Below are 72,089 nucleotides of genomic sequence, written 5' to 3'. Positions count from 1 at the left end.
ATTCTGAGCATTCCTGCTTGCTGGCAGTCACATCAATCCACAAGTCATTCTTTTAGGTTAGGTTGTTTCATTCAAGTCAATATAAAAGCAATTATCCTAGTATTGTTTGATGTTAATGAGCACAGCAAATAAATTGGTTGCAAAACGGTATCCACTCACATGTTTAACTTAGTCTGCTTGTTACGATAAAAAAAAAAAAAATATTACAGTCACCATACTATTTGCAATAGCCTATGAGACAGCCCATGATCTAATTGCCAAATTTCCAGTGTTCTACCTATAATTAATTTGGCTGGACAAATGATTAAAAAAACAACAACTTTAAAGTAATTTTTCTCAGTTTCACACTCTAGCAAAAAGGTATTTCCCCTTTGCAGAGCAGTGATCTCTGGATCAATATATCATTTAAATTTTTAGTTTATGAAATGTTAATTTATTTAGACATACCCTAACCAAAATTTATGAGCCAACCTTTCATCATGTCACAACTAACATGCCTGTTTTTGAGGTAAAGGATTTATTAAATTTCTACTGTTTCATAAAATGGATCGTATTTGTGAATTACTCTATAATCGTTCATAAATCTGTTTGTACATAATTCAGCGAAACAGCTTATGTAGATTTACTAATGGTTTTACACACAGTTTACACAGAAATAAGTTCAGCTTGTGTGTCAATATTGTCACGGTGCACACAGCAGGGAGGACACAGGAACACGGAGACGAGGATGTAACTCAAATTATAGTCTTTACCCAACACAGGACAAGACATGGCAGGACAAGGCAAGGCTTACACACAGGAACACCAGGGAGTAACAAGTAGACCAGACGAAATGGCACTACACAGACAGGACTTAAATACTTAAAGAAAACAGGGCTGGACAAGAATAAACTACTAATGAAATAACAAGGACAGGAAACAAACCAAATATGGGCATAGAAACACAAGGCACACGTGGAAACACAAGACACACACAAGAGAGGACTGACAAATATGAACACGTATTTTTAGTTAGTTAGTTAGTTAGCTAATTTTTGACACTGACAAGATAAGTGCTGATACCATATTTTAAAATATATATATATTCCAGCTTTAAAGCTTGATGCTAGAATTTGGCACCCATGTACAGTGGCATGTGAAATTTTGGGAACCTCTTGTAGAATCTATGAAAATGTGAATAATTTTAACAAAATAAGAGACATCAAAATGCTTGTTAGTTTTTATTTAGTATTGTCCTGACTAAGGTGTTTTACATAAAATATGTTGACATATAGGGTTAGGTTAAAAAAAGTAGCTGAAGTAATTCAAAAAACCCCCTTCAAAATTTTGGGAACCCTTGGTTCTTAATACCGTGTGTGGATGATCTACAACGTTTTTTTTTTTTTTTATGTGATGGTTGTTCACAAGTCCCTTGTTAGTTCTGAACAGATAAACTGAGCGCTGTTCTTCAGAAAAATCCTCTGTTTCCTGCAGATTCTTCAGTTTTCCAGCATCTTTTGCATATTTGAACCCTTTCCAGCAGTGACTGTATGATTTTGAGATCCATCTTTTAACACTGAGGACAATTGAGGGACTCAAACACAACTATTAAAAAAGATTCAAACATTCACTGATGCTCCAGAAGGAAACACGATGCATTAAGAGCCGGGGGGCGAGAAGTTTTGAACAGGATGAATATGTCCAAATTTTTCTTATTTTGTTGAAATATCTTTTTCTTTTCTTTTTCTTTTTATTTTTTCATTTAGTACTGCCTTTCGGAACAAGATACTTGCATGTTTCCTGGAAGACAAATTAAGTACAATTTACCTTGATCTTCAAATTCAAAAAGTTTTAAACCGCCGACCAAAAAAAACTGTTGTATATCATCCAGGTAACCACACACAGTATTAAGAAACAAGGGTTCCCCAACTTTTGAAGGGGGTTATTTGAATAATTTCAGTTTTCTTTTCTTTTTTTGTCTTATGGACTATTTGTAAACATCTTTTATGTAAAACATCTTACTCAGGACAGTACTAAAAAAACATAATAAAAACAAATAACATGCGTTTTGTATGATCTCTCTTATTTTTTTTATTTATTATTCACATTTTCACAGATTCTGCAAGGGGTTCCCAAACTTTTGCATGCCACTGTAGATGTAGATGTAGGAGCAGGAGAGTATTGGAAATTCTGTTGAATGAGGGCAAGTGCAGACAAGGGTGGGGGGAGTCATAACCAGACAATCACAAAATACACAGGCAGCTCAGCTTTCCCTCCATTTTGCTTTACTTTAGAAAGTACCATATTTTAAAAGCCATGTTGACATTCCATGCAGCTGCCAAGAACAACCTGATCTTCGCTTATTTTGGCTCCAGATAAGAAAAAGGAGACAAGGAGAAAAAATAAAGGAGGAAGAGTGGATGAAATGAAAAAGGAAAAGAACCCTGCTTTAGTCACCCAGCGACCGAAAACATTTACACAGCTGGGGTATTGGAACTTCCAAGTTCTGTGCTATCCCAAAGCCAGGTACTCTGTGGTTATCGTAGGGAGGAAAATCTCTTAATGACCCCTTTATTTGAAGAAACTGCAACAGATGGCTAAAAAATAGCATACATGTTGCATTCCAGCTGCAACAAATGTAGAAATAAGAAGTTTCTGTTAATTAAAATAGATCCTTGTTTCTTCCTTTCTGTTCTACTCTCCTTCCTGTTCTCTATGATGCCTTTTTCCAAGGTAAGGCAGGCAATACAATATTGTAAGGTTCTATTCGGTGCTGTATTTGGAGAAAAAATAATAAAAAATAAAAAATAAAGTAACCATTTACATTGGGATAAACATGAATTTATATGTACAGATTTGTTATATTTTTTTTATTTGCACATAAAATATATAAGGATATATTATCAGTCATTCATTGTCCAAGGTGCTAACATACAATCACACACTCACTCATCCCATGTGAAATTTAGTGAATCTAATACTCATGCATAGAAAATAGCCTGTTTGCTGTGAAATAGCAAATATATTTTATTATTAACAGTGAGGCTAAACTACTTGCCAAGTTCTCATAAAAGAGTAATTTATATTATATTAGCATTTTTCTTTTTCTTTTTTCCAAATTGTTAAATTCCACAGTATTAGTTCAGTTTCATTTAATTTAAAGGCACTAAGAGGTCTTATTTGCCTCTGCTACACTTAATTGCATCAACACCAAATCAGACACTTACATAACTTATAAACAAATAAATAAACAAGTTAGCCAGTCACACTTAACCATCTTAGTCAGAATGTACTGGCCTAACTGGTTGAAATTTCATTCAGATTGTAAGGGGTGCTAATGGAAGAAAAAGCAATAAAAGAAAAAAAAAAAGCAAAATGAAATTGCCCAGTGCTAAGCTCTGCAAGCTTGTGAATCATCAAACAAAGTGTAGGTGGCATGTAAATGAGACATTCAGTGTGGAGAGTTTCCAAAATCTTTGTGTTCTTGTTGTTTCCTAATTAGGATCCAAAATAGACGTAAGTATGCTTTTCAACGTAAAGAAAAGAAGCACAAGGATGTCTAGTATGAATATATTAAACTGTGCAGTGTGCACATTTAAAAAAATACTATAAAATCCGACTGGAAGCTGGTGACATACATATCAACCCAATCACTTTATTTAGCATTCATGTAAACACTATGTTCAGATTCATCAATCAGAATAATTGTATTCTGGCTGAAAGAAAAGGTGTCAATGTAAACGTATCTAGTGTTTGGTTGTATATCAAAGTGCCCCTATTATGGATTTTTGAAAATGACCTTCCATGCAGTGTGCAACACAGCTCTAAGTGAATGAAAACATCCTGCAAAATTTTAAATCTGAAAGTGCACCGTGTATAAAGTTGTTGTCTCTCAAAAGAAAGAGTTGACTCTGAATAATTGAAACGAATCCCAAGCCGTTTCATGTTGACATCAACATGAAACATTAGCATATTGCCCGCCCACTTTTTGGTCTTTTCTCGTTCGTCTGAATGAAAATGCTAATTAATTCTTTGCCACTAGGTGTGCTTGTCCTTTAGCGGTTTCCCTGGTAATGCTGTACACAAAGCAGCACTGCAATCACAAATGCTGCTTTATCAGGCATTACAGGCATGATGAAATGAAAACGAGACCAATCTGAGCAATCACCGCAGATGTCACGCAAAAGACCCGTTTGGAAAAATGAATCGTTGAGCGAATCGTTTGGGAGTCGTTGAGCAAGTAAGGTAAAAATAAATGCAAATTTTAAAACAATGAAAGTGTTTTTTGACACTTTTGACACATGTAAACTTGATGTTGTGGACTCCCAAAACCAAAATATGAACCTTTCATTACCCATAATAGGGGCACTTTAATGGCTTCATCTTCGTGTATCATGTATGTTGTGGATTGTGTTGTGAGATGTTCTGTTGCTTGACAGAAAACAAAGATACCAAACAGAACAATAAGAGTGTCACTTGTGGACTTTAATCTTAAATAAAAAATATTTAGTAAAATAGATCTAAACAGGCCCGGCGCCAGAGGGGGGCTGGGGGAGCTTTTGCCCCCCCACGGACATCCCTGTGCCCCCCCCTCCGGACAGAGGGAGACGGCCGGACTTTAGTTTAGCATGTATAATAGTCTTAACTCATAGTGTAAAATAGTCTAGCGCAGTGGTTCCCAGAGTTCACAGCGGGGGCGCGTGAGCAGATATACTTTGAGGTAGGACTGGGCGATAAAACGATAACTATAATTATATTGTGATATAATTTTCCTCGAAAAACCAATTTCGATAAATATTCAATTTAATGTTTATACGGCAAAAGCGGAACAAAACAGCGCTACTCATTTGTCGCGCCACACAGACCATATCTGCTCGGTTCAAACAGCAGCGCAGTGCGGAGCGAGCTGACTAGAGCAGAGGTGTTTACTCATCGATCACGCAATCACCATATGAATAAAAAGTTGGAAACCACTGGTCTAGCCGATTACTTTTAGATGGAAAAGCTGCCCATAACTCCTGGTCTAGGATCGGTTTTCTTTGTAATAATAGCATAACAAAATAGATTTGGCAAACAATCCAGTGTATCTTCTGCTTTGGAAAGCGTCAAATGATTTTTCAATGCATTTTCGCAGATGGGAGCAGAGTAGCCAATCACAGACATTTTTTGGTGATTTCTACAACGCGACGGCCAATCAGAAGTGTTTAGTGCCGACCGAGATCTATCATGCTTATAACTTCATAAAAAAAAAAGAAAGTTCATTGGTTAAAATTGAACTTTGTAAGATCGTGATTAACAAGTGACAGTTTTTAATACATTTAAAGGGAGCGCTCTTTGCATGCTGTATATGATATATTCAGAATTTAAATAAAACTTGTGTTTTTCATGCTTGACAAGCGACCACGTACAACACAGAGATAGCTAACTACACTTTATAGATCAAGATAATAATTTTCCACGTCAGCATAATTTAAAGCTGAACGTACATGTAGGTAAACGGAAACAATTGGGGAATAAGGGGGTAATGACTTGGAAAATTAAAAGTATTTACACTGTTAGTATTTCATGAGTAAGGTGTAACTATTCTAAGATTACGTGGTATTTATAACCTACTCTGTTAGGCAACAATATTATGATTTAGAACAAGATGCCTTATTGTAACAACACAAAATACAATATTTTTATACTACGTACTGGGTAGCCTATTTATTGTGTATATATATATATATATATATATATATATATATATATATATATATATATATATATATATCTTACATGCCATTGATACAAACAGTAAACTGTAGTATACTATAGTATAATTTAGTAATTATAAGTCTTTATAAAATTTTACCACAGTTTACTAAATAATATAAGCTATATTATTTACTAGTGTTATTTATGTGGGGTCATGGAGATTACTGAACAACTCAGCTGAAAGTATGGGGTAATTATGTGATGAGCTTCTGATATGATTTGGTTTAGAAATTCCCATGAAAAATTTACCTGATGAAAGAATATTGCTTATGGTCATCTCAGCAGCGAGTCAGGTCACCAGCATTGGATACTGTCAAGGTGCAATACAATGGAAAAGTAGATGACCTGTTTCCAACTCCTCCCAGGATATATAACAGCATAATACACAACATGTATAACTACTGTATAATTGATGTTTTTTTGATAGCTGTTGGTGCACTTTGGGCTTCCGTATGTGGTTTGAGGCAAGTAGAATAAAATGTACTACAACCTTTTTCTTAACTACTGTGCAAACATACACCCTTGTTATATGTAGTTATTGTGTAAGTGTAAAATCCACGGACTGTAATCTAAAGCGATGCCTTGCTACCCTCTTGTTATGTGTAGTTACTGTGTAAGTGTAACATCTCATCCGCGGGCTGTAATCTAAAGCGATGCCTTGTTACCCTCTTGTTACGTGTAGTTACTGTGTAAGAGTAACATTAAACAATTTTAGTTATGCTACAATAGATGTGTTTCAAAGTTATTAACAATGAACTGTATTACATAGTTAAATGCAAGGTCCAAAGACCTTAAGTTAACAAAGACATATTTTTATTATTTAACACAATTTTAACAGATCTTTTCTAAGAACAGAATGCAGAAAAAAACTAATTTGAAACCACTTATACAAAATACAAAGAACTGCAAAACACACACAAACACACACACACAAAATCATGTTCTACATTTATTTTTAATAGGCATATTGTCAATTTTTCCTTTCAGCTGTGGGCAGGAATCTACGAATTTCTGGAGATCTTTTGCATATGCCTGTAAAGTTATCCCTGCAGTATATGAGGGAGCAGAAAAGTCCACCACCTCTGATGCAGTTTTCACCTGTGATCACAATTAGAGAAAAATACACTAAAAAAAAAAAAAAAAAGTTAATACATGTCAAGTTTGCATAATGTAAAGAAGTGTTGCACAAAGCTTATATTTAACCAATTATATAAAATAAGGACTTCTGTGAGGACTCTGTGTCACAGCAATGTTTCAAAGAAAATCTGTAAGACTTGCCAACACTGTGATACGGTAAAGCAGTACATAATAAAATAACAAAGGACTACACAATTACGCAGGAAACTGGAAAATAAAAACAAGAACTTAATAGTATAACAAAATAGAGAATATGCGACAGTAAGTAGGTGACAGTCAACTCCACTCTGATGGAATTCCAATTCACATTAAAGGAGTAGTTCATTTCTAGAACAAAAAAATTTACAGATAATTTACTCACCCCCTTGTCATCACTGCGGTCAGGCCAGCCTCCACTTTGAAAAACACGGTCATTCTAGACGCCACATTATTTTGTGGTGCGCGCTTATACTAGGCGCTGTGGTATAGCATGTAAAAACTCAGTTCAAAGGAAAAGCGATCTCTAGCATTCATTTATTAAGGCAGTTTCTCTGTCAATAATGAATAAATGAATGGATGAACGAATAAATAAATACATTTTAAATAATACAAATATTTAAAAAACGGTCTGATAAAATGAAAATGACTTCAAATGTTGAGTAATATTAAATGTAGAATTCCCAAATAATATGAAAATAACTGGCTGATGGGAAACAACAAAATAAAAGCCTTTCATGAACTTGCATATAAACACATTTATCTGTAAATTCACTTAGTTATAAAAAGAAAACTCCCTGTTTCCACTTTTGATTAACAGTACACCACTCCAGAATGTTATTTGCCCAATGTCAGGACTGTCTGAGTTCATATTACAAAATAAATTCCAAAATCAGATTTCAATTTCAATTCAGATTGACAGTCCACTTCCCTAGTGTATCACTCAGCCAGTTTCAGGACTGTCTGATGTTGCATTACATAATAAAAGCCCCCAAAATCTCATATTCTACCTGTTCTGCCTGTGATTTTGGATAGCTATAAAAAATAAACTCCCTTTTGCCACAGACCAGTTTCAATTCAGATTGACAGCCCATTACCCCAGTGTATCAATCAGCCAGTTTCAGCACTGTCTGATGTTGTATTACAAAATAAAAGCCCTCCAAAACATATATTCTACCTGTTCAGCCTGTAATTTTGAATAGTTCTAAAGAGGAAACTCCCTGTTTCCACAGACCAGTTTCAATTCAGATTAATAGTCCACTACCACAGGGTGACACTCAACAGATTTCAGGACGATCTGATGCATTACACAATAAAAGCCCTGAAAATAGTATTTTGTCTGTCAATTCTGATTGGTATAAAAATTAAACTCCGTTTCCACAGACCACTTTCACTTCGGAGTGATAGTACACCTGTTCAGAGAGTCACTCACACAGTGTCAGAACTATTTTATGTATAATTCCAAAATAGAAGCCCCCTAAAAGCTCATATTTAAGCTGCTTTGTCTACACTCTAAAAAATGCTGGGTTAAATACAAACAAGTGCTGGGTAATTATTGGACAGAACACATGCTGGGTTGTTTTCAACCAACAATCGGGTTAAATGTTTAACCCAACCTTCTGGGCAGTAACCCAATCGCTGGGTTCGTCCATATTTTACCCAGCGCTGGGTTGTATTTAACCCAACATATTTTAGAGTGTATCTATTTGGATTGGTTTAAAAAGAAAACTCCCTGTTTCCACCACTTTCAGTTCAGATAACCAGTACACCTCCACAGTGTCGCTCCCACAATGTCAGGATTATCTGGTGCAATATTACAAATTGAAGTCCTTCAAAAACTCATAAAATGTTTTGTATAACAGTTTAGATTTGTATAAAATGGAAACTTTCCACAAACCATTTTCACTTCAGACTGATAGTACATCACCTCAGAATATCACTCACACAATTTCAGGACTTTCTAATGATTCAGATAAGTAGAAAATAGTATCTCCTTGTTTACAAAGACTACATTAACTTCAGACTGATAGTATGCCTTCTCATAGTATCATTTACAGGTGCATCTCAGAAAATTAGAATATGGTGAAAAAGTTAATTTTTTCTTGTTACTTATTTCAAAAAGTGAAACTTTCATATATTTTAGATTCATTACATTCATTACATTCATTACAAGTAAAACACTTCAAAAGTTTTTTTTGTTTTAATTTTGATGATTAGATCTTACAGCTCATGAAAGTCAAAAATCAGTATCTCAGAATATTAGAATATTTCCTAAGATCAATCAAAAAAGGATTTTCAAAACAGAAAAGTTCAAGTTCTTTAAAGTATGTTCATTTATGCACTCAATACTTGGTCGGGGCACCTTTAGCACAAATTCCAGCATCAGTGAGGTGTGGCATGGAAGCGATCAGCCTGTGGCACTGCTGAGGCACTATTGAGCCTTCAGCTCGTCTGGATTGTTGGATTGACAGTTTCTCATCTTTCTCTTGAAAATATCCCATAGATTCCATATGGGGTTCAAGTCAGGCATGTTGGTTGGCCAATCAAGCACAGTAATATCATGGTCAGCAAAGCACTTGGAAGTGGTTTTGCTAAAGTCCTGCTGGAAAAGGAAATCAGCATCTCTGTAAAGCTTGTCAGCAGATGGAAGCATAAAGTGCTCTAAAATCTCCTGGTAGATGGCTGCATTGACTTTGGACTTGAAAAAAAAAACAATGGATCAACACCAGCAGACATCACGGCACCCCAAACCATCACTGACTTCGGAAACTTCACACTGGACTTCAAGCAGCTTGGATTCTGTGCCTCTCCAGTTTTTCTCCAGACTCCAGACCTTGATTTCCAAATGAAAAGCAAAATGTACATTTATCTGAAAAGAGGACTTTGGACCACTGAGAAACAGTCCAGTTCTTTTTCTCCTTAGCCCAGGTAAGATGCTTCTGATGATGTTTCTGTTTCAGAAGTGGCTTGGTAGCCCTTTTCCTGAAGATGTCTGAGCGTGGTGACTCTTGATGCACTGACTCCAGCTTCAGTTCACTTCTTGTGAAGCTCTCTCAAGTGTTTGAATCAGCTTTGCTTGACAGTATTCTCAAGCGTGCGGTCATCCCTGTTGCTTGTGCACATTTTCCTACCCAGTTTCTTCCTTCCAGTCAAATTTGCATTTAATATGCTTTGATACAGCACTCCTTGAACAGCCACACCTTTCAGTAATGACCCTCTGTGACTTACCCTCTTTGTGGAGGGTGTCAATGATCGTCTTCTGGACCTTTGCCAAGTCAGCAGCGTTCCCCGTTATTGTGGTTTCAAAGAACAAGGGCTACCCAGAATTTATACTGTATGGATGGTCATTTATTGAAACTCAAATGTAAATATTCTAATATTTTGAGATACTGATTTTTGACTTTCATTAGCTGTAAGCGTTTTACTTTACATGTAATTAATCTAAAATATATGAAAGTTTAACTTTTTGAAATAAGTTACAAGACTAAATTAACTTTTTCACCATATTCTAATTTTCTGAGATGCACCTGTACAATACTTTAGGACTGCGTAGACAAAACAGCGTATATACAAGTTTTGGCAGGCTCTTATTTTGGAATTCAACATCAGACAATTCTGAAATGGTGTGAGTTACAACGTGAGAAAGTGTACTCTTAATCTGAGGGGAAACTAGTCTGTGGAAATTAGAATATTCTTTTATATACCAATCTTAAATCACAGACAAAACCGAATTGATTTGAGTTTTTGGAAGTCTTTCATTTTGGAATTACACATCATATAGTTCTGACATTGCATAAGTGACACTCTGGGGTGGTGTGTTATCAATCTGAAGTGAAATGAAAACCCAAAATTCCTATCTCAAAAAATTAGCATATTTCATCCGACCAATAAAAGAAAAGTGTTTTTAATACAAAAAAAGTCAACCTTCAAATAATTATGTTCAGTTATGCACTCAATACTTGGTCGGGAATCCTTTTGCAGAAATGACTGCTTCAATGCGGCGTGGCATGGAGGCAATCAGCCTGTGGCACTGCTGAGGTGTTATGGAGGCCCAGGATGCTTCGATAGCGGCCTTAAGCTCATCCAGAGTGTTGGGTCTTGCGTCTCTCAACTTTCTCTTCACAATATCCCACAGATTCTCTATGGGGTTCAGGTCAGGAGAGTTGGCAGGCCAATTGAGCACAGTAATACCATGGTCAGTAAACCATTTACCAGTGGTTTTGGCACTGTGAGCAGGTGCCAGGTCGTGCTGAAAAATGAAATCATCTCCATAAAGCTTTTCAGCAGATAGAAGCATGAAGTGCTCCAAAATCTCCTGATAGCTAGCTGCATTGACCCTGCCCTTGATAAAACACAGTGGACCAACACCAGCAGCTGACATGGCACCCCAGACCATCACTGACTGTGGGTACTTGACACTGGACTTCAGGCATTTTGGCATTTCCCTCTCCCCAGTCTTCCTCCAGACTCTGGCACCTTGATTTCCGAATGACATGCAAAATTTGCTTTCATCCGAAAAAAGTACTTTGGACCACTGAGCAACAGGCCAGTGCTGCTTCTCTGTAGCCCAGGTCAGGCGCTTCTGCCGCTGTTTCTGGTTCAAAAGTGGCTTGACCTGGGGAATGCGGCACCTGTAGCCCATTTCCTGCACACGCCTGTACACGGTGGCTCTGGATGTTTCTACTCCAGACTCAGTCCACTGCTTCCGCAGGTCCCCCAAGGTCTGGAATCGGTCCTTCTCCACAATCTTCCTCAGGGTCCGGTCACCTCTTCTCGTTGTGCTGCGTTTTCTGCCACACTTTTTCCTTCCCACAGACTTCCCACTGAGGTGCCTTGATACAGCACTCTGGGAACAGCCTATTCGTTCAGAAATGTCTTTCTGTGTCTTACCCTCTTGCTTGAGGGTGTCAATGATGGCCTTCTGGACAGCAGTCAGGTCGGCAGTCTTACCCATGATTGCGGTTTTGAGTAATGAACCAGGCTGGGAGTTTTTAAAAGCCTCAGGAATCTTTTGCAGGTGTTTAGAGTTAATTAGTTGATTCAGATGATTAGGTTAATAGCTCGTTTAGAGAACCTTTTCATGGTATGCTAATTTTTTGAGATAGGAATTTTGGGTTTTCATGAGCTGTATGCCAAAATCATCAATATTAAAACAATAAAAGGCTTGAACTACTTCAGTTGTGTTGTAATGAATCTAAAATATATGAAAGTCTAATGTTTATCTGTACATTACAGAAAATAATGAACTTTATCACAATATGCTAATTTTTTGAAAAGGACCTGTATATATGACATATAGAGAGCTTTTATTATATAATGCAACATTAGACAGTCATGAAATTGGGGGCTTGAAACTATGTGATGGTGAACCATCAATCTGAAGTAAAACTACTTTATGGAAACCAGGAATTTCTTTTTTAAAGCTATCTGAAATATGGGAAATACAGGTTATATGAAAGTTTTTGGAGGGCTTTCATTTTGTAATTCAACATCAGATCGTCTTGAAACAGTTCAGATTAATAGTTTCAGATTAACAATTTCATTTCAGATTAATAGTCCACTGACTATTAATATGAAATTAAATTGTTCTGTGGAAACAGGGAGTTTCCTTTTTAGAGCTATCCAAAATCACAGGCAGAACAGGTAGAATATGAGATTTGGGGGCTTTTATTATGTAATGCAAAATCAGACCGTCTTGAAACTGGCTGAGTGACACACTGGGGTAGTGGACGATTAATCTGAATTGAAACTTGTCTGTGGAAACAGGGAGTTTCGTTTTAGAGCCATCTAAATCAAAGACAAAACTGGTCATGTATAAGTTTTTGGAGGGCTTTTGTTTTGCAATGCGACATCAGATCGTCTTGAAACTGGTGGAGTGACACCCCTGGGGTAGTGGACTATTAATCTGAATTGAAACTGGTCTGTGGAAACTGGAAGTTTCCTTTTTAGAGCTATTGTAACCGGTAGTCTGCGCTATTGTAGTCTGCGCTGTGTTTTTGATAAAATAACCACATGGACATCAGCTGACAGTTAGACTCTTCTTTTACTCTCTGATAAGACATAAGAGTATGTATATATGGTGTGAAATCACCCTTTTTCATTTCTCTCCCATGCAGAGACAATGCAGAAAGGGCAGAGAGAAAGAAAACATTCAGACAATTAAATTATTTTAACAACATAACGAAACAGCATACCTGATAAGACATGAGTATGTATATATGATGCGAATTCGCCCTTTTTCATTTCTGTAACATGAATGTAAAGTGCAATGTAATTAGCATGTGCTTCGAGTTCACATCGGACAGAAAAGTGATCAAACTTTATGGAAATATGAAAATAATCAAATATACAGGTCAAATAATGTCACAGGTATGTTTTAAATGACAAATTAAAGTGCAAAAGTAGTTCAAAAGAAAAAGATGAAATTAGATTAATCAGAGCTCATTAGAGACCCACCTCTCCCATGCAGAGACAATGCAGAAAGGGAAGAGGAGGTGCAAAGACAGGAAATTAGGTTCAACATTGCAGTCAGAAATTTAAGGGAAAGGATTGATTGATCTGGGATGCATAAGGAACAACCCCGAAAGAGCTAAAATTTTGTTTTCAACTGTGCTAGAAATATGAGATTGCGTTTGACTGCAATGAAGCAGTCGTTTTTATCTCATGCTGGCCTCCACCATGACTCTGGCTTAAGCTGTAAAAGTAACAGAGACGTGTTATGAGTGGAAATTTGTAATTTCTATATTTACTGATGTTTGGGCAAAATACAAATTTTATTGTCAGACTGCAAAAACTCAGCCACTCAGCATCTCAGCCAAATGCCAATTTCGAATGAAAAATTATTGTTTGCATATGACATGATAATGACCAAATGGAAAGGGAGTAAGGCAAGGTATATTGGAGAAGGGTACAAGCTTATCTATCACGGTGTCAAGTCAAGTCAAAATGGAGTTGCCGTGGCCGTCTGCCAGCAACTACGAGACAGCGTATCTGAAGTCGACAACATCTCTGATCGCCTAATCTCAGTCAAGATTGTTTCTGGCCCAACCATCCTTAGAGTCGTCTCATGCTACGCCCCTCAAGTAGGCTGCACTGATCAGGAGAAGGACGAGTTCTGGGAGAGCCTTGGCACGCACCTCCAGATGGTCACCCCAGAAGAGCACGTCCTGGTCGGAGGAGACCTTAATGGCCATGTTGGTAAAGAGCGCAAAGGATACGAACAAGTTCATGGAGGCCAGGGACTAGGCACACGTAACGACGAGGGAAGTCGCATTCTGGATTGCGCCGAAGCCCGTGATCTCGTCGTTGTTAACACCTTCTTCAGGAAGAGACCGAGCCACCTGGCCACCTACATCAGTGGCGGCCACACAACCCAGATCGACTACTGGATGATTCGACGGCGTGACCTGAAGCTGGCACTCGATTCCAAGGTGATTCCATCAGATACCATCGGCCCCCAACATCGGCCACTTGTCCTCGACCTCCAACTCAAGCTCCATCGGCAAACCCAAATGAGAGTGACCGGCCCTGAGCACCTCAAGTGGTGGAGGCTACCCGAACATAAGCAACAACTCGAAGTGGCCCTTCAATCACTTAACATCAACCTCGACCAGCCAGTCGACAGGTTCTGGGACGATATCATCTGCCGCATACAGGCCGCTGCCTCTGACATTCTCGGCTTAACAAAGCCAGGGCGGCGATACATGGATAAGCAAGTCTGGTGGTGGGGTGAGGAGGTCCAGACTGCAATTAAGGCCAAGAAGCTGGCGTATAAGCTATGGCACTGCACAAGCCTGGACGCCCACTGCCAAAACTACCGGACACTCAAGTTGGCTGCGAAACGGGTAGTGGCTACGGCGAAAGCTGAGTACTACCATGATCTGTACGAGCAATTAGGCACACCCGAAGGGGAGAAAATGATCTACCGCATCGCAAACTCGCGGCACAAATCGACCCAAGCCATTGGTCAAGTGAAGCACATCAAGAGTGCTGAGGGGCTAGTATTACGCGACCCTCCTGCCATACTCGCCCGTTGGAATGAGTATTTCACCATCATCTCAAATGAGGAATTCCCACATCCACCGATTCACAGCCCTGACCCCATCTGTGGACCTGTACCTCTAGTCACTACCGCCGAAGTCATGAAGGCTGTGAAGAGAATGAAGAATGGCAAAGCTACTGGGCCAGATGACATCCCAGTTGATGTCTGGAAGTTGATGGGGCATCGTGGAGCAGTGATCCTGGCTGCCCTGTTCAATAAGATCATCGTAGAGAACAGGGCACCGCAGGCCTGGACGGCCAGCACCACGGTGCCGATTTATAAAGGCAAGGGCGACGTTTCTGAATGTAAAAACTACCGCCCAATCCGACTCCTGAGTCACACCATGAAGATCTTTGAACGCGTCCTGGACAGCCGCCTACGTGGCATTATCAACATCAGCCCCAATCAATGCAGCTTTGTCAAGGGACTCGGAACCACGGACGCTATCCACGCTGTCCGCCTGCTGATGGAAAAGCACCGGGAAAAGAACAAGCCCATCCACATGGCCTTCCTGGACCTAGAGAAGGCTTTCGATCGTGTACCCCACGAACTTATCTGGGCCTCCCTCCGATCCCACTCTGTCCCCGAGGCCTATATTAATTGGGTCCAAATACTCTATCAAAACGTTACGAGTGTTGTCCGCTGCCCTGCTGGGATGTCACCACCGTTCGCCATCAACGTTGGAGTACACCAAGGATCGGCCCTTTCGCCACTGCTCTTCATCACTTGTATGGACGCGGCGACTGTAGATCTGCAGGCACCACATCCCTGGACACTACTTTACGCGGACGATATATTCCTTGCTGATAGTGAGCGGCAAAACCTCCAAGAGTACACGCAATGGTGGAAAGACCGCCTGGACCAGAATGGCCTACGGCTTAACATCGGTAAGACGGAGTACATGGAAAGTGCCCCCCGCCAGACTAGTGATACCATCAGTATCGACGGTATAGATCTGAAGAAGGCCACCCAATTCAGGTACCTCGGCTCCACCCTTTCGGCCGATGGCGACAGCCTCCTAGATGTCAGGTCCCGAGTCAACGCTGCCTGGTTGAAATGGCGCCAAGTCACCGGCGTCCTCTGCGATAAAAGTATGCCCAAACATCTCAAGGCAAAGATCTATAAGACCATCGTCCGTCCAGTCTCCTTATATGGAGCGGAGTGTTGGCCTGCGACCAACAGGCACGAACAGGCCCTTCATGTAATGGAGATGCGGATGCTTAGGTGGACGCTAGGGCTGACCAGATGGGACCGAGTAACGAATGAAGACGTAAGAAAGACCATGGGAGTAGCACCGATTATGGAGAAGATGAGGGAAGCGCGACTCCGATGGTATGGCCATGTAGTCAGGAGTGGGGAAGAGTCAATAGCGAAGAGGGCCCTGTGTCTCAACATGGAAGGAAAGCGACCCCGTGGAAGACCAAAGAAGCGATGGATGGATCGGATAAAGGAAGACATGAAACATGACAATGTCGCCCCCGAGGATGCCCTCGATCGGAAGAAATGGAGAGCAATCTGCCGAAAAGCGGACCCCGCATTACGGGATAAACGCTAGGAGAGAGAGAGATATGACATGATAATGTTGTAAAGAAGTAACATAAACTGGGGTTTCAAAGTTAATTTGAAGAAAGCACAGCTAGCACGACCCGATGTAACATATCTGGGTCAGATAAACCCTGACAGATTTAAAAACATTGTTGAATTTTCCAAAGTGAATGGTTAAGTACAAGTTGATGTAAACATGGACTGCAAAAGAACTAAAGTTAAGTAACTTTTGAATTGCAAATATAAAGTAAAAAGACAAAGATAAAGAAATGCATGTCATTTCTGACAAGTTTTAAGTTGGGCTAGTATAAAGCAATAGTACTATGAAATTATGTTAAAAGTTAATGAAAATGCATTGCTACCAGTCCTGAATAGCAGTTCCCTCTCTCATTCAAAGTCAGCTAAAATGCTGTTATCTGAGCCTGTGTCTTAAGCGATAAGCTATTTATAGTAAAGCACAGTGTTTCAGTCAAATCATAGAGATGTTGAAGGACATGATACAAGGACTTCAGATCTTATGCATTAAGAGGGCAATTAGTAGTTAAATGTTTCAACTGCCCAATGCATTTAAGAAATAAGAGATTGTAAAAATAATGAATAACAATTTAGGAGCTATTGTTGAAGAAACATGAAGTCTTTAAAATCACAATACAGACACTGAGTTATAGGAGTAATGATTTTGAAAAGTCAAAAAGATGTATTGCTGCTTGTTCTATGACCAGTAACTTCTGTCTTATTTTTAGTCTCCATCATCATACAGGGCTCGATGGCTCCGGCTAGAGAAGTAGCAGAACATTACAATGAATGGATGGGTGTGATATCTAAATTCACTGAGTAATCTCAGCATGATGGTTTGAAGATATCCAATTGAAATGAGTAATTAAATACTGCCCTGATTAACCTGTCTCAATCTTTTAACACTAGTAGGTGGTGTCAATGGCTCTCATGGTTCTTGAGTGCACCTTTCCTCAGCTGCAGAAAATACCGGATTCTAGAAGAAAACTGTCGAGGATGTTGCAACGGGAAAGAGCGGTTACCAGTGTGCATGAAGTGATTTCTTAATGATGGGTAAGATCCTCTTTTGGCCAGGGGAGGACAACCTAGGGCAGGGGGTCACCGCCACTGGGCACCTGCCCAGAAGGGAGGTGGTTGTATGTGAGATGGTAGTGGAGTTGAGCGGATGCTTGATAGGCCTAAAAGCACCGATAAGGGGGGAACTGTAATAAGTTACAGCAATCTGCCTCGAAAATGTGAACTCCTCCAGACCTGATCACCAGCAACCGCATTCCTTGATGGCTTGTTTTTCATTGTGACAAGCATCCACAACTTTATGCAACTATGCCAGGGGATCACATCCTGAGGAAAAGGAGCTTATTTATAAAGAGTTAATGGCAAAGGGCTTTCAAGAACCATCTGAGACCATGCGATGACAGCCATTATTTTGAGACAGTTTCTTTATTTCAGTAGCATGATGTTGGTTGCTTTATTGGCAATAACTGTATATAAAAAAAGGTCTCACATGCAGAGTTACGATGAATCCCTGAATCTATGAGGCTGAGATGATATTGAACTAATATTTCTATAGTTTTTACCCATGCAAGTCATAAGGCATGGCATAGGATAATTGCAAGACATGGTGGTGGCTAAAAATGAAGACTGTTTTTGCTGAATCAAGAGACGATTTGGATAACAAGGTTAAGGGAATTAAGCATTTGAGATACATTATTTTAAGAACTGCTCATAGCATATTTTACTTTAAATAGTCTGAGATCTGAAATAGAAACTTTGACATCTGGAACTTTGGTGAATGATGAATGGATATATTTTGTAATAAATTTAATATTATAGTCTGTCTAAATTAAAAGTTTGGTGAGACTGTCAAAAGATAATTTGCACAGTAAGAGAGAGAGACTGCTGGAGTAGAGGTAGGGATGGTGCTCTGCCTCTTATCAGCCAGCTAAACAGGAATAACCAAAACAAAGCAATGATATCAAGGCCAAAACATTCCAGTGATTTTCTCAAAATAAAAATACTCAATGAACAGGCAAACTAAGAGACTATGTACAAACTAGGTAAAACTGATAGTAAAATGTTAAGTTTAAATACTTCCGATTTGGCACAAAAAGCAAACCTTGAATTGGAGCTGTTTCAACATTCATGTGTCTAGTATATATGCATGCATGAGGATGACTACTCTGTTTTGGGGGGACGATTTTCCTGTTTTGTGTATGTCACTAACTATCACGGTGCACACAGCAGGGAGGAACGAGGAACACGCAGACGAGGAGTAAACTCAAAATACAGTCTTTAATAACTCCAAACAAGACAGGGCAAGACAAGGTAAGGCTGACAGACAGGAAGTAACGAGTAGACCAGACAAAATCAAACTGAACAGACAGGACTATAAATACACAGGTAAATCATAGATAACGAAACAAACGCGGCTGGACAAGGATTAACTAATAATCACATGTAACAAGGACAGGAAACAAACCAAATATGGACACAAGAGGCGGGAACACATGACACACACGACAGAGGACTGACACTAACATCTGGAATGAGTGTTTTATCATTACAGATGGGTTAAGTGAAATGGCTTTACAGAAGTCGGTAATTTTTTTTATTTTTTTATTTTTTAGTTACATACTGCCAAGTCTGGTGACCCATACTCGGAAATTCGTGCTCTGCATTTAACCCATCCAACGTGCACACACACACACACACACTGTGAACACACACCCGGAGCAGTGGGCAGCCATTTATGCTGCGGCACCCGGGGAGCAGTTTGGGGTTCGGTGCCTTGCTCAAGGGCACCTCAGTCATGGTATTGAGGATGGAGAGAGCGCTGGATAGAGAATTCTGAGTGAATCTAACGAAAAGAGAATGCCGAATATGGAATGAGCTGTAAGTGGATTGGTTATCCAGCTCTGTCTGCTATGGGTAATAACGACTTCTTTTGCCCTTTATAATGCTGATTTGAATCACTCTCTGGATTAATATGTTTAAGAGTGTTTATCTGATTTGGATTTGTGAAATTGAAGAATGCCGTCCATAATGGGTTAAAAACCCATGTCTAAATTCAACTGAGGGTCTAAAATTAATAAATTTAATGCTTTGTTATTTGAATGGTAAAGGTAAATATTTTAGACTTGACGGCAGAGAAACAGTGACACATTGGCTAAGTCACTAACCAAATTATCCAGAGAGAACCCTCACATAAAGGAAGGCTGGTGGGAAAACAAAGGAGGGAATACAGTTTAGGTAATATAGGTTAAAGTCAAAAGCATTAAGACTGTCTGTGTCTGTGTCATCAAGGTCTGAGTGATGCAATAGTAGGGGTTATGTAGAATAGAGATAAGTTAACACAAACTTTTGGATCTGCTGGCTAACCAGTTGATGGAGGAATACAGTGACAAGTAATTCTAATGAAATTAAATATAGCAGATGTATTTTAATGAATATTTGGCCGTTTAGATCTGAGCAATAGTATTGTTTGATAGGATTGTGAAATCTGTCTGTTTTTGCTGTTTATAAAAATTTGGATTCACTGAGTATCACTGCCAAATGACAAAAATGAATGAAGGGTTTTTAAGACTTTGATCAGGTAGATGAACTGTAAGCATAACTGACAAGACAGTGAGGACCAAATTGACTGTTACACAAGGTCCTGAGAATTTGCTTCTGAATGTGCTGTTAATTTAGTCAGAGAACAGTAATACGGTATAAGTGAGAAGATGTGCATTAAAATAAAAATTAGGTATTGAGTATGATTAATAGTAATGTCATGATATAAAGATACATGCATGACAATAAGTAAACAAGTTGTATTTTTGAAGTTATACATTTTGATACTTACAATGTAATTTCGACCAAATGTGACAAGTTTAGGTTTCTGTTCAGTTATTGTAAACAGTACTGTATGTGGGCTATGATGATTGGAAATGGATTTGTGGTGAAAGTAAAACTTAAAGGGCTATTAAGGAAAAATTAGGAACTGTTCTAGGTTTTAGTGGAAATATTTATTGTTTTATTTTATTTCCATTTTCAAAGATGGCTTAATCTGGGTCTTACTTATGTATGGGTTATTTCAAGTTAGACTACCAGTTTGTTTTGAACCCCGACATGGTTTCTAATGAGGGAATTAATGAGTGGTTTTCTTGTTATCACTTCATTTTCTGATATGACCAAATTAACCAAAAGCCAATATAGCTGTATAAGACAGGTAAAGACAGTTGTCTAAGGCCATGAAGGCCACCAATGCACTATGTGCTCTGTAGGTTATTCAGTTCCATTTTAGTCCTTAAAGGGAAAAGATATTTAATTATGCCTGCAGGGGTTGCGAGAGGCTGTAGACTGATGGAAGAATTGTTTCAGCCATTGAAGAAGTAATCATAGGAGTTGAGAAATATGTGCCATGTTTTTGGGCTAATTTTGTAGAGTTTTTTTTTTTTTTTGCTATGCTTCTAGCTGACAAATCCATTTATCAAAATGGAATAACTACATGACCATCTCGAAAGTAAGTGTTATAGCCCCACCTCGATGGTCTATAATGTCACTGCGTGGATGCATTTGAATGTGTTTCACTTGTGTTTAGAGATTATTGCCAGTAGGAAAACTACGATGCGAGAACCCCAGAAGATTGACGATCTATTGTGGGAAGATTTCCAACCTCATCAAGTTTACATGTGGCCGCAGGTAACTGATGTTGTTATGGGAGACTAATTACCACCAGGGGATCATGCGTCACCACTCCACCTTCTGTAGTGACCTCACTTGGTAGACCATTCTGGGGTATTGGACCCCACACGGGGACTGAAGGAGTTGATGGCAGATCTACAATGACCTTCATAATAATCTTAATTATTAATCAAAGTTACATTTATACATGTTAGATAATAAGTTGAATATGGCTTTAGTCTGCCTTTCTACTCTCTAAGAAGCTGCTCTCATTGTGTGTGTAACCATGCCCGATAAGGTTTAGGGCTGAGGCAAACTTGAAGTAAGATAAGTGTTTCTCTGCGTATGTGTGTTAGTATCTGTCTGTACTGGGAGAAGTGCAGACAGTCCCAGGACAAACGTTCAAACAGCCAATGTCCAGTGTATCAGATAAACCAAACTCCTTCGCGAGTTCTGCGGATGAAACTGCAAACTATTTTCTTCAGTACATTTTTTCTTTAATTAATTGCATCTCTGACTCCTGGTCTTTGTTCATAATACCCGGTCCTTGGGTTATTCCCCAACACTTGAATGCCACAAGCTTGTAACCAGGACTTCTAAAATTGGAAGTAGGAAATTTTGATAGCACACGAAGGCAGTATTATTCCCTATTTCCTAACAGGAATCCAGAAAATGTAATTACCCAATTATAGATGGCATCATACAGCTGCAGCTCACATGCATGAAAGTGGCATGTCTGAAATAGTTGATACGGGAAATCAGCAGTCTAATAAAGAGGCTGATTTGCAAAAAGTATTTTATGTATTTTGAAAATACAAAAATAATAAGATTAAATGTATTTAAATACAAAATACTGTAAGAATTAACTCTCATTTAACCTTTTGGGAATTCTTATAGATTCGGGTTGTTGTGATTTAAACTGATCAGATTCAAATAATTTACACCTTATCAACTTAGACGTCCAGCGTCCAACGTCATAGTCGAACTTAGTGTCTTATCAATTTGTTTTACTTATTCGTGGCCAACAATATTTTCAAACAAAATGATAATTTTACCATGAGATCTTAGCAGATGTTTAGTATCGAAAATTTCACAACACGAGACAAGGATTCTTTATCAATGATAAAAAAGTTTATTTTCTAACTGTTATTCCACAATACATGAACTAAACCTATTTAAGCACACACACACACACACACACACACACAGTTCAGGAGTTTGCATGAAGTTCCCAAAGTTCTAATACTCGTTTTCCAAGAATTCTTTAAATTCAACTTGAGGAAGTCACAAGCAGAAAACTTTACTATCTTTACTTTTAAAGATTAATTCGCCCAGCTCAGCAAGATATGGAGATTGTTTGTTTACTTGCATTTCAAGTTGAGTCGACAGCTGATCTGTTGTTTTCCTCGGGTGGTTGAGGGAACCCCGTCAGCTGATTGGCTTACATCGTTGGGTTACATCACTAAATCATCGATTTATGCGTTAAACGGTCAGGAGATCCCGGGAGTGTCTGTCGCTGGAACATTTCCAGATACAACGTTCTTTGTACAGTTGTTTATTTGAACTTTATTTATGGTAAGCCAGTCAGGAACAACATTGAAGTTCTGTTCTTAAATACGTCCAGATGTGCCGCGGTCCTTGTTTTCATGGTGGTTGACTGCTTTTTTTCTAGGCTTGATTGTGTTTATGGGGTGCAGACTAACATATGGTAATGCTTCGTTTAAAAAAAAAAAAAAAAACACATTATTTTTTTTTCACATAATTTACCTTTATACCTTTACCTTTACCTTTAGTCTCCATGAGCTCATCCAGATCATCAGCAGCTTCAAAAACACTCAAATCAGTAAGGTTGAGACAGGCTTGTAAAACCCGCTCTGTTTCATTAGTCCATTTCTTTACAGTCCTTAATTCCGGTTCAACAGATTTAAGTTTCTGCCTGTAGGTTGGAATAAGATGAACCAAACAGTGATCAGAGAGTCCTAAAGGAACGTTAGGACTCTCAACATCTTGAGATGGCGCCGCGTATGGCTGCTGTGGTGTGGAACGCTCCCGTTCTTTTAATGTTTTTGTTTGTTTGTTCTTTGTTTAGTCATTCTCTTACTGCAAGTTTTACCAGAGACGAACTACTGGACATAAGGCAACACACTACGGACAATTTTTTTCCGGTTTTTGATTATTCAGACGCTTTGTTGGATGTTTTGGTCAGAGGGACAGCGGTCCTAGTCAAACGCGTGCTCAGACGGAAAAGCGCGCCGGCGCACTGGTTAAGCTCCGCGAACGCGGCTTCCGAACTGCGCTCCCAAGCATTCATCTAGCGAATCTCCGATCCCTTCCTAACAAAATGGATGAACTACTTCTCCTCACCCGCACAAATAAGGACTTTTCAAACTCTGCTGCATTGTGCTTCACTGAAACCTGGCTGAGTGAAACCATCCCGGATAACGTGCTTCATTTGCCGGGATATCAGCTGTTCAGATCAGATCGCATCACGGAGCTAATGGGAAAAACGAGAAGTGGTGGACTATGTTTCTACATAAATGAAGGTTGGTGTTCAGATGTAACAACTCTGAAGAAGATGTGTTCTCCAAATTTGGAGGCCTTCTTCATAAACTGTAAACCGTTCTGTTCGCCCCGAGAGTTTTCCTCCTTCATTCTCGTGAATGTGTATGTGTGTCCGGACGCGTGCGTGAGCGCCGCGATGCAACAGCTGGCCAAACAAATATCTGAAACAGAGCAAAGGTACCCGGACTCTCTTTTAATAATTCTTGGAGATTTTAATAAAGCAAATCTCTCCCGCGAACTGCCAAAATACAGACAGCACGTTACATGTCCCACCAGAGACCATAATATATTGGATCTGTCACGGTGCACACACGAGGGAGGAACCAGGAACACGCAGACGAGGATATATCTTCAAATAATAATCTTTATAACATCAAGGCAGGGCAAGACAAGGCAGGGCAAACCACAGACAGGAACACCGGGGAGTAACGAGTAGACCAGACAGCACGAAACTCAACAGGCAGGAACTTAAATACACACGCTAATGAGACGAACACGGCTAGACAAGAATTAACTGATGATTACATATGACAAGGACAGGAAACAAACCAAATATGGGCACAAGGGGCAGGAACACATGACAGACACACAACAGTTCCCTGACAGGATCATTGTTACACAATAATTAAAGATGCATATCACTCTGTCCCACGGGCAGCTCTGGGGCTCTCTGATCACTGTTCGGTTCATCTCATACCGACCTATAGGCAAAAACTTAAATCTTCTAAACCTGTATTAAGAACTGTTAAAAGATGGACTAATGAAGCAGAGCAAGATTTAAAAGCTTTTTTGACCTCACTGATTGGAATGTTTTTGAAGCTGCTGCCACCGATCTGGACGAGCTCACAGAGACTGTAACATCACATATCAATTTCTGTGAGGATATATGCATCCCCACCAGGACATTCTTATCATTCAATAATGATAAACCGTGGTTTACTGGGAAACTCAAACAGCTTCGTCAGGCCAAAGAGGACGCTTACAGAAGTGGGGATAAAATCTTGTATAACCAGGCCAGGAACAGACTAACAAAGGAGATCAGAGTGGCTAAAAAGAACTACTCTGAGAAGTTGAAAAAAGAACTTTCAGCAAAAAACGATCCAGCGTCAGTATGGACTGGTCTGAGGAACATCACCATGTACAAGACACCACCCCCACAGTCTGTGGAGAATCAACAACTGACTGACGATCTCAATGTGTTTTACTGCCGATTTGAAAAGGCCAGACTGATACCCAGCACCCGCTCTGATCTGCACTTCACACATTCACCCCCCCCCCCCCCCCCCCCCCGCAACCCCCCTTACTCCCTCCCCCACCATTCTACCTGCGTTTAAAGTCTGTGTAGAGGATGTGAACCGGGTCTTCAGAAAACAGAAATCTAGGAAAGCTTCAGGACCAGATGGTATTTCACCTGCCTGTCTAAAGGTCTGTGCTGACCATTTGGCCCCCATCTTTACACAGATCTTCATCAGATCTCTGGAGCTGTGCGAAGTTCCCTGCTGCTTCAAAAGCTCCACCATCATTCCCGCCCCCAAAAAGCCCAAAATCACTGGACTTAATGACTACAGACCTGTCGCACTCACGTCTGTGGTCATGAAGTCACTAGAGAGACTGGTCCTGGCCTACCTGAAGGACATCACTAGACCCTTGCTGGATCCTCTTCAGTTTGCCTACAGAGCAAACAGGTCTGTGGATGACGCTGTCAATATGGGACTGCATTACATCCTGCAACACCTCGACAAACCTGGGAATTATACAAGGATCTTATTTGTGGACTTCAGCTCGGCCTTCAATACCATCATACCTGACCTTCTCTCAGACAAACTGAGACAGCTCTCTGTGCCCTCCTCCGTCTGTCAGTGGATCACCAGCTTCCTGACAGACAGACAGCAGCTAGTGAGGCTGGGCAAACTCACATCCAGGGCTCTCACCATCAGCACTGGCGCCCCTCAAAGTTGCGTTCTCTCCCCACTGCTCTTCTCCCTCTACACGAATGACTGCACTTCAAAGGACCCCTCTGTCAAGCTCCTGAAGTTTGCGGACGACACTACAGTCATAGGCCTCATTAAGGACGGTGACGAGTCTGCTTACAGACAGGAAGTTGAGCAGCTGGCTGTCTGGTGCAGTCTTAACAACCTGGAGCTTAACACGCTCAAAACTGTGGAGATGACAGTTGACTTCAGGACGAACCCCCCTGCTCTCCCCCCACTCACCATCATGAACAGCACTGTGACTGCAGTGGAGTCATTCAGATTCCTGGGAACCACCATCTCCCAGGACCTGAAGTGGGACAATCACATTGACTCTATTGCGAAAAAGGCCCAGCAGAGGCTGTATTTCCTCCGCCAGCTAAGGAAGTTCAACCTGCCTCAGGAGCTGCTGAAACAGTTCTACTCTGCCATCATCGAGTCAGTCCTACGTTCTTCTATAACTGTTTGGTTTGGTTCAGCTACCAAAACAGACATCAGTAGACTACAACGGACAGTTAGGACTGCTGAGAGGATTATCGGTGCCCCTCTGCCCAGCCTCCAAGAACTTTACACCTCCAGAGTGAGGAAAAGGGCTAAGAAAGTCACTCTAGACCCCTCACACCCAGCTCACTCTCTCTTTGTACTGTTGCCCTCTGGCCGGCGCTACAGATCACTGAGCGGCAGAACAGCCAGACACAAGAACAGTTTTTTCCCCCAGGCCGTATCCCACCTGAACAACACATAACACACCCCGGTACTGTACATCTGTAAATAACTCATAAAACCTTCATCTGTACATAGGACACATGCACATTCACAGTTCTGTCTAGGGTCATGTCTCTTTTCTGTATATTTTTATTCTTTATTACTATTGTTATTCTTAATTATTGTCTATTCTCTTCATTATTAGTGTTCTTTATCACCTTAATTATATGTTGTCTGCACTATGTATGGAAGCTCCTAACACCAAGACAAATGCCTTGTGTGTGCAAACACACTTGGCAATAAAGCTCTTTCTGATTCTGATTCTAAAGCTGCCCGTGGGACAGAGTGATATGTGTCCTTTATTGTTGTGTAACAGTGATCCAATATATTACTGTCTCTGATGGGACATGTAACATTCTGTCTGTATTCTGGCAGTTCGCCGGAGAGATTTGCTTTATTAAAGTCCCCGAGAATGATTAAAACAGAGTCTGGGTGTTGTTCTGTGTCTGTGATCAGATCAGCGAGTTTCTGATGTGAGTTTTTTCACATCTTCTTTAACAGTGTTACATCTGTACACCACCTTTCATTGATGTAGAAGCATGTCCCGCCGCCGCGCAATTTCCCCTTTGATTCCGCGTTGTGATCTGCTCTGATCAGCGTGAAATTAGGCAGATGTAACTCGCTGTCTGGAATGGTGTCGTTCAGCCAGGTTTCCGTGAAACACAGAGCAGCAGAGTTTGAAAAGTCCTTGTTAAGCCGGGAAAGCAGGAGTTCATTTTGTTGGGTAGAGAGCGGAGATTAGCCAGATGGATGCTAGGCAATGGCATTCGAAATCCACGCTGTCTGAGCTTCACAAGCGCGCCGGCTCGCTTCCCTCGTCTACGCGTCCTAAAGCATCTAAACAGCGCTGCAGCTCCACCGACTACTATGTTCAGCAAAACATCCAAATAATCGAAAACCGGTTGGAGATTTTGTGGAGTGTTCTGACGAATGTTCAGCAGTTCTTCCTTGGTGAAACTGATTGTGTTAGACAAACAAAAAAAACAGGAAAAATGAACAAAAACACTGAAACAACTGGAGAGCCAAGCACAATGGCTGCCATGCGCGGCGCCATCTTGATGATGTTAGTGAAGAGGATTGTACAGAACCTGTGCAAGCACGGCTCTTACAGGACATTTCAGAATGGTAAGTTTTTCTTTGTTGTTGTCTCATACTTTTAGATACGCTGTTATTTGTAAATGCTACTGCTTATGTTAGCTTCTAATAGACGGTTTTATCATGATTAAAGCTTTAATACCGTAGAATACATGATTGCATTGTAGCATTTTTATAAAGTGTATAATTGGAACACAGTTTATTGATGGAGCTGACGAGCCGATGATATGAATCAGGTGAGAGAGAGACAGGGAGAGAGAAAGATGCAGAGCAGAGCACGAGGAAGGGGATTAAGAACCGCTGCTTTACAACATTGATTTTGAAACTTGTGAATCCATTAGACAGAATTGTGATTCATATATAAATAGATATTTTCGTGCACCCCTAGTTTTGACGGCATGGCAACAACTATTCCTCTTCTCTAAAGCAGCACATCATGGCCTCGCTCCCTTTGTTGCATGTTCCTGGGGGCGGGGTTAATGTAAATTTCAGGGTTTGCGATGTCACCAACCCGGGAAGTAGCTCATTGTTTTCCCTATGAGCCGTAACTGTAGACATTAAACTGCCATCATTTTAAAAGACAATATCTCCATTTGCATTGAACCTTCAGCATCGTAAATTTGCAGATATTGTTTATGCTCAAACAGCAACATTGCACAAGACTGAAAGTTAAAAGAAGTGAAATCACAATCAACCACCCCTTTAATAAGGTTAGAAAAATGCCATTACAAAGCTGTCCCTGCAAATCCCCTCGTGAAGGTTATTTTTTATTTTATTTTATTTATTTATATATATATATATATATATATATATATATATATATATATTTTTGTCATTGATCAGAAGGTGCTCCTAAATTGTGTTCCTATTTCTTTCTTTTTTTTCTCACTAATAGTTCACTAACACAGTTCACTAATATTGCTGACATTGTCACACCACTCCCCCCATCCTTTCCAAGCTAGGTTCCCCTCAGCAATTATTTCCCATTTCCACCACTAATGGAACATGTTTAGGAATTGGGTAGGGTTAAAGGATCTAGAATATGGCCTTGCAGAATAAGGCATTAATATGTGCTTTAGAAGTACTAATAAACAGCCAATATGCTGATAATATGCATGCTAATAAGCAATTAGTTAATAGTGAATAGTGTTCTCCAATCCATTGTGTTACCGTTAGTATTAAAAACTGAAGAGCTTTTGTCTTTTATAAATAAAATAAATAATTACCCTAAAGCACCACAGCTAAATATGCATTCTGCAGATCTTCTCTTACAATCCTTCCATCATTTTTGATGCTGTAGGTGGGGAGGGAAGAAATATGAATTTTTTTTAGGTGTCCCTGGGCGATTTTGTAATTTCATGCCTGTGTATGATAATTTTATGCTGTTCTGCCTCACATAACTCAGAACTGCCAGACTCTGACAGCTGATAAATGTTTTTTTTTTCACTCTGTGCATAAAAACCTGAAATGAAGAGGAGAGAGGAGGAGAGGTCAAGACAAAAAGAAGGGAATAGATCAGGTTTGGTATAGTTCAAGGAAGGATGTTGAAATGCGCTGTTCTGACGCAGAAAAGGTCTTGGCAAGAGTGAAATGAATGGAGGTCTTTGTTGTCAAGGTAATTTCATGGTTTGTCCATGCACTCAGCTGAGTTCCTCACATCCCCCACCCCCAAAGTCACTTGACTCCATGTAAATATCACCATATCAATAAGCTATTCATAATTTTTCTCTACCTCATATTGCTGCTATTTAAATACCCTGTACAACTTTTTTGCACATTATTTTGCACATTCCTCTTATTACTAAGTCAACAACATACTGACCTGCACATTTATATTTTTTATCTTATCTTATCTTTTATTTTATTTTATTCTTTTATTTTATTTTTTCTACTTTTCTTCTCTTAATATTTGTTTACTTTATAATTGCACTGTCCTTGGAGCGGACCTGACCTACATTTCACTGCTGGTTATACTCTGCATAATTGTGACAAATAAAACTCTTGAATCTTGAATCTTGAAGTCAATGTCATGGACAGACAGGTCACGTCACATGGTCATTGGATGCAACATTTCACTTTATAAGTTGTTTAAACATAAATGTGTGTTGGAAGTGTGTGTACACATCCATCCTCTAATGATAAAAATCCATCCAGTGTTTTTTTTTTTTTTTTTTTCCTATTTTAAAATCCCCTTTCCCAAATCAGGCTGTTCTGAGATTCCTGTCAGAATGACATAGTTCTGCACAGGCCGCTCCCACGATATTTGATTGTCAAGGCCGTCTTAACTTAGACCCGCCCTAAGTGAGCTGAGCTGAGAGCTGTCCGCCATTGTGTTGACTCTGGTGCAGGGGAAGACAAGATGTCTCCGATTAGGCGATTGAGGTGTTTTGTTGTTGGATGTAATAATGAATATAGCAGTCATCATTTACTCCCGACATCTGAGCCACTGAAGACGCAGAGGATTAACGATACTTTCGTTTTTGAAGGGAATGCGCCGATCCCGATCTGCCTAAATGTGTTTATGTTTGCGCAAATCATTCATGATCCAACTTCATCTACAGAAGAAGTGTATATAAGGGTTTAAAAAAAAAAAAAAAAAAAAGTATGAATCTTTGCAAATTGCCTTTCCAAATAATGTGCTAGTTAGCCAGTTTTGCAGCTGAAGTTTACAGTTAATTTAACTCTGAGCGAGCGCCTAGAGTGCGCCACTAATGAGTGTCCCACTAGAAACAAACCTTACATACTGTAGGCCCAGAAAAGACGGTATGACTAAACATAAGCGAATCATACAAAATATTAGTGTTAGTTATTGGTCTATTTTCTACGTTTGATTTAATAGATCAGTCTAAATTAATGGCACTAACACTTTCAACGAACAATAATTTAATAATTTCAAATAAAAGGAACTACAGTAGTGTAAGGTTTGTTTCTGGTGGGACACTCAGTGGCACACTCTAGGCGCTCGCTCAGCATGTAAGGTTTGTTGTTATGGTAATGTCGATATTTTTATCTAGTAAATGTCATCTGCTTTTGTAAACCGAATTAAAGTCATGTTTGTGTTTCCCTTTTTTTTTTAAAGTTATGTACAGTAATTAACAGCTTTGTTTTGAGCTTCTGGACGCAAAATATTTTACCTTCTGTGTGTCTTTAGAGGTAACATTATGTTTGGACTTTGTGAGTCCATATATGTGAAATTATGTAAATAAATAATAAAATAACTAAAAAATCATTGTTTGTTGTATTGGTGGTGTAACAGGATACCCCCAGGATCCTCTAAATGTAATTCAAGGCTTTTTAAGACCTTTTAAATACCATTTCAAATGAAATTCAATGCCAACTTCGTACCCATTCCGACAGAAGTATGAGGGGAAAATGTCAAATCTGTATAAATTTTGAACCCTAGAAAATGTACAAGTAGGCTACTTGAATTAAATAAAACATTTTATTTAAATTACCAATTATATTTAATACATACGCAACAGCGTAACACATTTGATTTGTAATAAACAAATACATTTGAACTTGGTGTTGAACACTACAGCCTTCGCAACTCTGCTGCCTTGGTTGCAATTTTTTTGCCCAGGCTCTCAAATTCTGTCAACTTCTGCTTGTGGCTTCTTCTCAATGCGTTTGACTTGCGATTAGCTTAGCCATTTTGCTGCCTTGTTTGCCCTCAGCCTCCTCGGCCATCTTGTCTGCATCCCTGCTCAGATGCTCCGCAACTTCCTGGATGGTCTGTCTTGTCTTTTTTAGCTGCTCCAACTCCTCTTCAATCATTATTCTTCTTTGACTATGTGCTTGAGATTCTTTTTTCTTTCGTTCACTTTCAAGATGCATCCTGTACCTCACCCTTGCTGATGTGACTGAAGACAGGAGCTCTGGTGTGAGGGGCACCTTGGTAACACCCCCATGCATGGAATGGACACGTAATCGCACACAACTCTTTGTGCAATGACAGTGTCCTCTTGGATATTACAAGTTTCTACTTGTTTATTGATAGAGAAGCCCCTCTCCACCATAGCCTGCCCATGGGAGAGGAGCAGAAGGTTTCTGATGAAAGCCGAGAGCTGTGGGTAGGGCTGACTTATATAAGGATGGAGAAACACATCCATCCTCTTCTCGAGGGGCTTGAAAGACAGGAACTTCTCATTCCTCACCTCCAGGGACAACAATTGTGAAAATTGCTGAATGATCAGATCACCTAAAGAAAGAGTGAAAGAAAAAGCACTCACATATATATAATAATCCAATCAAATGTACATTTGTTTCTTTTGTAAATTGTATGCCTAACGTCAGGACTTACTCTTATGTACCTGTGGCAACCCCATCTAACTGCTTGTCTTGAAGAAACCTTTTGACTAGACACTTCATCTGGCCCTGACACAATTGTGGATCCAAATGCATCACGGCTGGGTTAAGACAAGTCATTTGTCTTACAGTTGGGAATTTCAAAGGGCTCTTTTCTTGAATCTTCTTCACAATTTTGGACAGACCCTCCATGCATTCCTTTCTGAACTGGAGGACAGAAAGCTCCTCGGTGGATCTACTCTGCCGCTGACGTTCAGTCAATCAAACACACCATGATCCTGAAAAAAACAGACAACTAAAAATATCAATTTACTAGAGTTTGTAGAGAAAATTGCTGCAGTCTATTTATAGAATACAATATTCAACGAATTGATTAAAAGTTAAACAAATGATTCATAACTCATAACTTCATGACTTGCTCATAAAGACTTCACTTGTTTAATTCCTGAATGAATCAAAGTTTTTTGAACAAATCTCATTTTAAGTCACTTGTCTCCACCTGCTGGCATTATGTTGTAATTGACACTATTTATTTGAAGCATCCTCACTTCTGATTTATTCTATTTTGATCACTTCTGTAGACAGCAGTGTTTATATCCGAACTATTAACTTTTATTCCAGTACTTCTGTGATTATTTGAATGTCTGTAACACAAAAATAACTAAAAAAAGACTTTGTAAAAATGTTTCATATACGTAAACTGCTCTCTCTGGATCAGCGGCAGCGTGAACATAGATTTGAATGTCACTGTGTGTGATTAGGGCTTTAACAGACAATCCTGTCATTTATGAAAAAGATTGTGTGGGTGATTGAATCTGTTCGCTATCTGGCTATTTATTTAAATATCCAACAGTAGCCTATACGACAGTAAAGATACGACGCAACAATATATAGTTTATCTGTGTTCTTCAAGCCATCTCTGGTATTTTCACAATCCAATGCTAATCGACATAGCCTTTATTACCGTACAGAATATATTATCTGCCTCGTTCTGTGACAAAAACCACACATCAGCCCACAAAATGAAGTTATTTCACTCGATTGATGTGGAATCATGTTATTAAATGTCCTCTTTTGTTGGACAACGCTTGTCTTTTAAGTTGGGGCGTGCAGTGTGTTGCTTTTTAATTGCAGGTTAGTTACATCGCTTGCAGAGATTGAGCAGTGCAATTTTACTACTGCGATTGTATACATTTAATTAAAAAAAATCTAATATTTTGAGCGCAAATTGTAATAAACCTACATTAATCTTCAGCATGATGCGGGCCACAAAATTAATGCAGATGGGACGGATGTGGCCTGTGGGTCGCCTGTTGAGTACCCCTGCTTTAAGGCAATGATTACAATACATAATATTTGTCAGGTTGGTATGTTCTTCTATAGTTGCCATCATCTGGAGTCTTCATGAGTGTTGGCATCATCTGAAGTCACCACAAGTGAGGCTGGATCCAAACTGTAGTAACACTGTGATGGGCAACCTGAGAGAGAAACAGGAAAACAAAAGGAGAAGGATTAGCATTGACGCTGTTCATATTATTTCAGGCAAAAGATGATCATGTGCATTTATTTCTAGAGTATAAGGTTATGAGATGTGATATGTGAATGGCTTGGCTAAAATATGTATTTTTAATCTAGATTTAGCTCCAAACATTATCAGAAGTGCTATTCGAGAGTTTAAGAGTAAAATGTGAAAAAGCTCGACCTCCTTTACTGGACTTTGATATTCTGGGTACTATCAGTAGTCCAGAGTTTTGTGACATTATTTAGCTTACTTTGCTATAATTTGGTAAAATCGCAATCAGATTTTATTCTATATCCCTTAGTAAGCATATAATTTGTCCTCAGTATTCAGGGAACAGACACAGTCTACATATGCCACAGTATTATTGAAGTGGGAGGAACATCATAACTGTAATTTACACAACTGTTCAAAAGTCTGGGGTCAGTAGGATTTTTTGCATCTTTGAAAGAAGTCTCTCATACTCACCACAGATCCATTTATTGTAGTAAAAAAACAAAACAAAACAAAAACAGTAAAACATTGTGAAATTATATTACAATTCAAGAGAACTGTTTTTTATTTGAATGTTAAAATTGTAATTTATTGCTGTGATCAAATCTGAATTGTCAGCATCTTTACTCCAGTCTTCAGTGTCACATGATCCTTCAAAAAAATTCTGATATGTTGATTTGCTGTTCAAGAAACATGTCTGATTATTATCAATATAAAAAACGGATGTGCTGATAAATTTTTTGATGAGAAGTGAGAGTAAATATTTGTTTTAAATAAACACCGTTCATTTTCAACTTTATGTTCATCAAGGAATCCTGAAAACACACACACACACACACAAAAAACAAAATACGAATCAGAAATATTTCCTGAGCAGCAAATCAGCATATTAGAATGATTTCTGAATAATCATGTAAAACTGAAGAGTAATGATGCTGAAAATGTAGCTTTGATCACAGAAATAAAATACATTTTAACATCACTCACTCATGTTTGGATGTCAAAACCTTCTTAAAATAACATTAATAAAGACGTGTAACAAATGCATGATGATATAGGCAAATATGTAGTGAAAAATGCATATGAAGTGATTAATGTTAAAAAAAAGTTACGAAAGTTTAAAGTTATTTAATCTTTCTCAGCTTACCTATGTTTCCCACATCTCTGTCAGCAGCTTCCTTCAGAAATGTAGATATATTGGAGCTTATCTGTTGTAGAAGTGTTACTCCTGAAACCACAGAACAATTTTTATCAGTAATTGTTTGCCAATATCACGTTTTAACTAGATTCAGTTAATAGGTTGTTTGCACATGATGTCATTGCTGTGGCGCGAAATGCAGCTGGAGGGCAGAAATCAATTTTGGAACTCGATCTCAGCTTCATTGTTTTTAAACTGGCAGATGAGTTTTGTCGTACCCTTTGATTCCGTCTTATGGCCAGAATATGAAACTAACATCAGTGACACTGATTTCCCTGCAACTCCTAGAAAGTCTTTGTACGAGATTACGTTGCACTCTGCTCCCGTATCAATTTAAAAGAAAGTACTTTTTTTGTTTACTTTTAGTGTTTCTGTCCACTTGTCTTTCTTCAGCACCGTGGCATCAGTCACTTTATTAACTTGCATCTCGACTTTGTTTCCAGTCTGCTTCTCTTCGATGGCACCCAAGAACAGTTCTGTTTGATCCTCTTGTTCAATCTCATTAACTTTCTTCATTGAAAACCTTGTTTTGTCTTTCTGTTTTTGCGTTTTGCACATCTTGCCGATGTAACAATTTATAAGCTCAAAAGGGAATTGTATATAGGTAATTACGATTAATTATGATTAATTACAATTATTTATATCGGCTGACAGTAATAACTGTCGCAGAATTAAATTGCCATCAACTAATCTGTCCATCCAGCAAACATTCAGTGTAAATTCGTATCAACTCTAAGGGTAAGGGTATTTCCTTGGCCACAGAAAATACTTTCCTATTATAATATGCATTAGAGCATTGTAGCAAGGGTCAAAATCGTAAAGGGTCATTTAATAAGCAAGGCAGAGTCAGAAACTCATGTAATTTGTGCACACAACTTTTATTAACTAAACACTAACGCAAGCTAGTCTAACAAACAAACATACATACGTACAATCACTCATACATGGGGAAAGGCTAAATGATAGTTGATGGATGAAGCCATCAGGAAAACCAGAGAATGCAGTTATGGAGAAAGTAATTTAACCACCTGAATAAAACCATCAGTGCCATTTATAATGGGGTCTATAACTTATACTAAACCTCTGTTTCGTTTAGTTAAATGTTATACTTGCACTGCCTTTGCATTCCGGACACTAGACCCGACCAGTCTCAGATGAAAGTCTTAATGGTTTCAAAGTTTTGGACTTCCGATCACGTTCTTCCGGGTTGAAGAGTGATGAATTCCAAAAATGTTCTCAGGTAGAAATGTTCTTCCAAGTTTTGAATGGAAAAGAGCTAAGAAAGAGATCATGCTGAGGTCCAAGGAGCTTGGTTGAATGGAAAGACAAGGTCGCAAAGGCTTGGCACAAAAACTTAGAGGGTCAGAAAAATGTCTAGCTCACATCCTCTTAGGATCTAACAAAACCGCAGACTGCCGGGCATCTCTGAAGTGGGAGCTTTATCTGCTCAAGAGGTCCCACCTCTGGGGTGTCAAATACCCAATGGAGTCCTGGATTTTTGGAGGGAAAGTTTTACAACCCTTTGTCTCTGAACATGATAATTTGTATAGGTAATTTGCCTGGGTCAATGCACAAACTTCTAAAGATTCTTAGGACACTAATATGTTGCATAGGTATCGACTAAAGCTGAGCGGATGTGGCGGAAGACGAAACTCGAAATTCACTATAGCATCTATAAAGACAGCCGTCATGCTTTCAATGTGGAACTAGCCACAGCTAGACAGACTTTCTTTTCAAACCTTATAAACAGTAACTTAAACAACACTCACACTCTTTTTGCGACTGTTGAGAGACTGACAAACCCCCCAAGTCAGATTCCCAGTGAAATGCTCTCCGACAGCAAATGCAATGAGTTTGCTTCCTTCTTTTCTGAGAAGATCAATAATATCAGAAAGGAGATTGGCACATCCTCAAGTTATGCAGAGGTCACACAGATTCGACCGCAATTTCAAAAAGAAGTGACTATGTGTGTTTTAAAACAAAAATTGATAACAAAGTTTGGAAGAAATAGTACAGCACCTTAAATCTTCAACCTGCTATCTTGACACACTTCCCACATCCTTTTTCAAAAATGTGCTTAACTGTTTAGAAGCTGATCTCAGAAGTGGTGAATGCCTCACTTCTTTCTGGGACTTTTCCAAACTCCCTTAAAACTGCAGTTGTTAAGCCCTTTCTCAAAAATCGCAATCTTGATAACACCATGTTGAGCAACTATAGACCCATATCAAATCTTCTTTTCATAGGAAAGATTATTGAAAAGGTAGTTTTTAATCAGCTGAACAACTACTTAAACTCAAATGGATACCTGGACAATTTTCAATCTGGTTTCCGAGCACATCACAGCACAGAGACAGCACTCATTAAGATAATAAATGATATTCGCTTCAATTCTGATTCTGGCAAAATATCAGTGCTGGTACTACTAGATCTTAGTGCTGCGTTTGACACTGTCGATCATAACATACTTCTAGAGAGACTGGAAAACTGGGTCGGGCTTTCTGGGATGGCACTCAAATGGTTCAGGTCATTCTTAGAAGGGAGAGGTTATTATGTGAGTATAGGAGAGCATAAGTCTAAGTGGACGGCCATGACATGTGGAGTCCCACAAGGCTCAATTCTTGCACCGCTCTTGTTTAGCCTGTATATGCTCCCACTAAGTCAGATAATGAGGAAGAACCAAATTGCCTATCACAGCTATGCTGATGATACCCAGATTTACCTAGCCTTATCTCCAAATGACTACAGCCCCATTGACTCCCTCTGCCAATGCATTGATGAAATTAACAGTTGGATGTGCCAGAACTTTCTTCAGTTAAACAAGGAGAAAACTGAAGTCATTGCATTTGGAAACAAAGATGAAATTCTCAAGGTGAATGCATACCTTGACTCTAGGGGTCAAACAACTAAAAATCAAGTCAGAAATCTTGGGGTGATTCTGGAGACAGACCTTAGTTTCAGTAGTCATGTCAAAGCAGTAACTAAATCAGCATACTATCATCTCAAAAACATTGCAAGAATTAGATGTTTTGTTTCCAGTCAAGACTTGGAGAAACTTGTTCATGCCTTTATCACCAGCAGGGTGGATTACTGTAATGGTCTCCTCACCGGCCTTCCCAAGAAGGCCATTAGACAACTGCAGCTCATCCAGAATGCTGCTGCCAGGATTCTGACTAGAACCAGAAAATCTGAGCATATCACACCAGTTCTCAGGTCCTTACACTGGCTTCCAGTTACATTTAGGATTGATTTTAAAGTACTTTTACTTGTTTATAAGTCACTCAATGGCCCAGGACCTAAATATATTGCTGATATGCTCACTGAATATAAACCGAACAGACCACTCAGATCATTAGGATCGAGTCAGTTAGAAATACCAAGGGTTCACACAAAACAAGGGGACTCTGCTTTTAGCTATTATGCGGCCCGCAGTTGGAACCAGCTTCCAGAAGAAATCAGATGTGCTAAAACATTAGCCACATTTAAATCAAGACTCAAAACTCATCTGTTTAACTGTGCATTTGTTGAATGAGCACTGTGCTATATGTCCAAACTGACTGCAATTAATTTTATGTATAATCATTTTCTTTAAATTTATTTTAAATCAATTTCTATATCATTTTAAAATTCCTTGTTTTTATTATTTTTATTTCCATGTTTTTATTGATTTTTAATGTCTATTTCACTTTCTTTTATGTAAAGCACTTTGAATTACCACTGTGTATGAAATGTGCTATATAAATAAACTTGCCTTGCCTTGCCTAAAGTATGGAGTACCACAAGGATCTGTCCTAGGTCCTCTGCTATTTTCAATATACATGTTGCCTCTTGTTAATATTATTAGAAAATACGGGATTAGTTTTCATTGTTATGCTGATGATACTCAACTATATATCTCAACAAGACTAGATGAAACTTCTAAACTATCTAAGCTAATAGATTGTGTAAAAAATTTAAAAGATTGGATGACCAATAATTTCCTCCTATTAAATTCAGATAAGACAGAGATATTACTTATTGGACCAAAAAACAGTACACAGAATCTCTTGGATTACAATTTGCAACTAGACGGATACACTGTCACTTCTTCTAAAGTCAAAAATCTGGGTGTTATATTAGACAGCAACTTGTCCTCTGAAAATCATATTTCCCATGTTACAAAAACAGCATTCTTTCATCTTAGAAACATTGCCAAGCTTTGAAACATGCTACCTGTTTCTGATGCAGAAAAGCTAGTTCATGCATTCATGACCTCTAGACTGGACTATTGTAATGCACTGCTAGGTGGTTGTCCTGCATCTTCAATAAACAAGCTACAGATAGTCCAAAATTCAGCGTCAGTTCTTACCAGGTCAAGAAAATATGATCATATTACCCCAATTTTACAGTCTCTGCACTGGCTACCTATTCAGTTCCGTATCATTTACAAAATATTATTACTTGCCTATAAGGCCCTAAATGGTTTAGCTCCTGCGTACCTAACTTGTCTTCTACCACGCTACAATCCAACCTGCTCCCTAAGGTCGCAAAACTCTGGACTTTTGGTAGTACCTAGGATAGCAAAGTCCACTAAAGGAGGAAGAGCTTTTCACATTTGGCTCCCAAACTCTGGAATAGCCTTCCTGATAACGTTCGGGGTTCAGACACACTCTCTCTGTTTAAATCTAGATTAAAGACACATCTCTTTAGCCAAGCATTCACATAATGCATTTTATAATCTTGTACTGCAGTTATATCTGATCAAATGTACATTTATTATTATTCTTTAGCTTGGGTTGAACAAATAATTTTTGCTTAGATGGAACAGCAGCTACGCTAATTATGTCTCTATTTGTTTCTCTGTTTCTGCCACGGGATTAACATCCCATGGTAACTAGGAATGACAGAAGCTTCAGTCTGGATCCAACCCTTAAATGATCTGAGAAGACCGAACACCTAGGAAAAGATAATGCCAACCCCTCAGAGGACTTCGGAGGATGCCAATGCTCAGACAACATACAGAATTACCAAATTGTGCCATAAGTCAAACATATTAAGGTTCTGCAATATATAAATATATTGTGGAAACTTAAATTCCTGTAGAGCTGCTTTGCAACGATTTGTATCGTAAAAATCGCTATACAAATAAACTTGAATTGAATTGAAAAAACTTGAATTGGCATGGAGAAAAAAAAATGTTTTTATGCCTTGATGTTCTAGTGCTAGAGATCTGTAGCGCCTGCCTGAGGGGAGAAGCGCAAACAGGTCGTGTCCAGGGTGAGAAGGGTCTGTGATGATGTTACCTGCCCGTTTACATTTTACATTTACATTTACATTTATTCATTTAGCTGACGCTTTTATCCAAAGCGACTTACAATTGCTATATATGTCAGAGGTCGCACGCCTCAGGAGCAACTAGGGGTTAAGTGTCTTGCTCAGGGACACATTGGTGTCTCACGGTGGATTCGAACCCGGGTCTCTCACACCAAAGTGAGATGTGTCTTATCCACTGCGCCATCACCACCCCACCACCCGTTTCTTCACTCTGGAGTAGTACAAGTCCTGAAGGCTGGGCAGGTGGACACCAATGATCCTTTCTGCTGACATAACAGTCCGCTGCAGTCTTCTTATATCTGATTTGTTGGCTGACCCAAACCATACAGTTATAGAAGAGCACAGGACCGACTCAATAACGGCAGATTAAAACTGTGTCATGTGCGCCTGTGGCAGGTTGAACTTTTTCAGTTGACGAAGAAAGTACAATCTCTGGTGAGCCTTTTTCACGATGGAGTCGACGTGAGTATCCTACTTCAGGTCCAGGGAGATGGTGGCACCCAGGAACCTGAATGACTCCACTGCAGTCACAGTGCTGTTCATGATGGTGAGTGGGGGGAGAGCAGGGGGGTTTCTCCTGAAGTCCACTATCATCTCTACAGTTTTGAGCGTGGTTGTTGTGACTGCACCAGACAGCTAGCTGATCAACCTCCTGTCTGTAAGCAGACTCGTCACCATCCTGGATAAGGCCGATGACTGTAGTGTCATCTGCAAACTTCAGAAGTTTGACAGGGGGGTCTTTAGAGGTGCAGTCGTTCATGTAGAGGGAGAAGAGCAGTGGGGAGAGAACGCAGCCTTGAGGAGCTCCAGTGCTGATGGTGCAGGTGTTGGATGTGAGTTTTCCCAGCCTCACTAGCTGCTGCCTGCCTGTCAGGAAGCTGGTGATCCACTGACAGACGGAGGTGGGGATGGAGAGCTGTGTCAGTTTATTCTGAAGGGTGTCCGGGATGATGGCGTTGAAGGCGGAGCTGAAGTCCACAAACAGGATCCTTGCATAAGTCCCTGGTTTGTCCAGATGTTGGAGGATGAAGTGCAGTCCCATGTTGACTGCATCATCCACAGGCCTGTTTGCTCGGTAAGCAAACTGCAGGGGGTCCAGCAAGGGACCAGTAAAGTCCTTCAGGTGGGCCAACACAAGCCTCTCAAATGACTTCATCACCACAGACGTTAAAGCAACAGGTCTGTAGTCATTATGTCCTGTGATTTTTGGTTTCTTGGGTACAGGGATGATGGTGGAACGTTTAAAGTAGGAGGGGACTTCACACATCACCAGTGATCTGTTGAAGATCAATGTGAAGATGGATGATAGCTGGAGAGCACAGGCTTTGAGGCAGGCTGGAGAGACACCGTCTGGGCCTTTAGCTTTCCTTAATGTTCTGTTTCCTGAAGACTTTGCTTACATCTTCCTCACAGATCTTGATTACAGGCTGAGAAACAGCAGGGGGGAGGGGGAAGGTGTTAATGGCTGTGTTGTGAGACGGTCAGAGTGGGTGTGGGGTGTCAGACCAGGCTTTTGTATTTCAAATCTGCAATAAAACTTGTTCAAGTCTTCAGCCAGTTGTTGATTGGCCTCGGTGCTGTGGGGAGGGGTCTTGTAACTGGTGATGGCTTTCAGGCCTTTCCACACTGAAGTAGAGTCGTTACTTGAAAGCTGTTTTTTTTAGCTTTTCAGAGTAGTTTTTCTTTGCCACTCTTATCTCTCTATTCAGTGTGTATTTGGCCTGTTTGTACAAGGCTTTGTTCCCACTCCTGTGAGCACCCTCTTTGGCCTGGCGAAGCTGTTTGAATTTTGTACTGAACCAAGGTTTGTCGTTGTTAAATGTTAAGCAAGTCCTGGTGGGTACACACATGTCCTCACAGAAACCAATATAGGACGTCACGGCGTCGGTGAGCTCATCCAGATCAGTAGCTGCAGCCTCAAAAACACTCCAATCAGTAAGTTCGAAGCAGGCCTTGTATCCTGCTCTGCTTCAACAGTCCATCTCTTTACAGTTTTTACTACAGGCTTAGCAGATTTAAGTTTCTGCCTATAGGCTGGTAGTAGATGAACCAAACAGTGATCAGAGAGTCCCAGTGCTGAACGGGGGACAGAGTGATACGCATCCTTTAAAACAGTGTAGCAATGGTCCAGTATATTGCTGTCCCTGGTGGGGCATGTGATGTGTGGTCTATATTTAGGCAGTTCGCGAGTGAGATTAGCTTTATTCAAATCACCAAGAATGATCATGAAAGAATCCAGGTAATGCTGCTCTGTGTGTGTGATTTGGTCGGCCAACAGTTCTAGTAAGGCGCTCACACACTCGTCAGGAGGAATGTACACACTCACCAGAATAAAAGATGAAAACTCATGCGTTGAATAAAAAGGCTTGCAGTTAATAAAGAGAGCTTCCAGGTTTGGGCAGCACATCTTCTTTAAAACTGTCACGTCTGTACACCAGCCTTCATTGATATAAAAACATAATCCACCTTCTCTCGTTTTCCCCGACGACTCGGTTATGCAGTCTGCTCTGACCAGCTGGAAGCCCGTTAGATGAAGCGCGCTGTCTGGGATAGATCCGTTCAGCCAGGTTTCCGTGAAACAAAGCACAGAAGAGTTTAAAAAGTCCTTTTCTGTGCGGGTGAGGAGTTGTAGTTCATCTGATTTATTTGCAAGGGAGTCCTTAAACCGCGCTGTCTGGCTTTCACGAGCGCACCAACTCGCTTCCCTTGCTTGCGTCGCCTGGAGCGCTTGTATAGAAACGCAGCTCCTCCAACTAAAATGTCCAGTAAAACGTCCGAATGTTCAAATGTTGGCAAAAGGTTATCTGGTGTGCTATTTCTTATGTCCAATAGTTTCTAGTGAAACTGATCGGAAAAAGTTGTTGCTTAAGACAGGATAAACAAACAAAAACATAAAAAGTACCAAGGAACAACAAACCGAAGCGGCCATGTTCGGCGCCAGTCAGTACATGTCACATCATCATCACATCACAAAAATCACATCATCATTATGTTTTAAACAGTGCCACTTTGTGGAATAAAGGAGAATTACACTTATTGATTCTGCAGACACGTACTTATTGTAGTTTAATCTTTAATCTTTCCTGCTATTACGGAGCAGCCCGGCTACATGACACATAAAGTTGTTGACTCGAAGTGTTGATTGGCTGATTCACAGATAGAACCTTATAGAACCAAGTTAGAGTTCGACTTTGTAGATAGAACCTTTTTGTTTTCTAAATAAAAAGTCCTAAAATGTACAAATCTTAAAAATAAAATAAAAACATTGCATAATGTAAAGAAGTTGTCACAGAATAAGAATATGTGAATAACTCAATTTTGACAAAGATTTCAGATAAACCTTGCAACATAGATAAACTGTTGTATATTTTGGGAGTGCTACCTGGCAGTAGCACCAGTATTATGAAGGTACATTTGGTGCAAAACAACTGAGCGTCCGTGACAGCAGAATTTGTAGAGAATAGCCACACATGTGTATCAGTAAATTTGAAGCCACAGACAAAAGGCGCAAACTTGAAAAAAATTTTCTCTCTCCTTTTTTTTTTTTCTTTCTTTTTCAGAAATCACTCACCGTTATACTGTACAGTATTTTTGTTTGTAGTTTAAATATTAAATGAGTTTAGCTCCAACCCTGATAAAACTCACCTACCTGTAGCCTTCTAGTAGTCCTAATCAGTGTTGGGCACTAACTAGTTACTAGTAACTTAGTTACTTTAATAATATTACTTTTTGCAGTAACTAGTAGTGTAACTAATTACTAATAAGATTTCAGTAATAATATTACAGTTACCATCCATAAAACAGCTTAGTTACTTTTGATGCCTCAACCCTGCTGATTTAAAATCCAACAATCAAATAATTCCTATATTTATTTTCATAATTTTCACGACTCGCACATACATGTGATGTCCCCAGTGCACCAGGCAAGCTTGGAATATGGAAAAGCTTACATTCAGCAGATGGAAATATTGCATTATATTGATTTTGTCAGGAAAAAAGATGATCTGAACACCGTGTAAGTGGCTTTTACATTACTCTGGCATTACATCCCTCCCACATCCCTCTGATCAGCATTTGATACATTATATTAATATAATTAAAAATATTTTTGCAAAATCAAACAGTTTCTTACAAACTTATGTGATTTGATAAAATACATAATGAAATGTATATTTAATGGAGAACTTACAATTAGTTTAGAGCTACACTTGACAATTAATGAGATTGATAGTGACATTCAAGTAGAAGTGTTGTATTAATATTTTGATCAAATGATGAGGCAGAAATATGTTATTAGTAACATTCTAGAAGAATTTTATGTGGAAGATACACAGTTTCAACTTCTGTGAGGCGTGATGAAACAGTAATGTAACTAGTAGTGTAACTAATTACTGTTGCCAGAAAGTAATAAGTAAAGTAACAATGCCCTCCAGTACCAAGTTTGCCCATCCCTGCTTCAACTCACAAAGAGGCTTCATATAAGTTAAACCCGTTAATTACATAGACTATTATGAGTGTCATTTACAAGATGATTAAATATATTTGTTAATATATTTTAAAAGTTATAAACAAATGTACAGTATAACAGTGAGTGATTTCAGAAAAAGAAAGAAAATGTACCTTTATTGGTATTTGCTGCTGTCCGCTCCAGAAGATGCTCGCAGCTTTTATTATTATTATTTTATTATTACCCCCTGCTCGTTCAGGTGCCAACGGATAGGCACCTAAACTACACTGTAAAGAGATTGCTGTAAATTTTACAGTAGCTGGATATATTATTACTGTATTCTCATTTAAAATATTATTTCTGTATTGTCAATAGTAGTACTGTTCGGTTTATTTTCATTTTTTACCTGTATAAAACAATCTAATTGCAGCACAACACTATATATCATATTATTTTACAACCCCATAAAGATCACAATAACTCATTGGCATTTGTCTTTATAATGTTCTTTTTAATTGTTGAACATGTTCTTTTTAAAAATACAAATTACAAATCTTCATCTCTAGCATGTGCTAGCTGGAAAAGGGCATCACTACAGTCCCCTGGGAACTGTATCTGCAGCATGGCAAAACAGACTTCACAGAAATAAAATACAGTAAAAATTTGTTTGTGTTGTTGTGTTAAATTTCAGTAATTTTGGCAAAGTTGACAAGCTCTCTGATGAGAAACACCATGAGGGGATTCAGGCTTATGCTTTGTTTTTGCGCACTCTTTCCAGAATTCCATCTGATCTGTGACTCTGAATGGGATTTGGTGCCACCAGGGTTTGATTCTCAGAATGAACCTGCAAGCACAATACTTTTTTTTTTTTTTTAAATCAAAGAAGTGTTTCCAGAATTTGCCCTAACTGCCAGTTTTTGTGCTGTATGCACTTTGAGATTAATTAAAAATACGATATACTCTATGAACGCACCAACAAGGAAGGTGCATAATTAGTTGATAATCCATCACAAATCATTAAATTTATAATCCATTCCTTATAATGCATTCCTGTAGATCAAACAGTAGAACAAAAGTCAAGTCACCATTATTTTATATAGCGCTCTTTACAATGCAGATTGTGCCAAAGCAGCTTTACAGTATTAAACAGGGAAATAGTGTGTCGAGATAGTGTGTCGTTCTCCTCTGGCCAGACGAACCAGCAGGTTATTCCATGCTGCAGCAGAATCAGATTGTGCAAAGGACTCATCTGGTTCCTGTGGTCTTGTCCAGATGGCCGTCTTGGAGACAGGGTCTTCACTGGGGATCAGTCTCTGGGGCTCATCTATGTGTACTGGCTGTAGAGGTCATCTCTAGGTGCTGATCCAACATCTTTTCTGGTGTTTAACCTATGGCTGCACGATTTGGGGGGAAATGTAATTGCAATTATTCGGGTTAATTATTTTGTGTTGTCTCCCATAATAATGATAATCTTGTTTTCCGTTAGGTTGCTGTGGTGGCAGAAATTGGAGGGAGTACTGTGGATGAAGCCAGAAGTTGAATGATGGCCTTCCTTTTGGACCACCCCTTATCAAGAGAGTTCAATTTTGTTGGCTGGCATGGAAAGCAAGAGTTTCGGGGGCTCAAACTGCTTGAGGTTGTATAAGGTATGATTTTAGTGATAAGTAACTGTTAATTTGTGGTGTAGCGATCACAAAACTCAGTTTATAATAAATAATAAAATTCAAACTTTATTAAAAACAAGTACACTCTTAAAAAATGCTGGGTTAAATACAACCCAGCGATTGGGTTGTTTAGACCCGGCAGTGGGGTTACTGCTCAGAAGGTTGGGTTAAACAACCCGGCATGTGTTCTATCCAATATTTACCCAGCACTTGGTTTAACCCAGCATTTTTTAGAGTGTACACTAATACAAGTGAAGATACTAAAATAAGAATAAATGAAGACATCAGATGCAAAAACCGTTTGAAATTTTCTTCTAAAAACATGTTTATCAGGCTCTTATGCTTGTTCAGTTATTTCACTGTAATGACAATGAAAAGGACCTATATTTGCCTGATAAAAAATTATAATTGTTTAAAAGAATTTCAGATGGACAGATTTTTACATTTGTGATTAAATGAGGCATTTAATTTCTGTGTGAACTATGCCTTTAAATGTTGCCCTGTGCCCTTGTTTACACAGAAATCATTTGTTTATTATAGAATATTGTATACAATACCATTATTGTATTTAATGAAAAAAAAATTAAAATGGAGATGGCTGCTTATTTATATTGCAAGGGCTTAAATATGGAATTTAATCTAACTTTGCTCTGTTTTACAGGAAGCTTGAAAAATTACCAGAAAAGAGGCAGAAAAGTTAGTGTCAAAGTGGTTAATCGGTGACGGAGGAAACTGTTCTGCGAAGTCACGTAGTGGTGAGCAAGATGGGTAAGTCTTAAGATATTCTTGATTTTTAAATGGAAATATAATCTTTAAAAAGACAAGAAACATCTGTTTTAACTAAAAAAGTGGCACAGTGGTTGATTATTTTATTGTCTTTTCAAAGGGCCATTGTGAGAGCGAGGACAGAGGAGTGAGGAGCTGCGCTGTTGGTTTGTTTGTTTGTGAAATGCATTTTAGAGTTTTCAAATATGAATATACAAATGATACAAGTTATGCCAAATAATGTTTGTCAGTAGCTTCACTTTAACTTTAAAATACTTATGTTTTGTAAAGTTGTAAATATACAATTAATGGTTTTAATGGTCATGTTCAAATTATTCCAACGAAACCTTGCTTAAAGCATTCAGAATAAAAGTTATATAGTTTTTCAGGAAGCTTAAAAATAACTTCTTTTTTTATTTTTATATTTTTTATAGATACTTGTTATTTTTATATTTTTTATAGATACTTGTTGTTTTATAAAGTTATAAATGTACAAGTTATGATAGTATGATAGTTTAAATTATTCTCAATAAACTTTGCTTAAAAGCATGAACTACTGTACTGGTTTCTGTTTATTGAATACCTTTAGCATTTTAGTGGATTTAATGTAATGTTTGTGTTTAGGGGTTTACTGTAAAATAAGGTAACCCAAGCAGACAAATATGTTAGCCCATGTGAATACCTGTTATGGCCCATAAGAGACCTACATAAGACCTAGCTGGATCCCATCACTAACCCATGTAGGCGGACTCATGTAGGCACCAAATGGGAGCTACCTGGTTAACCCATATGGGGCCTATATGGAGCCCATCAAGGGCCCATCATCAGCCCATCTGGCTTAACCCATGTAGGGCCACCATGGAAACTGAGGACAAAATTAGCTGGGTCCCAGTTGGTTAGGCCATGTGGGCCCCAGATATCGGCCAAATTGCAACCCCTATGGGCCCCACATGGATGTGTTGGCTGGGCTATATGAATAAAATGAGCGCAAATCAATAGCCGAGTTGGGGTCTATGCGCGTCTCTCAGAAATCAGAGATTTGTCTGGAGTTATATCAACTAACTCACAAAAATATCCTAAAAACGGTCTTAACTTCAAAGCTTTTCAAAATCCAACTGTAAACTCATTTCCCATAACCAAATACACCTGCCACATCATTCACACATGCCGCATCATTATTACACTCACGACACCCGCAGCTGTTCCTCATTGCCACATACTATTTAGTCTCCCCTCTCCCACTACTCTGCCTGGTTGTGTTATTTGATATTTGTTATTTCATGTGTATAGTAGTTCTAGTGTTTGCTCTGGTTTGCCGTTTTGTATCCCAGTCCGTTATTGTTTTGTTTTTTGCCGTGTTGGCTTTTTGTTTTCTGATTAAAGAGCACCTTACCTGCAATTGGACCCTGACCTCGTCTTTTCCACGGCGCTCCTCTTACCAAATGAGGACTCAGCGGAGAATGGGCTCACACCATCCACCATCCACACTCTCTCCGTCAGCAGGGCACTGACGTGAGGAAGTTTGCCCTGAGGTTCGGTGGTGGGTTTGGGGTACAATCATGCAGCCCTCAAGGACCTCTTCAATAGTGCCCTTGAGGAGCCCCTCAACAGGTGGAGGATGAGGGGGCTGGACCACCTGACTTTTGGTGAATTTGTGGAGCTCCTGGCACGTTCCCCAGCTATGTTGGCTGGTGTGCCACACAAGGCTTCCGAGGCGGTGGTGCCCGCTCACAAGGCTTCCGAAGCGGCAGTGCCCACTCATGATCCTCCCGAGGTGGCGGTGCCCGCTCACAAGGCTTCCGAGGTGGCGGTGCCCGCTCACTGTGTTCCAAAGGCGGCGGTGCCCACTCGCAGGGCTTCCGAAGCAGCGGTGCCTGCTCACGATCCTCCCGAGGCGGCGGTACCCACTCATAAGGCTTCCGAAGCGGCGGTGCCCACTCACAAGGTTTCCGATGCGGCAGGGTCTGCCCACGTTCCTCCCGAGGCGGCTGTACCCGTTCACGATTTCCTCAAGGCAGCATTGTCCGCACACAAAGCTCTTGAGGCAGCGGCAGTGTCTGCTCACGATCCTCCTGCTCTGCCTGCCCCTCCTTGGCCTCCTGCTCTGCCGGCACCACCCTGGCACCCTGGCATAGAGGTGTCTCCAGACCCTCTGCCGCTACATGGGCCTGGCCCACCATTCCTCCCCCTGATCCGCCTCTGGACCACCTCCCTCCCAGACATTTTGATTTCAGTTTTAGTGTGTGGAGCATCTGGAATCTGCTCCTTAAAGGGGGAGTTGTGTCACGGTCCTGCTGGTGTGCCCTGGTTGGCCACCAGATGTCACTGTGTGTTTGTTTGAGCACATGGCTTGTTGTTTGTGGTTTGTGCCATGTGCTCTCCTGTCTATTGTCTGACCCCGCTCTCCTTGTTATCTCGTTATTGTTTCAGTGACTTCACCTGTGTCCTCCTCGTTTGTCTCCCTATTTAGTCTTCTGTGGTCTGCAGTCCTGTGCTGGTTCGTTGTTTAATGTCAGATGTTGGTAGTCGTGTTTGCATGTACTGCAGTTCTCTGTCTGCCTGTTTTTCCCCTTCGGGGTGGTTTTTGTTCAGTTTTTGTTTCATTTTATTATTAAAAATCCAACCATTCTCCTGCACTTGAGTCCTCGCCTTATCTCTCTTCCAGAGCCATGACACCCGGATCCATCCGAATATAGATACAAATAATTTTGAGATTGTCACAGATACAAATAATGGCTGTTGAGAAAGGGTTTAAGAAATAGTTAACCTACTTGCACTCTTATGTATATTTGTTTTATATACAGTGCCCTCCATAAGTATTGGAACAGTAAAGACAAAATTGTTCTGTTGGCTGTGGAGTCAAGACATTTGCAAATATGATTAAAAGATGAATATGAGACAAAACTACAGAATGTCACAATTTATTATTAGCCGTTTCAACACATATGTTTTACTAAATAAAAAGAACAGCACTTTTAGAGTTCATCCCACTCATTGATGTGTGCATAAGTATTGGGACAGTTGAACATAATGTAGATATAAAAGATTAAAAGCTATTATTTAGTTGCAGATCCCCTATGCACAATCACAGCAGTGAGTCTGTGACCCATAGACATCACCAGACTCTTGGTGTCATTCTTTGAAATGCTTTCCCCAGCCTTTAATGCAATTGTTGCTTGTTTTGGGGAGTTTCTGCCTTTACTCTCCTCTCTAGCTTGTGAAATTCATGTTCAATCTGGAGATTGACTTGGGCAATCTAAGACATTCCATTTCTTTGCCCTTATAAATTCCTTGACTGAACTGCCTGGGTGTTTTGGGTCATTGTCCTGATCATTGCAGTTCCCTTTTTTCTCCACATTTTTGCTTTCCCATCACTTAGATAAAGGTTAATCTTTGTCTCATCGGTCCATAAACACAGTTCCGAAACTCTTCTGGCTCACCTTTGTGCTTTTTTGCAAACTCTAATCTTGCCTTTCTATTTTTGGTGCTGGACAGAGGTTTGCTTCTTGCTGTGTAGCACCTGTAATTCAGTGTAAAAGTCTCCTGAGGACAGTGAATTCTCAGAGCATCACCCCAGCTTTCTGGAAGTTGTTGGTGATTTTACAGAAACGTCTTTTAGGATTCATTTTCACAGCTTTTATGATTTGTCTGATATGTGTGCTTTTCTCTCTCTCTCTCTCTCTCTCTCTCTCTCTCTCTCTCTCTCTCTCTCTCTCTCTCTCTGGGCATTCTGGGAGTTAGCACGTGCGAGAGTGGTGAGGGGGGTGAAGTTTGAATGGTGGAATTTCACCTATCCTTTTCTTTTTTTTGCTTATTTCTTCTCTTTGTGCTTTTTCTATTTCATCTTGATTCTGCATGGTTTCGTAAGTGTTTATTTTTTCTTTTTGTTGTTGTTAAAGCGAGTTTTCACGTGGAGGGATAGCGTCTCAGGTTGAGGCGCTGTCCTTACGCAATGGTTTCAGGTGTGTACCTGCTGATGGGGTAATGGTAGAGGATGTGCTTGTGGTGACAGGAGAGGCAGTAGGTCACGAAAATATTTCCTCTGCCTCTCGTATGAACAAGGCTGTTGTGGTCTTTTTGAAAGTGCAGCATCTTGTTAATACAATAATTGAAAGTGGTCTTATTGTAAATGACGATTTAATGAAGCGTTGGAGCGTGAGTTGGTTCGTTTCGGAAAAATCGTTAGTCCGTTTAAAATGATCTCTTTGGGATGCAAACATCCAGCTCTAAAACATGTGATGTCTTTTAGGAGGCAAGTAAACATGATTTTGGATTCTCCGGAGCGAACGCTGGATATATCCTTTCGTGTCAATTATGAAGGGAAAACATATATGATTTATGCAACAACCGGTAGTATGAAGTGCTTTGAATGCGGTGATGTTGGGCATAAACGGCATGCTTAAAGAACGTGGAACTGAAGGCAGTGTTCCGAGAGCAGAGAATTATATTATTCCTGTTCTCGGGCCTACCCAGGGAGTTCGGGATGAGTTTGAGGGTCCTCCTGAGGTAAGAGCGTCGGAAGTCAGTGTATCTGTTCTCGAAAATATTCAAATAAATAATGAAGTGAAAACAACAACAGTGACAGTTTCTGATTTCAGAAATATTGCGGTTAATGATATGAACAGAGAAATTGTTGATTCTCCGGATGTTAAAAACGTTGATGTCTATGGATTGATTTCTGCACCGGGCACTAGCGGTATTCAGTCTAGTTTTTGTAGTGTAGAATGCGTGGTGGAGAAAGAGCAACAGATGGAGTTAAAATGTAATAAAGAATATAATGAGACATGGATGAAACCCTGTCAGAGGAGACTTCATCTATGCATGATCTTGAGATATGTTCACAAGGAGATTCTCTGTGTAGTGGTGAGGTGAACTCGCAGGAGTTCTCACAAGATGATTCCTCATTGTATACTTTAGAAGAGATTAATGCTTTTCTGGATGATAGTTTTGGGAAGCAAGTTCATGTGATAGATTTCTTTCCTGATATTGAGAAGTTTGAGAAGTCTGTTTCAGCATATCAAAAGAATGTGGGTTTTGAGGTCTTAAGTGAAAAGAAAAGGTTTCGTTGAAAGAAACATGTAACGGCAATTAGAAAGTACAGAAAAGTGGAAAAAAAGAGACGGATTTGACTTAGTTGATCAATATCATGCATCACGTGGTGTTTCGCTCTATGCTGTTTCTGTCTGTTTTTCTCTTTTCCCTCTTTAAATTACATATGGAAGTTTTAAGAGTAGGTTCTCTTAATATAAATGGGGGGAGGGATATGCACAAGCGTGCATTAGTATCTGAAATAATAGAGCAGAAAAAATGGCATGTTATATATCTTCAAGAAACACATAGCGATGTAGGTAATGAAGTTGAGTGGGGAATGTGGTGGAAAGGGCAGTATAAGTTAAGCCATAAAACAAATTTGAGTGCAGGAGTGGCAATTCTTTTTTTCACCTGATTTAAGGGTTACTGTCTTGAGTACAGAAGATCCGATAAATGGTCGTCTCCTGGTAGTTAAAGCTGTTTTTTTATTTAAATTTATTTAAATTTATTATTTTATCAATGTGTATGCACCAAATGTAGGGTTTGAAAGATTAATGTTTTTTGGTGTGTTAAGTAATTTGTTCAAAAAATGTTTTAATGATGGGAATGTCATATTTGGGTGGATTGGAACTGTACAGAAAATTTTACAGTCGATTGAAATACTGAAGAACCCCATATTCAGTCATCATCTTGTTTATCAAGGTTAATAAGGGCAACTGATCTTTTGGATATATGGAGGATTAAACACCCTAATGTGAGGCAATATACATGGGTTAAGGTGAATAATAATAGAGTTACTGCTGCTCGTTTGGATAGAATGTATGTGTCTAAAGAGTTGAGTAATCAGATTATTGATTGTTCTATTATTCCAATGGGTTTTACAGACCATAATTTGATGTCTGTTGTAATAAGTAAGTCTCAGAGTTCAAACAAGTCCTCTTTTTGGCATTTTAATATTAGACTGCTTCAAGATAAAGAATTTTGTAGGTACTTTTCTGGCAACAGTGGAGCACTAAAAAAAAGTAGTTTTGAAAACTTAAGACAGTGGTGGGATATAGGAAAAGTGAATATAAAAACATTTTGCCTGCAGTACACTGCCAAATCTACAAAAATGTTAAGGGAAATAATTGAGTCTGTTGAGAATGAGATATCATCTATAGAGGCAGTATTAATTAGAAGATATGATCCTATGTTGAGTAGTAAGCTACAGAGAAAAAAAATGGAGTTGGGATCCTATTTAAATGAGAGAGTAAAGGGGGCCTTGGTAAGGTCTCGTTTTATTTCTGTTGCAGATATGGATTCTCCAAGTGCCTTTTTCTTTAATTTGGAGCGTAAGGTGGCGAAGCACAAACAGATGGTCTGCTTGCGTCTTCCTGATGGGAAGATGACACATGATATTAGAGAGATGTGTTGTCATGCAGTGGATTATTATTCAAATCTTTATACTGCTGAGCATTGTGATGAGAATTCTTCTGCACAAATATTTCATGATTTACCTCAAATAGATTTGGACTCAAAGATTGCTTTGGATACAGATATATCCTATCAAGAACTAATTGCTGCCTTGGGTCAACTTAATTCAGGAAAATCTCCAGGCATTGATGGGTTGCAACCTCAATTTTATAAACAGTTTTGGCATTGTATTGGAAAGGATCTTTGTGAAGTTTTTTGTGTATGTAACAAAGATGGTATATTGCCTGTGTCCTGTCAACGTGCTGTTTTATCATTGTTGTCATCATTTGTTTCTTTTAAAAAAATTGGAGACCAGTAGCTCTATTGACTACTGAATATAAAATGTTATCCAAATGCCTTGCTAATAGATTAAAAAAGTATCTCCATTTAATAGTACACAGGGATCAAACATATTGTGTTTCAGAGAGGACAATATCGGACAATTTATTTTTGATACGGGATGTTTTAGATATTTGCAAAGTTTTTAAAACAAAAATTGGCCTGATCTCCCTAGATCAAGAAAAGGCGTTTGATCGTGTTGATCACAAATATCTTTTTGATGTGTTGGGAATTTTTGGTTTAGGGCAATTGTTTTTTTAAATTGGGTCAAATTGTTGTATGCAGGTGCCTCTTGTATTGTCAAGGTGGGAGGGGGTTTAAGCCGTCCTTTTCCTGTGACAAGGGGTATAAGACAGGGGTGTCCTTTATCAGGGCACCAAAAATCTAAATTACCTGGCGGTCCACCAGCGTTTTTTGGGCAGCAGAAATTCAGCGGATTAATGCGGTTGGACCACCGTCGGCACACCATCGGCGAGCCGACCAATATAAAAATGCTGTCGGCCAGCGGTTTGCCGTGGCTGGGCCTCTGTCGGTACACCAGTGGCAAGCAGAGGGTCTGTCCTACTGAGCTCTTACATGACATCTTTGTTTTATAAATATATTATATATATATATATATATATATATATAGATATATAATTACATTTATGTTTAAAATTTTTACAGTTTTGCAGTTAAAAGGAATCTGAAGCACTGAATAAAATAGTGAGAGTTATAATTATTAACAAAGGTTTAGTATAAAATCCTGCAAGCACGTTTTTAAAGGAAATAAATCGTTCGAATGATCGTAAAAACAATACAAAATCTTAAAAAATAACAAAATAAAAATCTATTAAAATAAAAATAAAAGTGCTATTTTGACCCACTATCCTTTCACGTGTGGGTTGCAGCTCACACCCATGTATGAATGGGTCATGGGTCACAAAACAATTAAAATAAAAAAAAAATTATATTAGTTGTTTATGCTCTATATGTTTATTTAAAATGTTTATTTAAATGCTGCGTGACTGTGACGTGTTTTGATGGACACGCGCTGAGTCTAGAAAAGCTGCAGAGCTGGAGTTACCATGGAAACACACTCCAACTGACAGCTGCAACACTCCGTCTCTCGCTGCAGTTTAGTCCCTAAAATCAAATAAATATTACATACAACTGTTACTGACACTTTTCTTAGTTGTAATTGACACGCTTCTGTTGAATATTTACTTCATAAAAATGGTTTAGTGTCTTCGAAATAGTCCGTTAGCAACTCAACTGTTTTCAGAGGAGGTATGCTAACTCTCTCTTATTTATCAAAGTTTTGACTTTTAATCACATGTTTATGTGTAGATGGGAAGTTTTGATATCTTTGTAAAGGTTTTGTCAATGGGTTATTGGAATTAGGCTAATTTATTTAGCCTAACATATGTGCTGTATTGTTAATCGGTGACATCACTTAAGGGTTGTTTGCAATCACGTGATTCTGATGACGCGCAAAATGCAGCTGGAGGGCAGGAAGGGATTTTTCTCAATAGGAATCACTAGCAGAAACTCAAAATGCCAGTGTTTTGCGTTATGAATGCTTAAATCGGTCAAACCGAGAAAACACAAGGAGCTTTTATCGTGTACGAAAATATGTTGCCCATAAAGAAGGAAAAGTCAAGACATTGACTGAAAAAACGCAGGAAAAAGTGGCTTGTAAACCTGCGTCTGCGGTCGGGAGGAGCCGATCGGATAATGCTGGTGTGTGCAAATGGTTAATATAAGATGTAATAATATATTATGATAATAATAAAGACATATATAAATAGATATGTGATATCTGTTGGTAACTCTCGTTAGCTGTTTAGGCTCACTAGATTAAGAGTCCAAAGATATTAATAATAAGAACCAGCATATATCACTTCTTCCTTTTTTTTTCAAAGAACAACATTGATACACTACAATAAACTTCTTTCAAACCTTTGGTTTTGCAACTTACTTTAAATTTTGAACTCAATGTCAGCAAACCAAATGACAGGTGTTAAACTCTCAAAAAATTACTTTACTACAGTCCTTAGAACTTTAGCATGAATAACATTTTGGTGGCCTAACCATTCTGCCACCACGACAGCTGGCTGCAAGTGACTATCAACTGTAAATCTCACCTTTTCTCCTTCCTTCAGAGCAGGTAGGTCTCTTAATCCTTGATCTCTCGATCATAGTAGAGCTTTTGCTTTAGCTGCCTGACTTTTAGGCTTTTCTGAACCCCTTAATGCAGCTGTGGTTGTAACAACTTACTTGCTGTTGGCAATCTAGATTTCAGTCTGCAGCCCATGAGCAGTTGTGCAGGAGACAACTTCACTTCTCCAAGTGGCGTATTCCTGTACTCAAGAAGAGCAATGTACGGGTCTCCATGACTTTCTTGTGCTTTCTTGAGCGGATTCTTAATGGTCTGTATAGCTCTTTCACTTTGACCGTTCGACTGAGGATATCTGGGGCTTGAAGTTGAGTGTCTGAACTCCCATTTATCCCTGAAGATTCTAAATTGTGCACTCACAAACTGTGGTCCGTTATCTGAGACAACTTCGTCCAGAATTCCATGTCTTGCGAAAATCACATGTTGGCTTGTTGTCTGTGTTAATTTTGCAATTTCAGGAAATTTCGAGAAGTAGTCCACACATAGTAGGTAGTCTGCTTGGTTGAAGTGAAAGAGGTCAACTCCTCTCTTTGCCCACACTCTGTTTGGTAAGTCATGACTGACGAGAGGTTCTTTGGTGTTATTCCTTCTGAAGGTATTGCACACAGCACACTTTGACACCATATCTTCAATTTTTTTTTCCTTTTAATCTCTCGCTCTCTCTTTGCACTTCACCACTCCTAAATGAGCTTCATGAATTTTCTCCAGCATTTCTGCTTGCAGGCTTTGCGGCACTACCAGTCTTGTATTTTTGAACAACAGTCCTTTTGAGAGGGTCAGTTCTTTCTTGAAGGTCCAGTACCTCCTTATTGCAGACAGCACAGTTCTGATTTGTTTAGGCCATCCTGTTTTGACTACTGCCATCACCATCTGCAGCTCTTCCTTGACAGCTCTCAATTTCTTTTGCGACATGGGCAGACATTCTGACAATTGGTATACTTCCAAGTCTCTGTCCAGTAGTTGTTCTGTTTGTTCCTCCAGGTAGGCTCTGCTAAGCATATCTGCTATTTTCAACTCTTTTCCAGGTTTGTAGGTTACCTGCAAGTCATAGGGCTGGATTTTCATCAACATCCTCTGCAGATGTGGTGGGGCTTTCTGAAGAGGCTTTTTGAACACTGTCTCCAGTGGCTTGTGGTCTGACTACTCTTACTGTCTTCCATAAAGGTACTGGCTGAATCTTTCACTTCCATACATGATGGCTAAAAGCTCTTTTTCAATCTGAGCATACAAAACGACTAAAGGCTATGGAGAACTCAGGAAACGACAGGATATGGGATGACTGAGGATTGCTTTTTTTTTAAAGGGACTGAGAAGTCCCCGCAATCTATCTGTCGGTGAGTTTCGGAGGTAGGCAGGAGGGAAAGGAGAAGCGAGAGATCAACATCCGCACCTGCTAATATTTGAGCGCAGACATTGTTTGCCACTTGTGGTGGTTCGGCGGCGATAGCATTCGCTGGGATGGGCATGGGTGTGGCGGTGAAGAGTGAGTATTGTGATTTCGCTTGCAAAAGAAGGTTGGCTGGGGATGGGACTATGTTTGGCAGCTCGTGGGGCCAAGCGTTAGTCTGGGCTGCAATTCCCGAGCAGGAAGGAGCGGGTTGCAGGGCTGAATGAGGAGGCCACGGAGGCCCAGTGCTTGTTTGTGCTGTGAATTCTGTGCCGTAGGGCTGCGGAGCTGAGGGTGGTTGCCCGAGTGGCCCTGTCCACGCTTGGGCCTCGGCCCTGAACTCGGAAAGGTGGGCGGCGGGGCTGAATGAGCCGGCCATTGCGGCCAAGCGTTTGCTTGCGCTGCGGGCCCTGAGCTTAAGAAGGTGGGCTGTGGGGCCGAAATTGGCAGCGGAGGTGGCCAGGCACCCACTTGGGTTGTGGGCCTTGGCATTGCTGAGGGAGGAGCTGCGGCGAAATGCTGAGCTGCAGCCAGATCCTCGCCTGGCCTTGCTTTGGTGGAATAGGGGGCGTGGTCTTGGCTTGCTGCTGGCCTAGCGCCACTGTTTGATGAGCTGGTCCTTGAGCTGGAGGAGAATGGAGGAGTCTGCCTTGGTGTGTTCACGGATTTGCTGGGTTTTTTCCCCTTCTTTGGGGTTGGAGTGGATTTAGGAGATGGGTTAGTTGGTTTTAGGTTTTTGTACAAGTCATACAATTCGGCTTTGGTAAACTTGCATGGGGCCTGGATGTCAGCGTTGCTTAGCGCCTGCCTCAGGCTCGGCACGGTCCATTTTCCTATGGGCAGAATCGTTGGCCTGGTGGACCGGTATGAAGACGCTGGGGAAACAGGTGGTGTTCTCGCCGGAGGAGATGAATGAGAACTTCGGCGTTTTGAGAGGCGAGAGGCTGAACGGGTTGCAGGCCGCCCGCAACGAGGAGACTGGGGCTCGATTGCGTTGCTGTGCGGTGAAGCGGAGATCCTGGAACCGGCTGGTTGAGGTGTTGCCGCCAGGGAAGAGACGGATTCCGCTCCTGATGAGGAAGTATCGTGGTGGGACATCGAGAAAACTATGTCAGACGAGCGAGCAGGATGCTGATTAATCGTCAAATGAATGGAGGTATGATGGCTGTATTTATATCCGTGTATTGATTAACTTGATTACGTGCCACTTGTGTCTAATTAGGCTAAGTATCTGACGTGCTCCTCCCGAACTTTATTAATTAAACATCATTTAAAACAGTTATAATTTCTTTTGTAGTTTTGATTTCTGCATTATCTATGTGAATATTAAAATCCCCAGCAATAGCAAAACAGTCAAACTCTGAGGAAATCATTGATAACAGTTCAGTGAACTCATCAACAAAGGCTGGAGAATATTTTGGAGGCCTGTAAATAATGATAAACAGCACAATACCTAAGTATTCAAAAGACAAATACTGACCAAATGACATTTGCTTGCACTGATAAACATCTTTAAACAGAGCAGCTACACCGCCACCTCTCCTAACAGTCCTGCAGACACTTATAAAATTAAAGTTGAATGTTAAATGAGGGCTGTTTCATTGAGGACTGTTGCACGGCAGCTGTCTTGTAACCATGTTTCATTTAGAAACATAAAATCCAGGTTGTTTGTGGTTATTAAATCGTCGATCAGAAATTATTTATTTTTAAGTGAGCGAATGTTTAAAAATGCTAACTTGATGGAATTACATTTTGTCTCTACAGCAATCTTAGATTGATGCATTATAGGCCGCAGGTTAGATGGGTCAGCCGTATGGCTTGAGAAGGCCTTAGACTTTCTATCGCGTGATAAAACAGAAATAGAGGAGGCTACAGGCACATTGGGTTCCCGCTTTTTCTGTAAACATTTGCGAATGTTGTGGCTAATATAGCGGGGACCCGACACATATCACTGAGAGCTGTTATCAGTTGTTTTTGGTTCACCTACACCAGATGGAGAGGGGTTTGGGCCCTGGCGTTGTGGCAGCGGCCGGAGAGCTCTCACAGGAGGAGGAGGGTGAGCTGGGCCTGCAGTCTTTGGTGGTTGTGGGGCCCGCCATTTTTTAGTTGATATCTGGGGGCTTGCAGCGAAAGAGTGGGAGAGTTTGGTCCCAGCATACACCAGTTCCTCCATTTTCTGTGAGAAGCTTAGAAGTGGAGATGCTGGGGAGAGGGATAGTGTATCTGGTGAGCAGGGCTCTGGCTCTGGTGTTTCCGGTGGCTGTGAGATGTTGTCCTGGCTTCCCTGGCTGTTTTCCAGAAAGTCGTCCTTGTAAAATGTCTTAAATTTTACAACATTAAGCCTTACATATCAAATAGTCAACAATTTAAATGATGATTTAAAGAGACTTCCCCTGTCCTGCTTTTTGTGGAATAAAGTCCTGGTCAGATGGATTAGATTAACGTTAGCTGCCTTAACTGTTCCCTCAATAATGTGTTTAATTACACACTATAAGCCTTGCTAAAATTAACATTAGCACTGGACAAAATATTTAGTATTGCCTTTTGTGCCTAACTTAGCCAAGAAAAAATAATTTGTCCTAAAATATGGAATAAATGTGATAAAGAAAGCATTAAATTGACCTTTCTCATACATGATGACACATTGTTACAACACTAATATTATGTTTTAAAACAAATTATAATATATATATACAGGTGCTGGTCATAAAATTAGAATATCATGAAAAAGTTGATTTATTTCAGTAATACCATTCAAAAAGTGAAACTTGTATATTAGATTCATTCATTACACACAGACTGATATATTTCAAATGTTTATTTCCTTTAATTTTGATGATTATAACTGACAACTAATGAAAGTCCCAAATTCAGTATTCCAGAAAATTAGAATATTGTGAAAATGTTCAATATTGAAGACACCTGGTGCCACACTCTAATCAGCTAATTAACTCAAAACACCTGTAAAAGCCTTTAAATGGTCTCTCAGTCTAGTTCTGTAGGCTACACAATCATGGGGAAGACTTCTGACTTGACAGTTGTCCAAAAGACGACCATTGACACCTTGCACAAGGAGGGCAAGACACAAAAGGTCATTGCTAAAGAGGCTGGCTGTTCACAGAGCTCTGTGTCCAAGCACATTAATAGAGAGGCGAAGGGAAGGACAAGATGTGGTAGAAAAAAGTGTACAAGCAATAGGGATAACCGCACCCTGGAGAGGATTGTGAAACAAAACCCATTCAAAAATGTGCGGGAGATTCACAAAGAGTGGACTGCAGCTGGAGTCAGTGCTTCAAGAACCACCGCGTACAGACGTATGCAAGACATGGGTTTCAAGCCACTCTTGAACAAGAGACAGCGTCAGAAGCGTCTTGACTGGACTGCTGCTGAGTGGTCCAAAGTTATGTTCTCTGATGAAAGTAAATTTTGCATTTCCTTTGGAAATCAAGGTCCCAGAGTCTGGAGGAAGAGAGGAGAGGCACATAATCCACGTTGCTTGAGGTCCAGTGTAAAGTTTCCACAGTCATTGATGGTTTGGGGTGCCATGTCATTTGCTGGTGTTGGTCCATTGTGTTTTCTGAGGTCCAAGGTCAACGCAGCCGTCTACCAGGAAGTTTTAGAGCACTTCATGCTTCCTGCTGCTGACCAACTTTATGGAGATGCAGATTTCATTTTCCAACAGGACTTGGCACCTGCACACACTGCCAAAGCTACCAGTACCTGGTTTAAGGACCATGGTATCCGTGTTCTTGATTGGCCAGCAAACTCGCCTGACCTTAACCCCATAGAAAACCTATGGGGTATTGTGAAGAGGAAGATGCAATACGCCAGACCCAACAATTCAGAAGAGCTGAAGGCCACTATCAGAGCAACATGGGCTCTCATAACACCTGAGCAGTGCCACAGACTGATCGACTCCATGCCACGCCGCATTGCTGCAGTAATCCAGGCCAAAGGAGCCCCAACTAAATATTGAGTGCTGTACATGCTCATACTTTTCATGTTCATACTTTTCAGTTGGCCAACATTTCTAAAAATCATTTTTTTTGCATTGGTCTTAATTGATATTCTAATTTTCTGGAATACTGAATTTGGGACTTTCATTAGTTGTCAGTTATAATCATCAAAATTAAAGGAAATAAACATTTGAAATATATCAGTCTGTGTGTAATGAATGAATCTAATATACAAGTTTCACTTTTTGAATGGTATTACTGAAATAAATCAACTTTTTCATGATATTCTAATTTTATGACCAGCACCTGTATATATATATATTTGTATTTCTTGAAAATTGTTGCTTCAGTTAATGTTTTGCAAGATAGAACCTTATAATTCCAAGCGGAAAATTACTTTTTAGAATTAGAAGGTTCTATATGCATTTGACCTGTTCCAAAAATACCCATTTTTGATATTGTACATTTAGAATATATTTAGGGTCATTTTCATGTAGGAAAGGGACTTGTTCCCCATATAATTTTTGCTATATGTAATGCAAAAACTTTGAAGCTCTATATCTCAAAACCACTCAGAATGCAGATAGAACCTTATAATTCCAAGGCAACGACTTGCTGGTATTTAGGTGAAACTTGAGCTATTTGGGTAAAATAGGCATCACTAATATTTTTATATTTGCTGCACTGTGTGAAGAAGTGCAACTCGTCCTCTATGAGTCCATCAACACCGAAATGTTGAATTGAGTTGATGTTTTTCTTTTTAATAGTGAATGGGGTCGCTCTCTTGGTTGGTTGGTTTATTTATTTATTGGATAAGTAAAAGCATAGCGATAGTAACTATCTGTTGACATTTCTGATAGATAGACCCATAACTTCACTGCTCTCTTCTGGATTTCAGAGAGCAGAGGAAATCTGCCCAATTCCGAGACTTGGAGCAATTCTGTGAATTCCTAAGATGTTTTTGCAGAATTCATGGTGGAAAATTTCAACAGGGTTTTTTTTTTTGTCCCATGATTCATAGTTTATGAATGCAATCAAATATTTTCAGCCACATTTTAATTAGAACAGTGGTTTTCTCACTGTAAAAAGCCCTGTGTGTCTTATCCGTCAAAAATATAAAATGAATAGCCTGAGATTGTGAGAACCAAATAATTATAACAGGTGACATGATTAAGAATTGTTTCCCCAGTTGTAAAAGTATATTTTTTGTCTGCAAGATGAGGCTTTTTCTGAAAGATAATGATTTTAGACTTTTCCATGTTTATTGGTAAGGCCAAATTGTTACTGTACTTTTCCAAAATGGAGAGATTTTTACGCAGTTCCTCTTTATGAGACAACAGCAGCAGAAGGTCATCTGTGTACAGGAGGCATTTGATTTCTCTGCCCTCTAGGGTCAGACCAGGACTCTCTCTCTTATACACACACACAAAGATTAAAAAGATTGAAGCCGTCTGCACACCAATTGTTTTTTTTTTTGTTTTTTTTTGTGAAGGCAGAGCAACAGAAGGGGACTGCTTCATTCCCCTCATACTTTTTCTCTCTCTCTCACCCTTTCTTCATGGATCACTTCTTTACTCCTCCCACTCAAAAGCATGTAAATAGGCGGTTGGAATGAATTAAAGAAAGAGTAAATGGATGTGAGAATCACACATATGCACACAGCTTAGATATGTAAGCAAAAATAAATAAAGATAGATAGATAGCCACAATCTTTATTTAAGGGTAAATTAATTTAAGTATAGAATTAGGCAACATTACAACTTTCTAGTACATTGTTGAAGTACGATTGAACCACTGATGGCAGATGGACTATTTTGACGATGTCTTTCATACTTTTCTGGGCCTTGACAGTGTTAATTCTTTGGCAGTCAATGGGACAGTCACAAGCCTTTCATCCAAAATATCTTAAATAGTGTTCCGAAGACGAACAAAGCTTTTATTGGTTTGCAACGACATGGGGGTAAGTGATAAATGACAAAATTTTCATTTTGGGGTGGAGTAACCCTTTAAGGAGAGTCCTTTATACCATCATTCCTCCAGTGCGTTGTTATGGACTCCATCCTCCTTAGTTACAATCTAATGTTACTTGGTTCAACACTGATGTTAATGTCTACAACCTGTCTGAAAACTTTTTTCAATAATAAAAAAAATCAATTTCAACAGAGTTGCTTTGACACAAAAAAAACCTAATTTTTATAATTTCTGTTGTCAAAGAAATAATATATATATATATATATATATATATATATATATTATTTTTGTACTTTCTTATAGATCTACATCATTAAGCAGTGACCAACAGCAGAGACTACCAAGTGATAAAATTTGTCAGTCAGCTTTGACTTCAAGTGCACTGGCAACACTCTGGTACACTAATGAGCTGTAGTGTGATTTGTTCAAATTTGTATGACCACTAGGGAACAGAGAAAAGTTTCCAAGAAAGTGGGAGACTTCCACGGAATGCCTTGCATTCAAAGAAAGAGGAATTCAGCAACAGAACACACACAATGTCGATTTAGTGGCCAGACATGATAATTCATTGCCAGAGTAGTTGACGTGAAACAGTTTGTAAGCCCTAATGAGGCTCTTCCAATGGCTAGCTTGCTGTCATTCACTAATTAGGTTTGTTTATGCATTTGTGTTTGAGTGGGACTCAGAGATGGATGGAGGGAAGGGGGAGTGAGGGAGTTGCTTGTCTTCATTAGCAGCAGCAGCAGCCTGTGATGTTGTGACTGTACAGTGTAAGCCATCCAGGAGTGAGAGAAATAGGAATAGGAGATGGAGATAGAGAGAAAAACAATATTTTCCCAAAAGTATCAGCAACGAGAAGTATGGGGAACATGCATGGGTAAAGCTGTGTTTATGTGAGCTTTTTTTCTCTCTCTCTCTTTCAATCTCAAAGTCAAAAGTATCAGAGAAAGAAAAAAAAGAGTAGTCTAGATAGAGAAAGCTCGGCACAGCAGTAAATGTACTGAAATGTAATAAAACTGCTAAAACACTTAATGCACATTTTAAATGGAGTCATTCTTCCATAACACTAAGGTATCACACAACAAACACACTTTATTACTCATAAAACAATGACCTAAACACTCTAAAAAGTAGCATTATACAGTATTTTCTTTTCTTTAAAAAAAGAGTGACAGCTTTCTACTGTTTAGAATTCACTTCAGTATGTCACACGATACATGTCTACATTATAGTTCAAAAGTGAGTTGTCCCATTTTGTATAAATGATAACGGAACTGAAAGACCCATAGGTGTTCAGCTACATCTATTAAGGAGGATATATTGGAGGTGTGTTGTACCTGAGAGAGACACGTCATCAGAAAATTTGCATGCAAGGTATGCAGTAGTATGAGTGAGAGTTAATGGATTACCGTGAGGAGTGGAAACGATGGCCTGTGAAGGATATCTGTGCGTCATGGAGTTTGACTGAACTTTATAGTGTTGCGCTTCAAGATCGTCCGATTTTGGGGAACTGTTCCAACGACAAGACTGCCTGTTTATCTTCCTGTCCTGGTGTCTGACGACGACCCGCTACACTCTACAGCTTCCTACACGTCTGCAAACTTGGTCAGTAACCTACTTGTACGCCGCTGCCATTGCACACATTACACACGCACCCACTCGCATTACATTCACATCTGCACATTCTGTGTGCTTTTTGTTTTCATGATTATGCAAATGTTATTTCTGCTCTTGAAGATTGTTGTTTGATGTTTGATATTGTTTCTTAAATATGTTTATTCAATGTTCCTTTTTTCTCTTTCTTTTATGGTCAATTTATGAATGAATGTGGACGTGAATCTGCCACTGTGGAAAATATTAGAATGACGTGTTTTCTTCAGGGATCTCAACTTCGTGTGAAGTGAACTGGAGTATTGCATTGTTTTTTGTTTGTTTTTGATTACCTTTTTCAAATAAGGATTTTTTTGGACATTGTGAAATAAATCTCCCTATGAACTGAATCTTTTCTTGGACTCTTACTAAGATTTGTGTAACAGGCGGTTCTGCTATCCTGGGTTAATTTAATTTCTGACAGGATAAATCTTGTCTGGTGCCCGAAATTCTTTAAAAGTTTGTTAATTTATGCAAGGGCGGTCACCACCGTTACAGAGTGGCGCCCGAACAGGGACTTGAAAAAATTGTGAGAAGGGACATAAACACTTGAACATTATGACTTGACCACTTGAACATTTATCACTTGAACATGAATTGTTTGTGTTGGGGAATTATTGAAACCTTATGGTCAATTGTTAATTGTTATCATTGGTGAACCTTAAAATAAAATTTGTTGTATTTTTTGTGCTTTTGTTTGACTGAAGTGTATCAGCTGGAAAAGGTACCAAGATAATTAGGTAATTGAAGTGAAATCTAATTACTGAGTACTTGATGCTGCGTTTTGAATGTGCTGTGTGAAAAAAAAAAAAAACAATGTGGAAAAACTGGTACTGAGAATTGTGAAAATTGAGACTGTGGAAATTGTACTCTGTTTGTTTATGTTTTTTTTTTTTTTTTTTTTTTTTTTTTTTTTTTTTTTGTTTGCTTATATCCCCTGGTGCCCCAAAAACAGACACAGTCATTCCAATTGTCTCATCCCATTTATTGATTATTCACACAACACTGACAAGCAACAACATACAAACATGGCCACTATCCCTCCTTCACCTTCAACATCTGTAGAAATTGAACCTCCCCCAGACATAGCAACTCCAGTCTTGCCACCTGTGCAACCAAGACCCGTTCCTCCACCTCAGTTTCCCACTTTCCACTTCACCCCAACTCAGTTCAGCAGTCCCCATCCCTGGTCTCAAGTGCATTTTGCCTCCTTGCCTCCAGGTGGCACTGCTTAATTTCTGCCAGAACCTATGCAACTTTGCACATCCACTGAAACTACACCATCTTCCTCAGTGCCACAGCATCGCCTGCCTGGTCACCTCCCAACTCCTGGAAAGGACATTCACCATTTGACTGCGCAAGTTCAAGGTAACTGAGACAACCTGTTTGACTTCATTAAATATCAGGAGAAAGCTGTGAAAGAACTCACCCAGGAGCAAAAAATATCCACTTCCCTTCATGGAAAAACAACTTGGAGACCTGACTGCGAAAATGAAGGCTAACCAGCAACAATCCTCAACATGTTAACTGCAACAAAAGCAGATTCAGAGTGTTCTCCTATTCCTGCTTGAAAAAGTGACCATTTAAAATTGACCTTTCCCACATTTGGAAGACTGTCGGATGACGCCAATCCTCTGCTGTACCTAACAAGGTGTCAGGACTTCTTGGCATTGCACCCACTTGCAGAGACCGACCTCCCGACAACCTTCTCGCAGCTTACTCCACGGCACTGCACGTGACTGGTGGGAAGTCGCCCGATCTTCAGTAACAACATGGAATGAATTTGAGACTGCTTTCCTCTCAGCCTTCCTCTCTGAAGACTACGAAGATGAGCTGGCTGAAAGAGTCCGCACAAGGTTTCAAGGAGAGAGAGAATCCATCAGAGATTTCGCCTTCACATATCGTGCTCTCTGCAAAAGATGGAGGCCTTCCCTAACTGAGAATGAAATAGTCAAAATGATTCTCAAAAAATTAAAACCTTACCTCGCCAGTCAGCTACGTAGTCGTGTGAGCACCGTTGAGGAACTGGTAAAGCTGGGACATCAGCTAGAGAAGGACCATGAGCAGGAACTGCAATATGAAAAGTGTATGAGCAGAAAGTTATCGCAGGAAGTAACTCCAAAAAACATCAAACCCACTGACCAACCCCAAGTGCAATGTTGGAGATGTAAGGGACATCACTCACCTGGATGTTGTCCACTTTATGACAACCCATCCACAAACCAACCTGCAAAACAGCAACATCCGTTCACCAGTCAACGAACATTTCCTTCACGTAAGTCTGGAGGTCAAGCAACTAATGATTCTGTGACTACAACAAATAAAAGATTGTCCACTTTCAAGAAATCACCCCCTACACCAACACCTGTTTCTCCTGTTGCCATCCCACAACAGCTGATTGTTCCCATCCGCTTTGGTGGGTGGTCTGGAAAGGCCATCATGGACACAGGGGCCAGCTACACCATGATCCATGAGATTTTGTGGAAAAATCTCTTTCCACAAGAGAACCTCCAATCTTGGTCTCTCGGTTCACTGTATTTGGCTAATGGTGAAGCAGAGGTGCCTCTAGGATGGCTGCAGTTACCAATCCACATTCACAACAAAACTTTCATTTTACCTGTTGCTGTCCTTTCCCCTAAAGCACTCGCCTATGCTTTAGTTCTGGGACTGGATTTCATCTTCTTCAGTGGCCTACAAATTAATGTAATCAACAGTAAATATTAATTTAAGTCCTCCCCACAAGAAGATCATCCATTTCAACCTGGCAATGCAAGTGTACCAGATATCAGCCCTCAACGTCAAAAGATGGGACCACATGCAAAGACGTTTAACCAAAGCCTTTCACTGTTAAGTTCAATCCCTGCACCACAACCTGTATGCCAATCATCACCACTTGTCAGTACAGATGCACAATGTTTAAATGACAGTGCTGTGAGCAAAGCACACTTGCCTCCTGCTGAAAAAACTGACCTTAGGAGAATCCTTGAGTCCAACACTCAGGTGTGCACCCTTCAACCAGGTCGTACTGATGTCCTGCAACACATTATTTACACACAACATCAAGTGCCCATCAAGCAACGGCCATACCACATGTCCCCTGCCAAATAAGCAGTGGTACAAGAGCAAATTGTGGAGATGTTGAATGCAGGAATTGTGGAACCCTCACATTCTGGCTGGGCCTCCCCTGTCATCCTTGTTCCAAAAAAAGATGGCAGCCTTAGATTTTGTGTAGACTACTGTAAGCTTAATACCATCACTGAGAATGATGCTTACCCACTTCTCAACATCACTGGGATCCTTGAATCTCTGTCTGGAGCATCCATCTTTTCAACAATTGACCTTAACAGTGGCTACTGGTAGGTGGCTATGGACCCCCAAAGTAAACCAAAGACGACATTCATCACTCCATCAGGGCTCTTCCACTTTAATGTCATGCCCTTTGGATTAAAAAATGCACCTGCAACATTCCAGCGGTTAATAGAAACAGTACTGGGAGATTTACGAAGAAACGTTTGCTTTGTCTACATCGATGATATTATCATATACTCACCATCTGTAGCTCAGCACTTCAAGGACCTCCAAACTGTTCTCCTTCGACTGCAGGAAGCTGGATTGACCATAAACCTTAAAAAGAACAATTTCTGCCTTAACCCTTTAAAACTGGCTGTGTCGCCGCCGACACATTAAACCAAGCTGTATTTATGTTACCATAATTCTTCAACCGTTTGCACCATCAAATGACGGCAGATTTCCGGGAGAGCGGGAAGGGAGAATTTGAATGGAGAGATAAGGAGTGCAGCGTTTTGGATTGCATAAAACTAATAAAATAAACGAAATGAACAAAACATGGTGAAGGAAGAGGAAACAGCACAAGAGTCGATTGGGATGATTTTTGATGAGATTTTGGGAGCAGGCTGAGTGAGACTTTTTCACATGTAGTGTGTGCATCACTATAATGAGTCCGTGCGTGTAAATTAATGGGTGTACGCATATGCATGCATGTGTAAATGTATGCATGTATGAACAAAAAAGCCTCCAGAATGAAAACTGTGCAACCCAGTGTCCCACAAATATTTATGTATATGTAATATAATTGAATTTTGAAGTAAGAAGTGTTGGATTATTTCAATCATGATTTTTCTCTTTTTTATAAATAAAAAACAGAAAATGTATTACTGTTTTTTTTATTTGTGTCTATTTAAATTCTGTTTACAAACTCACCACACAACATTAATGGTCAAAAACTGTACATTTTTGAAAGCCATCTGTTTTCTGAAAAAACTGACACCTTGCACTTGAAAATAGCACATTCTGATAGAATTTTACAGTCAAATAAACAAAATATGTAAAAATGACCTATTTTACCCTTAGGTCTTAAAGGGTAAAATAAATTACATTCCTGGGACATGTGGTTAGCATCAACGGCATCACAGCAGACTCATCCAAAGTTGAGGCAATCAGATCTTACCCTGTGCCGTGGAATATCAAAGAGGTCCAGCGTTTTCTTGGACTAGCTGGATGGTATCACCACTTTGTCCCAAATTTCTCCAAGATCGCTGAACCCATCAATGCACTGAAAAAGAAGGGACACACTTTTCACTGGTCACGCCAATGCCAGGAAGCTTTTGAGCAATTGAAGGCACATCTCACATCACCTCCTATCCTTGGCCATCCAAATCTCCAACTTCCGTTCATTGTGTATAAATGCCAGTGATACTGGACTCGGTGCTGTATTGACACAACGGAAAGCTCAGGGACTGGAGAAAGTCATTGCATACGCAAGCCGCACCCTTAACAAAGCTGAATCAAACTACTCTGCTACAGAGAAAGAGTGCCTAGCAGTCATATGGGCACTTGAGAAATGGCAACATTACCGGGAGCACAAGATGTTCACTGTAGTCATCGACCATTCTGCGCTGGCACTTGAGAAATGGCAACATTACCGGGAGCACAAGATGTTCACCGTAGTCATCGACCATTCTGCGCTACAGTGGGTCTTAAGTTCCCCAAAAAACACCAGTCGTCTCATTAGATGGGCCCTACGATTGCAAAGGTGCAAAAGCTACACTCTCCAGCTTCCTTCATGTCTGCAAACTTGGTCAGTAGCCTGCATTGCGGTGGGGGATCACGTGACCCTTCGACGGCGATGCAGGCTTGAATCTTTCGCTCTGCTCACTTTGCCATATTTTGTATGATCCTGTCAGTAAAATTTGAACCACTCTGCATTGGACCTGTCATGAGTGCTAAGGCAGACAAAGGGGATCGGAAAAGAGAGATTGAGCAATCGCCAATGAAGAAAAAATTCAGAGATTCCGCCATCTCCAGAGAAGACCTCGACGAGGCTATTGCTAGCCGCATCGAACTAGCATTTAAAGAGCAACAAAACACGTTGAATTCGGTTGTGAATTTGGCAGTAAGAGAGGCGATGGACTCTGTGCTGATTCCAGCATTACGCGAACTGCGTGAAGACATACAAGCGACCAACAAGTCTGTTAAAGAGCTAAGAGAGGAGTTTGAGACCATAACTACCGCGGCAAAGCAGACACGTGACCGCGTAGATTCTGTTCAAGCAGCTGCACGTGAGGATAGGAGGACAGTCACGGGCTTAAGAAATCAGCTGGAGCGACTCACCGAGAAGGTGACGGATATTGAGGACAGGTGCAGGAGGAACAACGTACGACTGGTGGGGCTGCCAGAGGGGGCTGAGGGATCTGACGCAGCTGGTTTCCTCAGAGTTAATATTTCTAAGTGGATTCCTTCCTTGAAGGGCCGTGACATTGAGATCGACCGGGCACATCGCGTGTATGACGGAGGGAGGGGCTCCGATCGGCCGCGCACCCTCATCTTCCGTGTACTGAGATGGCATGACAGATCAGATATCCTGAAGGGTGCTCGAAAGGCTTATCCGGTGAAATGCGCACAGAACAATGTCACACTGCTATTTTTTCCCGACTTTAGTCCAGCTACAGTGATCAGGAGAAAGGCATTTGGTCCGGTTTTGAAGAAGATGACAGCGCTTGGTCTCCAGCCCTTCCTCATCTATCCGGCCGTAATCAAACTACGGCACAAGGGGGAACAGAAAAGCTTCGATTCCACTCAGAAAGCGGAGGATTTTATTAGCTCCCTGTCCCAGCAGAAGACGTATGCCGCGGCTCTGCGCGGGGGAACGGTGGCCGCTGTTTCTCCAGCCCGGCGGGAGGAGTTTGATGGTCGGGATGAACATGTTCCCAGCGGCTCAGGAGCGGATGATGGCAGAACGGACATGGACGCTGACTAAATTTGGTTTTTGCTTTTCTCTTCTCTCCACTCTACTACTGAGATATTGTTCCTAACTTCCTATATATTCGGTACAACGATCTCATTGCTGGCAAGATTGACACCCCTTTTTTCTTTTTGGAGGGGACTAATGGAGAGTTGGTTTAATTTAAAATATTTTTTTCTGGCAGTACGAGCTTTTTGGGAGACATGTCCCGCGTTGGAGTGGATCGGTCACGAACCATCACTATTTTTTGTTGCTCAGTCAGACCTATGTTCTGGGTAATGTGCGGTCTGAGTTGTTCCTTGTTTAAGGTTGTCAGTTGTTCATGTTTTTATGTGGTTTTTACTTTTTACAACAGACATTTATACTTTAATTTATTTTACCTTATTTCTAAAGGGATTTTTCATCTAGGAGGTTTGGTATCTAAAATACACGTCAACGTTTACACGCTATACTGTATATTCAATGCATACTCTAAATATTTTATCACTAAATGTGAATGGGTTAAATTCTGCTGTTAAACGAACTCGTGTGTTAAAATATTTACATCGTAAATCTATTTCCTGTGCCCTAATTCAAGAGACACATTTAAAGCAATCCGACGTGGCACGTTTCCAGAATAAGTATTACAAATTAGCAGCTTTTTCCTGCGCTCAAAATAAAACTAAGGGGGTGCTTATTCTTGTTAACCGGAAGTTAAATTTAACAATTGAACACCTTGGTAGTGATGAGAAGGGTAGATTTGTTTTTATCCGATGCAAAATATATAATAATAGGTTAGCCTTGGTCTCTATTTATGGTCCGAATGAGACAGACAGTGCATTCCTTTCACAGATTTCCAAAACTCTGCTTGAGCAGATTGATTGCCCTCTAGTGGTGGGTGGGGATTTTAATGCTGTCATAAATCCTGCTTTAGATAAATCTCAATCTGATACAACAGCCAATCCATCCTCTAAATTACTGAATAAATTTATCACTGAGCTTAACGTAATCGATCTTTGGAGAATTCAGAATACTAAATCTAAGTATCTACATAGCGACATACCCAATAATGCTATTGATCTAACCGGACGCTACACGCTCCGAGCAGATAGAACGGCAGATGACTCCGGCAAGACCAGAGGCGGAGGATTGTGCATTTATGTAAACAAAGCTTGGTGTACGAACTCTGACA

This window comes from Barbus barbus, assembly GCF_936440315.1.
Source record: "Barbus barbus genome assembly, chromosome: 5".
Lineage (NCBI taxonomy): Eukaryota > Metazoa > Chordata > Actinopteri > Cypriniformes > Cyprinidae > Barbus > Barbus barbus.
This window is presented reverse-complemented; position numbering follows the sequence as displayed.